Consider the following 72,089-nt stretch of genomic DNA (forward strand, 5'->3'; position numbering starts at 1 on the left):
ATGTGAGTCACACCTGGAACAGTCATTGGCCAGAGGAGGTATGGCCACTGCAAGCACCGCAAGACTTCAGATCCTTAAACTCCCAAAGGAGCTCTCTCTCCCTGGCCTCCTGGTCTGTTGCTCGGCCGCTGGCTCTCAGGGCCGTCATGCCCCTGCATCCCCTCGCATGCCCACAGCCATGCAAACCACACAGTGGACTAACCCACCGCCACTGGCCTGATGCTGCGCCAGACCCAGCTCCTCCATGGGACAGGAACTCTGGGCTTTGCTTCCAGCTCTGCTGAATCCCCAGCTGTGCCTCTTCCAGGACCAGATGAAGGAAGATGGGACTTTGAAACCCCCGGGATGTAATTTCCTGAAGATTAAGAACACTCATCTTCCCATGCAGGACTCAGAAAATTCTTTTTCTCGAGCTATCATAAGGACCTGACGCCCAGCACTCAGTGGGGAGAAGGGATACCCCACTTCCACCAGTAGGCTCCTCGTTTCCACCACCGCCAGCATCAGGTCCTGTCCTCCGCGTCAGCCCCAGGACCCGGGGAGTCTGCACCTCGCTGTTCTCTGGGCCTCGCTCCAAGTTCTCCTGCCCGGCCCCTGCTCCCCGAGAACCTCTTGGTGCCTTTCCTCTGCCCTCACTGATTTTCTCAGATTTGTTCTGTTACTTTTTCTTCTCATTTACGCTAGATGTTTGAGGTCATGTATCCATTCACCCAAATTCAACCAAAGCTCCCGCGCCCGTCGCCCTCTTTGCCTTGGCTCTGGCAGAGGCACGCGGAGCTGTGACATCTGCGAGGCTCGCGGATGACAGGGAAACACTCCCACGCCGTGATCTCTGAGCAGCCGTGGCGCCTGGTTCACGGCAGGCCGCAGACGTCCTAATCTGAGTGTTAGCATGAGGTGTTCTGAACTTACTTCTTTATCCTTAAAGGGTCTTTGGAATCACATGTTTCAAGAATTAAGCTCTGTGACCTAAACTCTATTAGATCTGTATGGCTAAATGAGAACAGAGGACAAGAAAAATTCTAAGGGCAGACTCTTTTCAGTTCTTAAAAACAAGCAAACTCCCTCTCAACACCCTTATATTTATTTTACACACAGAGGTTACAAGCTTTATACCAATGGCTTTAAGTCCTATTTGTTTAATTTTGATCCTCTAGAAACACACAGCGCAGAAAGGAAAGTGAGAACTGTGAGTGACACAGCTGTTTGCACGCGTGGGTTCGGAGCACATTCTCCTGAACAAGAGTTCGCACGGTCGCCCTCCAGCTGAGCATGAAGCTCATATTAGCTGTGAAGAAAATACTGTTCCATTAAAGCTATGTTTTCAGTGTATCCAGGACAGCATTAGAGTGAATAATACTAACGGTGAATACTTAGAGAGTGTTTGTGTGCCAGGCATGTGAAATAGCTCTATCTGGAGATGAATACAAAAAGTGTCCTTGGGTGAGGATAAAAAAAAATACAAAATACAATAATTCTGATAAACATGTAGGGGCTCTAATGGAAAGGGCAGACAAATGTAAGAACAGATAGGTTATGAAGCAGAGAGATAGAAATTCTAAGAATCAAAAGGAAATCCTAGAAGTCAAAATCGCCGTAAAAGAAATGAAAAAAAATGTCTTCCATGAACACATCAGTAGACTGGACATGCCTGAGGAGAGAATCCATGAATTTTAATGTATGTCAGTAGAAACTTTGCAAACTGACATGAAAACAGAAAATATAATGAAAACAATGCAACAAAATATCCCAGAACTGTGGAAAATTCAAAAGGTTTAACATATACAGAAGGAGGAAAAAAGACAGAGAGAGAGAGAGAGAGAGAGAGAGAGAGAGAGAGAGAGAGAGAGGCAGAAGAAATACCTGGAGTCCTAATGACTGAGAGTCTCTCAACATTAATGGCAGACAGAACACTGCGAACCTAGGAAGCTCAGGCACCGAGCAGCATGAATAACAAAGAAACTGCATGCTCACGTCACATTCAAACTGAAGAAAACCAAGGGGGAAGAGGAAAGTTTGAAAGAAGCCACATGAAAAATAAGCTCTACTTACAGAGGGGCAAGAAGAATTACATCAGACTTTTCTCTGGAAGCTATGCAAAAGCAAGGGAGTGCAATAAAATATTTAAGAGGCTGAAACAAATGCTCTACAAATCTAGAATTCCAGATCCAGTGAAATTATCCTTACAAATGAAGGAGAAATAAAGACTTTCTCAGACAGCCCTGGCCGGTTTGGCTCAGCGGTTACAGCGTCGACCTGCTGTCCAGAGAGACCCGGGTTCGGTTCCCGCTTAGGGCACGTACCTCGGTTGCAGTTTGTCCCCGGCCCTGGCTGGTCGTGCGGGCAGCAGCGACTCGATGTGTCCCTTTCACGTCGATGTTTCTCTCTCTCTCTTCCTCTCTCTCCCTCCCAGTCTACCTGAACAAAAAATTGAAAAATGTCCTCAGGTGAGGTTAAAAGAAAAAGACTTTCTCCAACAGACAATATCAGAAGGAATTCATCATCTGCAGACCTATCCTGTAAACAATGTTAAAAAAAGTTCTTCAGAAACTGACAAAATGATACAGGTCAGAAACTTAGAGCTATATAAAGAAATGAACAGTGTCAGAGAAGAAATAGATAAAGGTAAAATAAAATATTTTATTATTTTTATATTAATTGGTCTAAAAGGTTGATTGTTTAAAGTACAAATAGTGAAATATAAATTAAGTGGTTATAGAATAAGGATAAGTGAAATAACTGACAATGTCACAGGGATGAAAAGGAAGAATTGGGAACTTCTGTATGATACCTACACTACAGCCTTGGCCAGTTTTCTCAGTGGTTAGAGCGTCAGCCCACAGACCAAAGAGTCGTGGGTTCAATTACAGTCAAGAGCATGTACCTCGGTTGCAGTTTGGTCCCTAGCCCTGGTCAGTCATGCGGGAGGCAACCAATCGATGTGTTTCTCTCACATAGATGTTTCTCTCTCTCTTTCTCTCTCTCCCTCCCTCCCTCCCTCTCTCCCACTCTATCTAAAGATAAATGGAAAAATGTCCTTGGGTGAGGATTAAAAAAAAAAAATACCTGCACTACACACGAAGCAGTATAGTGTTATTTAAAGATGAACTTAGTTTTTAAAAATGGATATTGTAGGCAGAACAACATGCCTAAGTTTTATTGTGAGCACTGCAATATATACCTCACTCATGACTCTCCATCTGTGAGGAAGACACACTGCAGTGGTAAAACACACACACACACACAAAGAGAATGTGAAAAACTACTATCAGAAATGGATGGAAGAGCAGGTTCAGAGCCTAACTGACAAAACAACTGTAGCATTTCAGCAAGAAAAGATACTTCCTACTCCATTCTCCACTCTTCTTCCTGCAGGGGCAATGATCCCACCTCCCCCCAGTCTTCTGGGTCCTCCTCACCCTTGTATGATGCCAACACTCCATATGTGGGGCCCTCCCATGGTGCCAATAATAGGCCCTCTTCCTCCTGGAATGATGCCAGTGGGACAGCTCTTGGAGGCACATGCCAATGATGCCTGGGCCCCCAGTGATGAGATCTCCCGCCCATTCCCTGACGGTGCCCACTCAGCCAGGGATGACTCCACCAGACAGATGAGAAGAAAGGGGAGCCTCTTTCTGTCAGTTTTATATTACTTTTCTTCTTCACCAGGAGATCATGGTGATGTGCCTATGGGTGTTTTCTAAGAGTATGGCAAGGAAGACTCACTCCCTCTTCCTATCAAAGAGAAAATCGCCCTGGCCGGTTTGGCTCAGCGGTTAGAGCGTCCGCCTGCGGTCCGGAGAGACCCGGGTTCGGTTCCCACTAAGGGCATGTACCTCGGTTGCAGTTTGTCCCCGGCCCTGGTTGGTCGTGCGGGTGGCAGCCACTCGATGTGTCCCTTCCACATCGATGTTTCCCTCTCTCTCTCTGTTCCTCTCTCTCCCTCCCACTCTATCTGTACAAAAAAATGGAAAAATGTCCTCGGGTGAGGGGAAAAAAAAAAAGAGAAAATCATTTTGGAGGGAAGTAGTGGGACCAAAAAATAAGGAATTTTAATTTGTATTGCGAAATGTAAAACTAAAATTAACAACTCTTTTAGTTTTAAAATATATATATTGTAAATCTAGGGCACCAACTGGAAAAAATTTTAAAAATGTGTAATTAATGTGCTAAGAAAGGAAATAAAATAGAATATAAAATGTTTGATTAAAACCAGAAAGAAAATAAAGCACAAAAATAAACAGTAAAACAGAGGGAAAGAAACAAAGAATAAGGACAAGTATAAAACAATAACAAATATATTAGAGATTAATCCAGTTATATCAATAATCACACTAAACATGAATGGTTTAAATATATTGATTAAATAATGGAGATTTTCACAGTAGATATAAAAACAAGTCCAAAGTATAAATTGTCTATAAAACGTCCACTTTAAATATAAATATTCAGGTAGTTAAAAATGAGGAGTGGTGGAGAGAGTTATATCAAGTTAGCATTAATTAAAAGAAAACTGGAATAACTATATTAATTTCAGACAAGGAAAATTATCAGGAGTAAAGAGGGCATTACATAATTATGAAAGGGTCAATTCTCCATAAAGACATGATAAAAATATTTTGCACTTAAAATAGTGAAAATACAACATATAAAATTTTGTGAGATGCTATAAAAGCATTGATTGGAGGAGAATTTATAGCATTAAGTGCATATGTTAGAAAAAGAAGAAAAATCTAAAATCAGTAACCTAAGCTTCCACCTTAAGTGATTAAAGGAAGAAGAGTATTTAAAGCTTAAAGCAAACAGAAGAAAGCAATAAAAATTAGAGTAGAAATCAATAAAATTGAAAACACTATAGAGAAACCAGAATCTGGTTCTGTGGAAAGACCAATAACATTGATAAGCTTCTATCTGAGTTAATCAAGAAAACAAGAGAGAAGACAAATTATTAACATCATAAATAAAAGAGAAATAAGTACTCAATGGATATTAGAAGAATTATAAAGGAATACTATGAACAACTCCCTGCCCACAAATTTGATAATGTAGATGAAATGGACCAATGTCTTCAAAGACACAAGAAAAGTAACTCATAAGGAATATATTACCTCACTAACCCAATATCTATTCAAGAAATTAAATTAATAATAAATAACCTTCCAAAAATAAAGCATCAGGTCCAGATGGTTTTACCTATAAATGCTACCCTACATTTAAGGTAGAAATTCTGCCAACTTTTCAATATCCCTTCCAGGAAATAGAATCAGAGGAAAACTTTCTGTTTTTCTAATCCTCACCAGAGGGTATGTTTTTAGTGATTTTTTTTGGGAGAGAGAGACAAAGAGAGGGAGAGACAGAGACATTGAGGTAAGAGAAACATCAATTGGTTGCCTCCCATATGTGCCCCAAATGGGGATCAAACTGTAACCTTTTGGCGTACAGGATGATGCTCCAACCACCTGAGCCACCTGGCTGGGGCAGCCTTCCTAACTTTTTTTATGAGACCAATATTACCCTAATACCAAACCCAGATTAAGGCATTAAAAACAAAACTCTTGGCCAATACTTCTTATTAGCATAGATATAAAAATCCCCAACAAAACATTAGCAAATCAAATCCAACAATATATAAAAAGAGTTATACATCATGATCAAATGAGTTTTACTCTAGTTATGTAAGGCCGGTTCACATTTAAAAATTAATCAATGTATCACAGGCCAAAGAAGAAAAAATGATATCATCATATAAATTATTTAAAATGTATGAAAGAAACCTCACTGAAGTGGGAGTGGGGTGTACTCATCTAGATAACTTTGGAAATGAGTGGAGCCTGTAAAAGTAAAAGCAAAGAACTCTACCAAGCACTGTGCTCTCATTGGTAACACTGTTTTCCATTGGAGGATGGGTGAACAATTCTGACACCACCACGTGTAAAGGAATCACGGATGGTGGCAGTCAGGTTTCTGGAGTGGAAAGGTACAAGTGAGCAAGGAGAGGAGGCTAGAATATTACGTGTAGCAATGGATTAGAGTAGGAAAAAATCAATGTAAACTAAAATTCAGCCACACATCAATATAGTTACATAGAGAAATTTTTTAGGTATGTGTATATATAGAGGTTAGAGTACACACACATATTCTTAACTCAGTCAGCTGAGCAGGTCTAGAAACAGTGACAACCAGAAGCAGCGAACACATCTATTGCCAGCTCTCCATCAGAAGGAACTAGAGATCCTCAGAGAAATGGCTGCTCCTAGGACTGGGGAAGGAAATATCCAGGGTGTGGCAAAAGTAGGTTGTTTGTATGGGAAATAATACAATAATTAATAAATAATGATACCAGGATAAACTCTGTTTCTCGAACTCACAACTGGGACCCTACTTCTGCCCTGCCCCGAACAGTCGAGCCTGGAGCATCCTGCAGGGCCGGCAAGTAGGAAGGGTTCAAAGGAGCGCAAACACTGCCGCTGCTGGGAGGACGTCAAGGGCACAGCAGCCACTGAAACAGCCCCTAGTGGGTAAGACTGAAACAAACTGAGCTATAAAATAAAGTAGTAGTAGAATTGGATTATAACTCAAAGTATAAATATATATATGTGTGTGTATAAATATACATATATATAAATAACTCAGAATATAAAATGAGTCCACACTGATATAAGTATATAATTTGAACAAATAAAATCAGAGAAGAGACAAATCTTTGCAAAGCCCCCAAAACCTTCTTAATATAGAATTTAGTTTAATAATAAATCAATATTGGCTCATTAACAGGCCAATAATAAGGGAGACTGGGTAGGTATATATGGAAACTCTCTGTACTATGTTTGCCACTCTTTCATAAATTAAAATTATTTTGAAATAAAAAGTTAATTTAAAACATTATTATATGCTAGGCACCTTTCCAGATACTGGGGACACATTGGATGGCAAGTAGACCTGGGCCCTGCCATTATGGAACTTACTGTTTAGTGGGGAGACAGCAAAAAAATGTGAGGGGTAAACAACTTTCACTGGTGAGACCCAGCATGACAGCAGCATTTACTTTAGCTGGAATTGTCAGGGTAGTCTTTTGAGACCTGGAAGATGAGAACCAAGGTCACACAAAGAACAGAGGTGAAGAAAAGAAGTTTCCAGGTACAGGAAACAACATGATCAAAGCTCATAATATAGGAGTCTTGAGGGCGGGTAGCATATACAGCGTGAATTCGCTGGACAAAAGGATGATTCATGTCCCAGATGGGATGAAGCAGGATGATGAGAGATTTCATCACGTTACTCTGAATAGCACACAATTTAAAACATGAATTGTTTATTTCTGGAATTTGCCATTTAATAGTTTCAGCCCACAGTCGAGTGTGGGTAACTGAAACGACAGAAAGCAACACTGCAAGTAAGGGGGCTGCTTCGGATGGAGGCAGTGGGCATGGGGCGGAGTGGCAGGTACACGCTGCTCTTTGCGGGTGGAGCTTCAGGAAAATTCACGGATGTTCAATTTGAGATGTCTCCACCAATCAAACAAGAGTTGGGTATGAGTCTGGAGGCGATAATAGATGTATGGTTTGAAAATACAAATTTGGAAGTCCTAAGTATGCAAATGACATTTAATGCCATAGGAACAGATGAGGTCAGAAGAGAAGACAGACAAGAGGAGCAAAGAGAAGCAGACTCAGGGAGAGAAGGAGCCAATAAAGGAGGGTAAGTAAGGAGAGGACAGTACAAAGGGCATCTTCATTCAGAACATGGGGTTCCAGAAGCCCAGTAAGTAAAGGGCTTCAGAAAGGAGAAGGTGGTCAACTGTGCCAAACACTTCCATGAGGTTGAGGACAGAAAAATGAAGAGTGAATTTCAGCATAAATGCCATTGGAGACCATGATAAAAGCGGTTTTGCTTAAGAGGAGAATGTATGGACTAGTGGTATAGCCTACTAAACACCTAGGCCATATGGTATAGTCTGTTGCTCCTAGGGCTACAAGCCTGTACAGCATGTAACTGTACAAAACAATATGAGGTTAAATCAATCACAAGAGAAAATAATGCAATCCAGAGACACAGTAAACTCGAGATGAATGAAGTTGCTTCCGGTGTAACAACATACTGTTTTACAGCAAACATTTTTTTTTTTTTTGGTATGTGCCCCTAGTGGGAACCAAACCTGGGACTCTGGTCCACAGGCCAACACTCCAACCACTGAGCCAAACCGGCCAGGACTACAGCAAATTTTTTATAAGTAAAAAAAATATTCCAAAATAAAATAAAAGTATAATATAGCAAATACATAAGCCAGCAACATAATCTTTTCTCATTATCAAGTATTATGTACTGTACATTATAGTATGTGCTATACCTGTACATGCCAGGTTTACACCAGCATCACCACAAACATGCGAGTAATGTGTTGTGTATATTATAATAGCCATGTCGCTAGGTGACAGAAATCTTTTAGCTCCATTATAACCTTACAGAAACACCATTGTATAAGCAGTCCATTGTTGACTGAAATGTCATTATGTGGTGCATGACTACCGTCTAAGTTGGAATTTCTGAAGCCTTTTTTTTTTCAACTTATTTGAAGGACAGAACTCATAACAGTGGTATATTAACAAGATGGTGGGGTGCAAGTGGGTTGACAAAGAGACAGTATTTTCCTATCTCATCTATTCCCTTATTGGGAATTAATCAGTTACAAACTACAGTAGATATTTTAAATAATAGTGTAGGGGAAAAGGTGAGACTCAAAAAAGGCAATCATTAAACACAAAATATAGAGCATCTACCTTTTCTGTGTTTTGTTTGGAACTATTGTAGCATGTAGGAAGTAGGTTAAGGTAAAAGTGGAAAGCTTGGTTCTTATCACAAGTGAGCCACCTTTGGCAATACACTTGGTCTTTATGTTTCCTATCCGATAAAATAGAGATGATCTTACCAATCCTGCCACTTTTTAGGTTGCTTTAAGACTTACCTGAAAGTTTGCCTGGCTGGTTTGACTCAGTGGATTGAGCTCGGTCCCAGTTCCTTCCATTCCTGGTCAGGGCACAGGCCCAGGTTTTGAGCTCAATCCCTGGAGGTGGGTATGTAGGAGGCAGCTGATCAATGTTTCTCCCTCACATCTCATCGATGCTTCTCTCTCTCTCGCCCTTCCTACCTCTCTAAAAAATCAATACAATTACATTTAAAACAAAAACAAAAACTTGCCCTGGCTGGTTTGGCTCAGTGATTAGAGTGTCAGCCCACAGACAAGAGAGTCCCAGGTTCGGTTCCCACTAAGGGCACGTACATTGGTTGCAGTTTGTCCTCGGTCCCGGTTGGGGTCGCATGGGTGGTAACCACTCAATGTCTCTCTCTCTCTCTCTCTCTCTCGCATCGATGTTTCTCTCTCCCTCTTTCTCCCTCTCTCCCTACCACTCTGTCTGAAGATAAATGCAAAAATATCCTCGGGGATAAAAAAAAACTTACCTGAAAATTCATTTATTTTTATAAACATTTATTGATTGACTGCCTAGTATGTCCTAGGCATTGATCTGAGGTGCATAATGAATAAAACAAATTCCTAGCTTTTGTGGAGATTACATCTCAGTTGAGGAAGATATGTAAAAAATAAAGCAATAAAAAAACAAGTGGTATTGGGGGAGAGGTTTGAGTCTGAAGAAAGGTGTTTATTTTACATACGGTGGTCAGAGAAACCTCTCTGCAATTTCACTAGAGACTTGAATGAAGAAGTGAGTTGTCACGGCCTGGACTTGGAAAGGCTTGGCGTGTTTGAGGAACGGCAGTGTGGCTGGAACAGAGTGAGCTGGTGAAATGACAATGAGGTCCAAGAGGTGGAGTTGGAGGTGTAGCTCGTGTAAGAAAGGAGTCTGGCTCTCACACACAGGCAGAGGGAAAGCCATTGGAAGGGTTTGAGCAGAAGAGGAACATAATCTGACTTATGTTTCAACAGGATCACTCTGGCTACTGTGTGGAGAACAGAATAGATTACTAGGGGTCAAAGGTGGCAAAAGGGAGACTAGGCATGCATTCAGGCAGACAAGGTAGGCTAGTTTAGACTACAGTGATAATGGTGCAAGTGGTAACTGGTTAAAATCTGGGCATATTTTGAAGAAAGAGGAATAGGGTTTCCTGATGGATTAGATGTGAAATGTGATAGAGAAGAGTGGAATAATGAGTTTAGGCCAGAACAAACGGAACACAGATATTACCAATATAAGTGAGACTGCTTTAGAATTTAAGGAGCATTATATAAGGTGATATTAACTAGTTCATTTTGTACCAGAGACCAAATAATTGATAGATTAAAATCTCATTTTAGTCCACCACAACATAAGGTATTTCATGATTTTCACCAAATATTGATTCTGCAAATTCACTAGTCAGAGGTCAGTTTACAATGGAAGTTTTCAATCAGAAAAAAGTTTTATTATAAGAAACAATGCCATCATGTAAAAATGCAAAAAACTGTGCAATTATGGCAAAATGTTTAAAAATATCTACACATTTGCCCCCAAAGGACTACAGTACTTACTACATACCTGAGCACTGAACACTGAATGACATTTTAAACTGCTTCACACAGGAAATCTGATTCCTTGCGGATCGCTTCCACTTTCTCTCATGCACCAACAAGATGAGCTTGATGTTTATGCATCAACTTGGTAGAGTAACAGAAAACATGGAAACTGAAGAACACAATTAAAACTTTCCTATAATATAGTTATACCAAGTCCAGTTTCCAATGTCTGGAAAGTATATAGGAAAGTGCCACATACATTCTTCAAATACAAAAACAAAGTGAAAGTGGGACGGGCATACTTTAGACCTTTAATTCCGCAGCCCCGTTGTGCCTTTTACTTATATTCTCAACATACTATACAAATATACCTTAACTATTTAAACATATATCTATCCACACATATTACTCATCTTAGTTTTCTAGGGTTCTTCTCAAATCACTTAAAAAGTGGCAAAGTATCCCAGCTATATAATTTAAACAAATAGTTCTCCATACAAAATTCAATATATATTCTACTCCCATAGCAAATTCTAAACCTTGGCTTTGATATACTATACTTAGATCACACCCTCAATTTAAATTGTTATATTAAAAGGATCAACTGTTGTGCAGATCAACAGAAAAAAAAATCTACTGTGGAATTAACCACAGCATGTTGTACTCCTTCCTATATGTCATACAGCACATGTATATTACTAACTCAATGCTCTATGTCATGTTTTCAAGTAACACATTTTTTCTAAATAAATACAGAAGATTGTCAAAAAGCATCAGAAAATCTTATTCAACAAAGCTTTCAAAAATAAATTACATGAACATCACTTGCAAAAGTTATTTTTTTTTCCTCCCCTCTGCAACACTTTAAAGATGCTTCAAAAAAACTCACAGAAGTAGCCCCCAAACAGCATGAAGAGGAACAGAAGGAAAAATGGGGGAGAAAAGAAGTTACTGGCTGACAGAGTGTATAAAGAGGTTATAGACACACTCTCAAGACCAGTAAGAAAAAAAACACATAACTAGCTTCACAAGAGTAGATTTTAAAATGGTAATTCTATAAATCCTGTCTACTTTGAATTCTTCTTCAGAAAACATTTCCTACTGTAAAGGTCTAAGACAAGCAGTTTGGAAAGTTTCTGAAAAACGAGGTATGTGATGCAGAGGCAATGTTTTCAATTTGTTTCACAGTATCACATCACAATTTGAAAAGAGTTTCTAATACAAACCATGCCAATTTGTTTTAAGAAAATCAAAATGTTCTAGTTGAGGACAGACTCTGGACTATACTTATATCCCTTATTTATTATTCTAGGCATAGTAAAAAATGTTAGATACAAACATCTAAGGAATTACAAATGAATTGGTTTGTTCTTTATGTGAATATTCCTAACTGATTGTTAGAAATTCATCAGTTAAATATGAAACATGATTTAGTACCTATGATGCTATGGGTTTATTCATTTACTCTTTTCCTTCTCAATCACCTTCAGCTAGAACAAGGTTTTCAATAAAAATATTTATCACTGTTAAGTGCAAAAATTAAAAAATGAATGAGGTTTTAATTGTCACATGTAACTTAAAAGACATTAAATTCAACCACTGCAGGAGTTTTATGTTTCTGTAAAACAGAATTTTAAAAGTAGGTGTAAAACTTCACATTATGCTCTGTGCAGAACAGAAATAAGTTACCTTTCACTGTACCGATAAAGACTAGACAAGTAGAGATGGAAAAGGAGGTCAGGCAACAAAATGACCCGTGTTAGTGCAAACTGTGTTGAATCTTCTCACTATTCTGGACTGAAGTCCAGTTAGATCAATAACTGGTCCTATCTTGCTATCCTGTAAGTAGAGAATCTTGTAAAATCACAAGAGTTTGACAGGTAAAGTACAATGGCCACAAAACTAACATACTAACTTGAAAGGCAGGCATAGGCTCAGACAACTTAAATCCGTCTAGCTATACACATGAATTAACTTATACTAGCACCAGCCACCGTGAATTTGGACCCTTTTCAGGATTTTAAAAATGAGACAGTGTTAGCACATGAAAAAGTTATCAACAAAAAACAGGTATTTTAAAACTTCAGCTTAATTTAAAGTTATTTGGAATATACATGAAAAAATTAGACTGAAAGTTCTTTCTGAGATGATTTGTTTTTCCTTCAATCAATTCTAAGAACACATTTAAATCTCAGTAAACTTGCAAACAGTACATAAATATAATATATATATTAAGAATGAGAATCTAAGTTAGTGCTTCTCTGTGTTGGAGAGGTCACAGCTAAAGTCCTAGTGATATTGCCTCAGAGTTTTACCCGTATTTAAAATAAAGTCACATCAAACTAGTTTGGATGTCTCTAACCAATAATACCCTAACTGCTCTTATAAGACTGCATAGTTATTAATTCATCTGGTATCTCAGAGACTATTTATCACAAAATTCTAGAATGAAAATGATTGTTTTTATACCAGAAAAAAATGCTGCTAATTGCACTTTGTTACTTTTGCTTACTGAAATGAAAATGTCACAAGGATGAAGACATCCCTCCCTACACTGTCACCTTTTAGAGCATCCACTTCCATGTACAAACTCAGCTTTCTTAAATATGCACTGCACTTCTCGTACCATTGAGACTCCTCAAGCATTGGATGTCAATGAGCTCACTAAGGCCTGCTACTTTCTAAAGTACTTTCTGAAGACACTGAGGATAGAGTTTAGCTACGGCACATTCAAAATGCCGCCCAAGGTCCCAGAGCCGATCTGGGGTCTCATACACTTTCATCCACTGGTCAGTGATGTCATCATATTGGTAAAGGGAATTTTTCCTGCTGGTTCTGAAGACATGTTCTTCAACAGTCACTTGAGTAGCTCGAACAAATAAATGGAGTTTATTCTGGAAAAGTACCAGTTTAAGGTATGGATTGATAGACTCATCACATGGAAAGTCCTTCTTACGAGTCCATTTATTTAGCTCAATGTCATAGGCTTCTACAGTAAACATGCGCTGATGATTTCCACAGGTTCCAGCTATGTAGTAGATGGAGTCTTTGTATACAGCTGCTAAGCCCTGGATTCTAGGCACAGTCATGGGGGTTAAAAATCCCCAGTAGTCTTTTTGTGGCTCATAGAAGAGGAAAAATTCTCCTAAAAAAAGAAGAATATATACATTTACATGTCTTTTCGGTTGTATATTGAGGACTAAAGAACATGTTTCAAATATTTCACTTTCTAAAATACCACTTTTATACTCTGTAGAGATACATTCATTATAAAATAGCTTAAAACTGCTTTGTTCCATGGCACAACATAACACGTAATATTATAGTCAACCTGAATTTGGGGTGTTCATAATGGGGAGAAGTGAAGAGTTATTTTGGCTTGATAGCAGAATGGTTTAGACCTTGGTTCAGCCCTGGCCGGATAGCTCAGTTGGTTACAGCACCGTCCCAACACACCAAGATTGTGGGTTCGATGTCTGGTCAGGGCACACATAAGAAGGAACCAATGAACGCATAAATAAGTGGAACAACAAATCGACATTTCTCTCACTCCCTTCTTCTAAAATCAATAAATAAAAATTTTAAAAGAAATAAAAACAATAAAAAAAAAAACTACCCTTTCCCCTACCCCCCAAAAAACAATCTTGGTTCCATTTATTCTATCCAATTGTATTTTTCAAAAAAAAAATTTAAGGCAGCTCAAAAACGCATTATTACTAATGGTTAGCCACTGAGGTAAAAGTATATATATAGATAGCTTCATCATAAATAAGCCACTATAAACTTATGTGCTCATTATTGAATTAGAAGATAGTATATGGAATTGTTGAGATTTGTCTATGGTCCACTTATGTTTCTTTTAGTGTTGCCATAATGCAAAGACAAATACTCAAGAGGTGAAAACTTGCCTTTAACATGAAAGAAAATGTATATATAGTTTATGGAGCTGACTTCAATTCTATTTTAGCAATAAAAGGATATGCTGAGTCAGACTTCTAATATAAAAATGTCTAAAAGAATTAAACTAGTGAAGATTTATAAGCGTTGGGCTAATTCTAACATTTCTATAAAATCTCTGATATAAAAATCTGAACCCTTCATGAACAAATTGATACAACAGCCACAGATAGTACAACATAAGCTTCTGACTATTCATGTCAAATTTATTTATATAAAGAAGCTTTGTTTAGATTAGAAATACCTACTTCTAAACTGAGCTTCTCCTTGAAAACTGTTTTGAACTAGGTTTACTCTTACCTACCAATTAAAATGCCTACTTAATAGTGATGTTGTGATTTCAATTTTTTGAAAAAGTAGCTTGTTAAATTCCCAGGTTTCATTTACACATCACCTGTGCTTAAATGATGGACTTGTAACAGTATTTTTAGTAAAGAATATAGGAATGAAAACTTACTAATGTGCACTACCTCTCTATAAATTTCTTATGGAAAGGAAAGATGATATATAAAAGAAAGTTGATTTTTTTAAATCTAAAATCAGCTTTAATAAATTAAAAGCAATTATGGACAATTAAGAAAACCCTCAGAGCCTCAAATTCCTTATATAAAATATAATCTTGGATTAAACAATGTTCATTCCAGCCCTGAAGTTCTACTAATTTAATGCTACTTTGCTTTAGTATTTATATTAATACACAACCTGTGCCTTGCAATTGAGTGTCTTAAAATTAATTCTATGTCTATCAACTAACTGATTAGCCATTAAGACCAAAATATATGTAAAGAGAGCTTCATCATATTGGATCCTATAATCTATCCAACCATACTCGATAGGTTATACACCCATATTATATTCCATTTTTCTGCAGGACCAACAAACCTAAATCATGCTCCTGTTTCTATTCAACTGAAATAAGGCACTAGAGAGTACCACTCCTTCTGTAAAATTAACTTTTATTGAACTTTAAACATGGGTTTCAAGCTTTACTGGAAAATTTTAAGTCAAAGGATTAGAGCAAAGAACATAATTTAAAGAAAACAATAGGATAAGAATTAAAAACTCATGTGTATCTAAACAAAGCTTGCCCCTTTTTCTTGTTCTATTAAAGTAGAGAAAAACATTTATATGTAGGCAGTTAAGAAACACAAGAGAGAAATAAGGATGCTGGTATTATCAACATTGCAGTCAACATTCAAACAACTAAACTGTATAAACACCAAACACAAGGAAAACATTAGTTATCTCAAATCAGAATGTTGGAATAAATGTCTTGTTTGTTCCCACCCAGTCACTTTTCTACTTATATTGTATCACTTAAAGTCTTTTAAAAAGTCAAGTATATTAAATATTCCCTCCTATTTATACTGTTGAAAGTAAGAAAAAGGTGACATCTCCAAGTTTTCCAGTGGAAAAAAATCTGAAAACAAAGTTTTAGGGAAGGTAACATAAACTGCACTAAAAACTAAAATCAGAAGGCTGTAATTTCAAACTTGTTGTTATTAATTTTTGTAACCTTTGCAATAATAAAGCTTATACAAAATTCTCAGGTAACTGATTAGTACACTTTAGTTAATGCTTTGTTCTTTCTTTTTTAAATTAATCCTTAAATTCCATATAATCAACATCTTTTGATTATATATTATTGAAGAACAAAAAAATATCATATATCAACCTTGCTTTCTTGTTTAAAGTCTTAAAAACAGCTCTGAAATAGTTCTCCAAAAAAAAACTAAACTATTACTTATCAAAGAATGCTTTCAAAAATACTTATGCTACATAATGTCAAAACACAATAAGAACATCAAAAATTTACAAGATTATTTTAGTAATTTTAAAAATCTCTGCCTTTTTTTATTTAAAAGTTTATTTTCTTTATAGGGTCTTTGAAGAACATACTATTCCACCAAAGTTTATAAGAAAGCCTGAGATATTCTTCAATTAACAGGAACAAACACTTGTTTTAGCATAAGTAAAACACAACTGGACCTGTTACCCTTTCACAAAGAACGAAATCACTTAGGCACCTACCCTGTAAAACATAGATCTTCTCTTTGTACTCCACAGCATTATGAAACTCCATTGCAACAGGCATTGCACAAACAGTTGTCCAACAATTTTCTCTGCTGTCATAGCACTCCACAGATTTTAGTGAGTTTCTCCCATCACCTTCATAAACACGCCCTCCAATGGCATACATCTTACCACAGCAATATACCAGTTTGCAGCCTATTCTGGCTCGAAGCAAGGATGGTTTGGATAGCCACCTATTGGTGGAATGGTCATACATCCAGAAATCATTTTCTGCCTTATGGTCGATGGATACTTCACTGCTGCTTGGCCTGTATCCTCCTGCAATGTAAATGTCATTATCTGGTGATATAAGAATCCCTACTTCTCTTAGATCATTTGGTGGTTTGCATAATTTAAACACTCTTCCTGTGACTATATCTAGACAAGGCACCGTTTGCTTCTTTCCTGAGTGTTTGTGGGCAGCATCAAAACATATGATCATTTCAGATGCAGTCATCCCAAGTCTCTGTGTACAGCCATTAGTACTGGATGGTCCCTTCTCTACATAGCTTTTGGCTATAGCCTGTGCAAACTGAGGTGGGATTTTCTCTATAAAGGTATCTTCCATCAGAGGAAAACGTATGCATTTGTCAAAAATTTCTGGAAGGTGCACTTTTCTTTCATTCTGTTCATGTTCAAACCACCTTACAATGCTTTCATAAACATGCTCTTCTCGGTCTACGTTTAAATCATCACTGTCTAGTATACTTATCAGTTGGTCTTTTGTCAACTGGAGAAACTCTTGTTCTTTGGTGACACACAGAAACTTTTTACGAATGTATTCTTTCGATCGATCTCCGAGTTCCTGATGACCATAATGATCAGCAAAGATGAAAACCCCAATAGAATTTTGTGGGTCCAAATGACTGATCATATACTTAGCACACTGGTCTTGGATGGAAGGAATCTGGAAGATGCTAGCTGCAGTAAACAAGGCTTGAACATTGGCCTCTGTCAGAACAAATCTGGAGGTGTAGGCATACTTCAACACTAAATCCATCGATTCAGCTTCAACACCGACTATTCGCACTTCTTTTTGAGAACTTTCTGTAAGGCCACTAGTGAACATAGATCTACGAAGGAAAGAGTACTTAATATTATATGTGCGCTACAAGTAAAAGTTAAGGTGGCAAATATTTAAGCGTATACATTTACCACCAAGATAACCTTTGAAACTAAAAAATATTTCCTAATGTGTTGCCTGATATTCTGAATGGGGATAAAAGTTGCTCATCTATAGGATTATAGTCTGATTAATCTCAAAAACCTTATTATTAGGACCAGACCACTTTGTGCCAACTCTGAGATAAGGAGCATATACCTAATTAAAGCAAACCAAAAGGTGGCATGGAATATTCCAAGACACCTTATTTTACTTGGAGCCCCATATCCAAGCTTCTGGTCAAGTTGCCTTAGGGACCTGAGATCTTAAATCACCAGGCCAGACACAAGTTGAAGAATACCTATAGAGTGTTAATGTGATGTATTAGCATATAGAGACTAATAAAACATTTTATGTCCCAGTGGAAATTTACAAGGCAGCTGGTGCCCCAAATTTTTCATCTTTAGAAAAACAAAACATTCTTCCTAAATTCTTATTCTCTATCTACTCCCATTTAAAACTATCTCATGATGCTTCCTTAATCATTATCAGGAATATTAAGAATATCATTTCACTTATATTTGGACATTTTGAAAAACCTTTCCTTAAAAAAATATACTTAATATTCTCCAAGTTACCATAGTTTACTTATTTATATCTGTGTATGAATAAAGATTATGGTAGGCTGATAATAATGCCCACTTCTAAAGAGAATTTAAGAATTAACTGACTCTTGGAAATGAGTTTTAAATCTCAAACTTTTTCCATTGAGACCAAGGTGTTGTGTGTGTGTGTGTGTCTGTCTTTTAATGTCCGTACACTCATGGGCCTTTCTTTACCAAAACATTAAATAGCCAAAACCCTGGCTCTTTATCTAAGTATTAGTTATTTACAAACATTATTTGCATTTCTTTTCCTCCTTCAAGGTTTCTTTCAAGGCTGCTCTTAAAATTAAAATATAAAAATCAAATCAAAAGCTCTTTTAAGACTTTTCAGAAAGGGGCTATATGCACTTTAGAATACTTACTAGATGTCTGTTGAAGAAACTGACCCAACATTGGTAACAAAGTTAACTATACAGGTCCAGACACCTCCCATTTTATTTTTAAGTGTTATGCTATGAAAAATATCCTTAAATAGGGAGATTTCCTGTCACTTTTTACTCTCCATCAAATGAATTTAAAAATGCAATCTGACAAATACTGAAGGTATCATAAGGACCCAGCTTGCTGCCTTGGTCAACCATTTTTTAGTCCTATTTTTACTTCTACAATGTAAATTTTAAGTTTAATATCTCACAGCCTTTTTTTGATGACTGAAAACTAGATGTTCCAATGAATGAGCTGGTTTTCAATTCAGGTACAGAAAAACTCAGAGATGCAGTTACCAATTAAAAAGAAAAATAAAGCCCTTCATTAGGCACAGACTAGTTCCCAAAGGAGAACATTGCCATATATCCCATTATCATGGGAACAACTACTGACCTAAACAGGCTGGTGTCACACACAGGAGTAGGACACCTGATGAGTTCTCCTCCGTTCTAATAGGTTCTTTATGTAAACTATATAAAGCAGGAGTACTTTGTCACACAAAACCTTTAGCAGCAAAACGTTCATAATAATACAAATTTTAATTCTGAGAAATCACTGGGGTCATGAAATAGCCATGCCAGATTCCAAATTATTCCTAATTCTTCCACCAGTGATGCAAGACTTAGAAACAGTTAAGTACAACTTTCTAGATTTCACATAAGCAACACCACTGTGCCAAGAAACTTCTGTACAAAAATAACAAGCAAGAGGTAAAAACCTAATTCTTCAGTTTTCTAGACAAGTATCTTCATTTGAATTCAGATATCTAATTTCTTGAAAATTAAGAAAATCTATTATAGCATACTTTTTAAAAGTGATTCATCTAGGTCTTCAAAACTAATTTTAATGATGACATTTAATGATATAAGACAGACTATAACATTTCAGTATGACACATTTTTACTTTGAAGTTCTAATGTATTTTTTTTTAACTAATCAAACCTTATATAATAAAAACTTCTGAAAGGCAGCTTTAAAGAGGACCCACACTCTTGTTCCTTAGAAGTCATATAGTGACTAAGAAGCCTGGCTCTGGAATCAAATCCAACCTCTGCCACTTACTAGTGAGATAATTTAGACAGGCCACTTAATCTCCCTCTGCCTCAGTTTTATCACATGATGAAGGGAATAACAACTGCAAAGAGACAGAATTTTAAAGATTATATAAAGCAATATACGCAAAGTAAGCTTAGCCCAGAGCTTCTTAAGTACTTAATTATGACATATATTTAAAAAATGTTACTCAGAAATAACGTAACCATATCTGATAGTCCAGATAAGCGAATCTCACCAGTGGTTTCCATTACCAGGCCAAACCTCGTATGTTTTGTGTAGTATAGGAGGAGTTTCTTCTTTTTCCTTTCCAGTTCACTGCCTCTCGTGATGGTTAATACTTAATGGTCCAATGACCTACCCCAGCAAGTCTAAATGGTTACATCACAAGCTTCAGGCTGAACTGACTATATTTAACTCAGTGTTCTGAGAAATAGGAACCAGAAACTACTGTGTGGAACACTACACTGCTATATGCCCTATAAAGGTAAGCACCTTCAAAAAGCACACTTCAAGGCTGGTTGAGAAAATTATTTCCTGTTCATTCATGCACCATTATTGGACATTGAAAGGCTTAAAAAAAAATGAGCACTTGCAACAAAAGGAGAACGTAAACTCAAGCAGGAAGCTGCCTTTATCACTGGTTCTTTTCCGAGTATGAAATTATTTTTCAGACTCCAGTTTTAAAATTTTACTTTTCAAAGTTTTATGATATACAAAGATGAATATAAATGAAAATGAAAACTTATCTTTAAAAATGCTTCTGGAAATCTTGAAAACAATCACTAGTTTGGGACATAAGGTACACAGAAAACTACATTTCATTTATTTTTATTTCACTGCTTTTATCCCTATGGTATTAAAACAAACTATTAATAGTAATCTGTTTTCAAAAGAACAGGTTATTATGTTTTAAACTCTAAAAGAGTTACATGCACTAAAGAAATATGTATCATGGATACATTTTTGGAACAAATTCTAGACCAGCACTGTGCAGTGAAATTTTCAGTGACAGAAATGCTCTGTATCTGGGCTGGACAATGTGGCAGCCACTACCTACATGTGACTACTGAGCACTTTACATGTGGTTACTGTGCCTGAAGAACTGAGATTTTCATTTTGTTTAATTTTAAATCAAGTTTCAATGCCACATGTGTCTAGTGGCTGCCATATTGGGAAGCACAATTCTAGATTTTCTGATCATTTACCTGAAACAAACAGAAACACAATCACTACCTTAAAAAAAAAAAAAAAAGTAATCACCTGAATTCTGGAAGAATCTGACAAGTCAAAAACAAACAAACAAAAAGAAATACACACAGGCCCTGTTGTCTATTTTCAGGAAACAAACTCACGGGTTTCACTTCACTGCAGCGTGTCAGTCTGGTGACCAAATGGCCAGCGCTGAGGGAGAAAGGGAACTCGGTGCGGATATGGACAGAAGTCTCCACCATCATCATACCTGAAGTAAGGGCTGATTGCAGCAAGAACGTTTCTATGACAGGAAAATGTTTTCCCGTGATCCACTTCCACTACAATGTCTGTCAACTGTCCTTCATCGTACATTGTTTTGAGTTGCTTAAGAATACTGCAAGCGTGAAAGGGGTCCACGGCATCGCTGGCTGTGTCTGAAGATGGAATTCCATTCGGTGTTGGGGAAGGCTTATTTAAATCTAGGAGAAAAATCGTACAACCACAAGGAGTTCGGAGCCAGTTACGGCGTCGCGGGGTTTTTTGTTTTATTTTGGTTTTGATTGCTTGGCTTGTTTGATTCCCGTACAAACATACATGTATGCATATGTACACCGGCAAAAGGAACCGCGAGGCTGGACGCGGCAGAGGGCGAGCTGCGATGCAAGTTCAAACACCAGCCGGCTCCTGCGGGCGCCCGGCGAGCCCGCTGCCCGCGCTCGCGGAGGGTCCGTGCGGACGGAGCAGGCGAGGTGACCGCGGCGACTCCGCCGACAGCCGGACGTCCCAGCCGAGAGCCGAGGGCAAGAGCCGCACGAGGGACGCGCGAGGGATGGCGGCCGCCAGTACCCCTTCAACCGCCTCCCGAAAGGTCGGAACGGCGGCGGGTACCCGGCCTCCCCATCCCGGTCCGACCGGACCGCCCACCGCCCTCCACGCCATCCATCCGCCCTCCCCGCATCCCTCTTCACCTCTCCATCTTTCTCTCCGGCTCCTCATCTCCACGCTCGCAGCCCGAGCCTGTCCCCCGGCCCACCTCCCTCGCAACACACCTCCCTAGCCACGATACGACCCACCTGCCGACGCGGCCATTTCTCCACGGGGCCACGGCTCCAGCTATTTAAAGAGGAAATGTCATTTCGCTGCTCCCTCTCCCGGGTTCCGGCTCTTCTAAGCTTCCTCCAGCCAATGGAGTGGCCTGTGCATCCAGCTCCTCCCCTAACCTCAGAATTCCTGGCGTTGATTGGTCAAGACATGCGCAAGGCACCTCGGGAAATGTAGTTTTATTGCCCCTGCTCCCGCGTGGTCTGGGTGGGGTGGAGGCCAAAGCCGGGGATTCCTATTGGCTGGTTCTGGCAGAGGCGGAGCTGGGAGGCCTCCAGTGTCCTTGGGGCGCGCAGTGTCTGCCAGGAGAGGTAGGCTTCTGGCGGAAGAGAGCTGTCATTCTGTGGATCTCGGGCAGGGAAAGCTCTTGAAAGACAAATTTCCCCATTTTAGGCCTCTCTCAGGCCCTAGGCTCTTTTTTCTTTTTTTAAATCATGTTCTTAATTCCCTAAATCTCCTGCCAATGCCTGCTTCCGGTATGAAAGCAGGCTGTGAAACCAGAAAAATTTGGAAATGGACAAGAGCGCTGTTGTGCAAAAATGCAAAGGAAATCTGACACCGCACCCCGAAAAAAAATATCAGGAGGCCCAAAAGCAACCCATCTCTGATGAGTCACCTGTGAAGTAGCACTGCCTTGGCCCAGTCCTCTGGTTTCCGCAGATTCACCTGGTCTGGTTACAAGGCTGCTTGGGATCCTAACTCCCACTCGCCGCCTCGCTTTCCTGGGACACTCAGGAACACCTGTTCGCTTAAGAGCACATGGACGTCATAGGGGGAAATGGAGGAGTTTAGATACTTAATAGTCTGGGATTTCCTTTGAAGAAATATTGGAGCGTGCCTTGAGCCTGGAGCCAAGGACCACTACTGAATATGGGACTTAGATGGGACCCTTTAATCTTGAGTACTTAGCTCCCTCACCTGTACCATGTGAATAAAAATACCTGTTCTTTCTGCCTCCTAGGCTGCAAACCTTTTGAAAGGAAGTAGACATTTTACTGTTGATATGTCTTGATTTACTTGTCTTATGTTTCTAGTATCTAAAAGGGTGCTTGGCACATTACAGATACTTAATATTTAAAAAATAAATGTCAGGCACAAATGAGCTAACATTGGAAATGCTAGTTCTAGACCTTTGACATGTAAGGAAGTATTGTCAGTGAATTGGGGAAAAAATTTTAATAGAGATACAGTTAGTTCATGACCATAGTTTTTCTAACATGGAAAAGATTAAAAAGTTGATCTTGGAATTTAAGTTGTCGTGAAGAAAGAGAGAAAATGATGAAAAGCAATCCAGTTCTCTCCCTTAGGTCTACTAAAAAATTTACTTATATTCAGGAAAATATAGTTACATGTGAATTAACAAGAATTGGTGTCTGGGATGTGTGGGTGTTGATAAGCACTTATAACTCTTAATGAATTCTCTGTCTGCACAGTCCTGCATGGATGAAATTGATAAATTGATTGAACTTTTGTTACTCATAACTTTACATTTCCTTTTTTATGAGTTGCTTTCTAACTTATGGAAATATTGATGGTATTATGGAAACAATGGCACTAGTCCTTAGGGTTGCACATTCAGCAAATAAAAGTGCAGGACATGCAATATTTGGAACATACTTAAAGTAAAATAGCATCTGTTGCCTCAAATTTAATTGGTGCTCTGTATTTTATCTGACAACCTTTTCAAACCTATTAAAATAGAGGTTTTCTTTTGTGTTTTTTGTTGTTGTTGTTGTTTGTTTTTGTTTTTGTAGCTACCTATCTCAGCCTAAGCAACTTGGCCAATTTTCTTTTTAATTCTCTCATAATTAATAAAGAGACTTGGCAATACTGGGTAATTAACAGAAAGCTTTCTGATTCTTTGACAAAAATTTCTAAAGTTGGGGGTGGACAGAATACAAAGAAAAAAAACCAATCTAAATAAAAATAGAAAAAAAATGAAGATTTGTAATTGCAAGGTTGCCATGTATATGACACTGTAAATGACTCCATTCTACTGAATGAATGACATTACATAGTAAAAATTTCTTCATTATTAGAAATGCATTTTTAAAAAAACAGTTAAGTAGAAGAATTTAAAAATTGAGCCATTAGTTTCAGGGTTAATACTAAATAGCCAAGGGCTACAGCTTTGTTTTTAAATATATCTAATTTAAATTTTTAAAAACCTGTCAATCCAGGAAGGCAGCAGCAAAGGTAAACCAGTTTTCTTCTTAATGTATTAAGTACTATATTGTCCTCTGAAGTAATTTTCTCATATAGTTACAGTTCAAAGTAAAATTTAGTAAAGATAAAAATTGAAAAAGCAAACCAGGACATTTGAAGGATTATATTTAGTTCAAATTAGACTTTAGAGCTTTATTTTTTTTTTTAACATTTATTATCTAGGAACTAGAAGCAATGATGATTGCTATAATTATGGTTGTTTAAGAGTAGAAAAGTTTTTGCATTTAAATTCTTGCACAAATGAAGGATTGTGAAAGCAGCAACTTTGGAAAATGAAAAAATTGCACAGTGGACTTTCTAGGTTATTTTTTCTGCTTCCACTTTAAGAGAATGACTTCTGGCAATTATCAGCTGTGCCCAGGCTACTGTTGATAATAATACCACCCAATACAAGAATGATAAGAACTGTGATGAAGAAAGTGTAAGAGAAAGTAGGACTTTACTTCTGCAAGTTGATTGTGCCATTTTCCAATTTCCCTGTTCACTTCTGGGATAGGCTGTGAAACTGACTAGAGCTACATAAAATGAAAGTAGAGGGAATACCTGTGACTCTTACCTTTTAGCAAGTATATGTCTTATATATTTATCTTTCTCAAACTACAGCTACAACAAAATATGACATTTTTCCTTGCTGAAGACTTTTGTATTGGCTGAATTAATGCCTAAAATGAAGCAACAAAAGTAATTACTTGAATGTAAATTTAATCTAACACCACATACTTAAATTTTTTTTTGTTTAAATTTCCAGAAACTTGTATATTGTATATGATTTAGTTTCTTTTCAATACAAAACTCTAAACAGATATTAACATCAGGCTTACTGATTGGACACTACTGACCTTTGTTGTATTTTAATTTTTATTCCCTTTGAGGTGATGCTAATGAAGATTCAACTTGGAAATAACTAGAAGATAGCATTTTGTGAGTAACTGAATTTGATCATACTGGGAATATTAAAACACATTAATTTTTCTTTTAAGTATTTGAAATTCAGCATAAATGTGAAAAAAGAGACTGTAAAACTAGTGGCAGGGATGTTCAATTTCTCAAAATACGTATTACTACACTCCCAACCTGTATTCTAAGCAAGTACCGTATGAAGTCATATTTTTTATACCAAAAACAATAGGTGTAGATGATAGATGCAACTACAGATAGAGACTGAATGTCTGTGTCCCTTCAAAATTCATGTTGAAACCTTATCTCCACTGTGTTGGTGTCAGGAGGTGAGGCCTTCCAGAAGTTAGAGAATGGAGCCCTCATGAATGGAATTAGTGCCCTTTGTAAAAGTGACTCCAGAGAGCTCCCATTGTGTGTGGACACAATGGGAAGACAGCCTCTGAACAGGAAGTAGGCCCTCACTGGAAACCAAATCTGCCAAGACTTTGAACTTGGATTTACCATTCCCCAGAACTGTAAGAAATAAATTTCTGTTGTTTATAAACCTCCCAGTGTGTGGTATTTTGTTACAGCAGAAGAGACTTTGCAGTTGTGGTTAAATTATGGATTGGGAGATGGGGAGAGTGTCCTAAATTATCGAGGTGGACCTAGTGCAATCCCAGGGTCCTTCACAAGAAAAGAACAAAGGTTAACTTCAGAAAAAGGAGATGTGATGATGGAAGCAGGGGGTGCCAACACTTGAGGCTGCCAACACCTTTGGTTTAGGATTGCTGACATCCAGTACCTTAAGATAATTTGTGTTGTTTAAAACCACTAAGCTTGTGGTAACTTGTGAATTAATACATGAGTGCATTTGCAAAGTTGAATTTTTCTCTCCTCTTTCCTCCTTGTTATTCCATCAAATGTTTAATATTAATAAAAACTGAGAGAATCTCAAAATATAAAGGAACTCATTTGGCTCAGCGGTTAGAGCGTCGGCCTTCGGTCCAGAGAGACCCGGGTTCAGTTCCCGCTAAGGGCATATACCTTGGTTGCAGTTTGTCCCTGTACAAAAAATGGAAAAATGTCCTCGGGTGAGGATAAAAAAAAAAAAAAAAGGAACTCAAATGAGTAATACTTTAAAGGAAAGACTAGGAAACGAAACCTTGTGAGGTAAACAATTACCCCAAGTCTATCCATTAACTGTACAGTTAACTTGACCGCAGTAGGGGGTCACTTGGTCATCTTGTCAGGTGAGTGAGATTCAACGTGAGAGGGACCAGTACAAAGGCATGAATATGCTGGAGGTATGGATCCTTGGGGGCCATCTTTAGAGATTAACTATTTTACTGGGTTTAAGTCTCAAAGATAGCACAGTAATATGATAGAGATGTCAAGTCTCATACTGTGGCAGTGCTTTCTGTGGGTCCGGAATGAAAATTATAGCACTCAGCACATTAGATGTACGACACAGATGTCTTACATGGGGCTCTCTTGCATACCTAGTTCAATCCCTAACAAAGAAATGTGCTCACTGAAACAGAGTAGGTTTGACCAACTCAGTTTATAATAAAACACGGAGAAGCACCATGTATTAACTGATTTTGTATCATTTGAAATATATTGAGGCCATTGCAATAGTCTGGTTATTATTTAACAGGAAAGGAATAAGGGGGAGACAAGATAATATAGGCATGCCATTTATACAGCTTTTGCCAGAAAGCTATAACACTCCAGGTCTGTTCCCTTCTTATCAGTGGGGGAAGGGACTGAACAAAGGCAGTTCAGACACATGCCCAGTAAAGTCTGAGTGACCTGAGAAGGTGCCTACCTGTCCGTCACACCTGGGAACAAGTCGTGGCCAGAATGAGCTTGGCCAATGCAAGTGGATGCACCCTGAATACTTAATCTCCTAGACAAAGGAAAGCCTTCTCTCTTGGCGCTCCACCCTCCTGCCCTTTGGGATCCTGTTGCGGAGGGAGTGTTCCCCTGCATTTCCCCACATGGCTCATGGCCATGTGCACTCCACACTATGGATTAATGGGCTGGATCTAGACTGATGCCGATCTGGACTCGGTTTCGTCATGGAGAGGAAGCTCTGGGTGCTGGCCTTGTTTCTAGTTCTACTGAACCCACATTCAAGGACTGGGTTAAGGGAATTTAGATGTTACAACCCTAGAAACATAACTCCACACCAATAAAGACCATTTATTCTCCTTTGTGAGTCTTAGAAATTTTATTTTCTGAAGATACTACAAGAGCCACACCACTTCCACGAGTGTCAAGGGAATCTGGCCCCCTGACCCCTCCAGTAACAATCTGACTATCTTTTCTAATCATTTCTCAAGACCACTTAGTCCTAACTTGTGTGTGTGTCTGCATGTGCACAGTGACCCAGTTTTCTGGAGAACCAGGCTCTGAACTGAGACTACCCCAGTTCAAATTATCGGTGAATCTCTTTCTAGCTATAACCTAAAGCAAGTGGGTAACTTCTTCATGCTTTTGTTTTGTGGGGGCTAAAAAAGTACTAATATTTTCCTCCAACCTTCTAAATTCCCCTAGGCTGGAGAAATAATCAAATCAACAGAGACTGACCTACAGGAGAAAATCAAGTTTAATGTATGCGCATGGGGAATTCACATAGGCATGAAAATTCCAAAGACAGTGTGGCCACACTGGGTCTGAGACATTTTAAACAAAGGACAAAGTGGGGAGCGCGGCATAAGGTGTCAGTAGTGAGAATAGGCGGTTTCCAGGTCCTTGAGGAAGAGGACAGACGTGTGGCAGGAAAATCCTTGCTGGACAACGCAGAGACAGTGGGACACAGGGGCTCTAGCAACAGGCACCTGTCTACAGCTCTCTATCCACCACACTTAATTCTAACTGGGCACGTCCACATCCCAAAATCTCCTTCCTGAAGCAGCTTTCTCTGTGTGAATCTCTTGGGAAGGAAGGGGGAAGGGTTAAAGGCTCTCTTTAAGTCTTGTTTTTTACCAAATAGCTCAAAAATCAATATCCCCAAGAGGCAGCTTTGGGGGGGGGGGAGGACTTTGATCCCTTCAGTTTCCTCAGCTCTGAAATTGGGCTAATAAGAGCACTTACCTCAGATAACTTTTATAGGGAATGAAGGAGATCATTTATATAGATTTGTGCAAAGCACTTAGTCCAGTGACTGGCACAGAGAAATTACTCAGTAAATATTACTTACTAATAGTACTATACTCTGATATTAAAGTGAAACTCAGTTCAATTTTTCAGATAATTACTATAATTAATGTTTTTTTCATGGCATATTAGCAGTATGCATTAATCCATGTTAAACCTGAGCAGGAACCTGAGATGCAGCTACCTTCCAGCCCAGTGTCATGGCAGAGGCTCATCAGTGACCTCTAGCCTTGCCAAGGTTAAGAGGAACTCTACCCCCTTCACTGATGCCTGATCCAAATGTCTGACAATAAAACCAGCATGTATGTGTCAGTATAGACTAAAAAATGCTGTGATAACAAAAATTTCATAATTCCAGTAGCTTAAATCACCAGAACTTTATTTTTACTTGTGCTCATGTCTAACCTGGGTCCGCTGGGGCTTCTGCTCCTGGCAGTTACTCGGAAACCAGACCCACAGAACCATCACCATCTCCAATAGTCTAGTCTGGCTTACCACATCAGAAAGAGAGCAAGTGTGTGTAAATTGTGTACTGGCTCTTAGTTTCCACCTGGAGAGACAGGAATGACTTCCATTTGAATTTTATTGGTTAAAAAAAGTCCTGTAGCTGCTCATAACTGCAGATAGCATGGGGAGTTCAGTCCTACTGTTCTCAGGAGGAAAGCCAGAAGTATTTGGGGATCAGCATCAGTGACAACCATGCCATACAAGGCCTGTGATAGACACTCTTAGTGATACTGTTGTAATGAACTAGTTATTAATAACAGGAAAGGGGTAAAAGGAAGGCCAGACATTATAGGCATGTTCCCTGCAAAACACTGGAGGAGGGGTCCAACAAAGGGATGGTAGACCCATGCCCAGTAAAGCTGGGGGGACATAGGGAAGACACTTGCCTGTCAATCACCCTTGGGGACAGAGATGATTGGCCAGAATGGCATGGCCCCGGCCAGGGCAGGAAGATTTGGAATCCATAGTCCCCTGAACAAAGGAGCTCCCTCTCCTGTGCTCCTGTGTTTTCAGGCTCTTGGGGCTCCTGTTGCTGGGACGTGCTCTCCTGGGTCGCTTGCATTCATCTGTATGGCCCAAGCCCATGAGGACCCCACATGCACTGGGGGACACCAGTTAGCCCGATGCTGAGCTGGACCCAGCTCCCACACAGAAAGAAAACTCTGGACACTGGCTCTGATTTTAGTTCTGCTGACACCCCAGCTACGCTTGTGTTATGATTGGACTAAGGGAAATGGGACTTTGGCAGCCCAGGAGTATAATTCCAAGGAAATAAAACTTTCTACCATATCTCATCCTTCCATGGGGGTCTCCAAAAATGCTTGTTTCAGCAGTGCCCCAAGAACCCCACTTCCACAAGCAATAGGGGGAGATTAGGCAAGCTCCCCTCGGATAACATGAGTGATACAGGAATCAACAAATCTAGTATCTACTCTTAGTGACCTGGATGTTAAGAAGGCAGTTGGTGACATATACTTATATGCCTTTCAAACAAACCAGCACTTGTTCAAATTAGTTTACCCCAGTCACACGGGAAATAAACCTAAGCCATCTATTGTAAGACTTCTTCACCAGGGCGATTTTGTCTCCCAGGGGATATTTTTGGTTGTCACATTTTAGGCTGTGGGAGTTGCTACTGGCATCTAACAGACAGAGGCCTGGAGGATGCAAAAATACTCTACCAGCCCTGGCCGGTTTGGCTCAGCGGTTAGAGCGTCAGCCTGCGGTCCACAGAGACCCGGGTTCGGTTCCCGCTAAGGGCATGTACCTTGGCTGCAGTTTGTCCCCGGTCCTGGTTGGGTCGTGTGGGTGGCGGCCATTCGATGTGTCCCTTTCACATCGATGTTTCTCTCTCTTCCTCTCTCTCCTTCCCGCTCTATCTGAGTGAAAAATGGAAAAATGTCCTCGGGTGAGGATTAAAAAAAATAATAATACTCTACCAGCCACAGGACAACTCCCCACAGAAAAAGAATGATCTGACCCCAGGTAATGACAGTACTGAGGTTGAGAAACTCTGTTGTATTGTAATTTTTACACTTTTCTCACATACACTTCTAAATCCACTGAAATGAAATCGATGCCTTTGAAACGTCTGCTGTTGAGACTATATGTACAAGCGCTCAAGTGTGCTCTACATCCGCACATGCTGTGTTCAGGTGGGTACGTGTACTTTCACCCAGGAATGCAGATCTGAGACATCCACTTGGAGATCTACATGGGAGAGTTGACTATATTTTCAAAGAGTTTGAAATTCAAATTTAAAAAATTGCTCTTCAAAATAGTCCCACAAATCTATCTGCCAACTTGATTAAGCAAGATTAAGTATGAATGGGGTAAAAAATGTGGCATTGATACCATTGTAATAACCTGATTATTAATTAACACAAAAGGAGCAAAAAAAAAAAAAGGCTAAATAATATAGGCATGCCATTTCCACAGCTTTGCCAGAAAGCTGCAATTTCATACTCTCCAGGTCTATTCCCTGCAGACTGCTGGGGGAAGGGACTGGACAATAGAGGCATGCCCAGTAAGGTCTGGGTGATGTGGGAAGGTGCTTGCCTGTCAATCACATATGGGAACAAATCAGTGGCCAGAACAGGCATGGCCACTATAAGTGCAGGAAGATTTGCACTTAAACTCCTGAACAAAGGGAGTTCCCTCTCTTGGCCCTTCTTGTTCTTGCTGCTCATGCCTCACTCCTGGCTTGTGCGGCTCTCATGCTCCTGCGCTCACCCACATGGCTCACAGCCACATGGAACCCCCTCCCCATAATGGACTCGTGGACTGTGATTAGCCTGTTGCTACACTGGACTTAACTCCACCATGGAACAGAAATTTGTCACTGGCTTTGTCTCTGGCTCTACTTTGAACTAAGACAAATGGGACTTTAGATCCCCAGGGATGTACCTCAATGCAAATAAAAACCACCATATCTCCCATTCACGTCTCAGAAAACTCTTTTTCTCAGGATATCAAAAGAACCCCACTCTCACTCGCAACAGAGAAAGGCAATCCACGCAATTCTCCAATAGCAGCATGGTGGGATTAGATGCTGGCTATGGACGAGCTTTATGTGTATGCTCTCGTGAGACCTTGATAGGAGGACCGCTGTCTAAGAACAGTCTGCTGTGATAGGAGCAGTCAGGAAATGATGTATGGTAATGATAACATTGTAATCACCCAGTTATTAATTAACAAGAAAAGAGCAGAGGGGAGGCTAGATAATATAAGCATGTGACTTATACAGTTTTGCCAGGAAGCTGCAATTTAACACTCTCCAAGTCTATTCCCCGCAGATCAATGGGGGAAGAGACTGGATACAGACAGTATAGATACGTACCCAGTTAGGTCTGGGAGACATGGTAAGATGCTTACCTGTCAGTCACACCTGGGAATAGGTAATTGACCAGAATAAGCATTGCTACTGCATGGGTGCAAAATCTGAGATACTCAACTCCTGAACAAAGGGAGTTTTCCCTCTTGGCCCTTGGCCCTCTTGCTCCCTTGGGGCTCCTGTTGCAGGAAGCCCCACACAATGGACTGATGGACTTTATGTAGACTGATGCTCTGCCAGACTCAACTCCACCATGGACAGTGGCCCTGCTTCTAGCTCTGCTGAATTCCCAGCTACCCCTCTGCCAGGACTGGTTTAAGGAAACTGGGACGTTAGAAACCAAGGGATGTAACTACATGCAAATAAAGCTTTTTGCCACATCTCATTCTCCCGTGTGAGTTTTAGAACATTATTTTTCTCAAGATATCACAAGAACGCCACTCCCACTAGTGATGGAGAAACTTCATTGTGTAATTCTCTGGTAACAGTAAGAGACCAGGGAAAGTGAGTGGTAAAGCTCAGTGGTGCTACTGAGTTTGTGAGAAGATCTTTATCAAACCCAAACGAATGCAGAGGCAAGAAAGGAACATGGAAACAATTTTTTATACTTAAAGGTTGGGAGCTAAAGTAACTCACTGTGAGGAAATTTAACCCTCAGAATCAACTTATGTTTGACTGGGTTTAAAGTTAGTTACCAGACAGCAAGTTTTGTTTCCTAGTCTGAGCCTCACACCTGAGCCTTGCAGAATGACTGGCTCCGGAAGGGGAGATGTGACACCCGGCAGAGGATATCTGTGGGTTTGAATCTGTGGATCGGCAGCAAACCCTGGCCCCACAGTCTGTGAATCCTGATGGCTGAGAGGGAGCCAGGAGCCAATACAAGTGTGCACCCAGCTTGGGTCTCAGAAAGAGTTGAAGGAAGCTTCAACTATGTTTGGAATGTACCAAATCAACAAACGGCTGCTTTTTCCACTTGGGTTAGTTCAGAGGGTCGAAGTTTGTAGTGCAAATACAACCCAAACTCTTCCTTAATTACTCAGGTGAGGGGGATAAACAAGTATATTAATACCTTTTCACCAATCCAATTCTCCTAGACTGGGGAAATAATCAAATTAACAGAGACTGATTTACAGGGAAAAATCAAAGTTTTAATACATGTACGGATTAATAGGAGAAAATAAAAGTTTCACTTGGACATGAAAATCTCAAAGACAGTGAGGCTGTACTGTGTATATAAGACATTTTGGACAAAGGGGAAAGGTGGGGGTGGGGGGGACGGGCATTAGATTTCAGAAGCGAGAATGGGTGATTTCCAGGTGGTTGAGGAAGAGGAAAGACACATGGCAGGAAAACCCTTGCTGGACAACGAGACACAGCGGGAATCTAGCCAACAGGCTTCTGTCTAGAGCCCTCTATACCACGCTTAATTCAAATGAGGCTCGGCGACATGCCAACATCTTCCTAAACCAGCTCTCTGTCTGAATCTCTTGGGCAGGAAAGGGGGGAGGGTCAAAGTTTCTTTTTGAGTCTTGTTTCTTAATAAATAGCTTAAAATCAATATCCCTAAAAGCAGCTTTGGGGTGGCAAAACTTTTGTTCCCTTTATGGGCTACAAAGGAGCGTGCCTAAACCCAGTTTGGAATTTTTTTTATTTAATGGGTTCATAGATTAAATTTCATTGCTATGCAAATTATTCACCACAACAAAAATAAATCAGCTCCTTGCACACCTGTTGTTGGTGAACACCAGCCCCTTCTTCCTTATATTCTCTGGGCTCTGTTTATTAAGTAAATATTCTTTTTCTACGAGAATACAGGCTGAATTGTTTAGGAGTGAAGGGTCATGGTTCCTGAAACATATTTTCAAATGCTTTGACACAAATAATAAGTATAAAGGAATATATGCATATAGAAATAAAGCAAAAGTGGCAAAATGTTAACCTTTTGGTAATTTAAAGTGAAGTGTTTAGGGAATTATATGCCAAATCTCATAAGAAGACTCATTATCTTCATGTTTTTCTAAGAATTGTGAAGTCTATGCCTATTTCTAGTTCTAGGGGGGAAAAAGAGTATTAAAGGAAATAGCAATAACTATCTCTCAAAAATAACTGAGGAAAACCTAAATTATTTCTTAAGAAAATTATTTTAATTACTAAAAGATTTTCAACTTATGATTGAAGTATTTTTCCTGTTATATTTTATATCACACTAAACAATGAAATTTACCAATGTATCTTTCAACCTAATTATAACCTTCCCTGCATCTCTGAAACTGCCATTGATGTTGGTCCTGCCTTTGCTTAGTGACTAATGAACTGGATGAGCAGATTAAGAAATAAAGTAAGATATAAAACGTGTGTTCTATTTTCACTTGCCACACAAACTACACAAATGGATTCAGTGGGATGAGGCATGGATTAAAGCAAGGAGACTAAACTCAAAGTCAAAACAGTCACTCCTACTTTGGCATATTTAGTTTCCAAATAACCCCCATGTTTACCCTATTGAAATATATACATCAATTATATATATTATGAAAGTGTGAATAGATTTATAATAAATGCATTTTAAATAAATTTGACTGATATATCGTTTGGCCATATTTTGGGTACATACTAATTAATAATTATTTTATCTTCCTAGAAAATTCAACCTTTATCATTACAAAATGGCATTTCTCCTTTCGCTGATGCCTTCATCTCAGAGTCTATTCTGTCGGATAGTATCATGGCTGCCAGTTTTAAAATTGGGGTTTATATAGTCTAAATTTCTTCTTCTTTTTCAAAAAACTTATTGTAGCCTTACATTTAGGTTGACATAAAATTTTAATATAAATAGCACAAGTTGTTTAGCATACCTAAAAAACTTTAACTTTAATTGGAACAATTAATTCTAGATTTAATGTAATTACTGTGTATTTAATTTAAATATGGCATTACCACTTGTGCATTATATTTTCTCACTTTATGTATTCTAGTTTTCTTTATAATTAACCAAGTATTCTTTTTAACATTCTATTTTCTTTTCTTTATTGTTTGGAACTTGTAAATATTTTTCTTTTCTTTTTGCAATAATTTTAGTCATTATAACACATATAAGATTCATTGTTGACTTATAAAGGTCTACTGCTAATATTTATTTTTCTTTTCTTCAGAAAATGTAAGATCTTTAGAAATATTGACATCTACTTATCTCTTTGGTGATATAGATGGCATGATTATAGGAATTTTATTTGACATAATTCAAACCCTAGATCATCATTATTGCTTTATCCAGTCAAGGTTTGTTTAAGTACATATATTTATCATATTCTCTGCTGCTTTTTTCGTTTTTGTAATTGTTTGCCCATTATGGTAATTTCCTTACATATAAGACAGGAAGAGAGCTCCCACCAAAACCCAGCCCTACTGGCACCTTGATCTTGAACTTCCAGCCTCCAAAACTGTGACAAAATAAATTTCTGTTGTTTTAGCCACCAAGTCCCTGGTATATTATTATGGCAGCCAGAACTGATTAAGAAAACTGCAAACCTTATGTTATGAGAGCTAATAGAAATCTCAGGAGAGAGAGAGGATGGTGTAAGCTATGTGATAAAGTCTCTGTAAACACAAAAGCTTGTCTGCTTAGAGCTTGCACAGGACGAAGAGGGCTGTTGCAGTTTAAGAAGATGTATTAGAACAGGTAGCCACATGCAAGTGACCTGGTCACTGACTTCCGTTCTGAATGCTCCTTAGCTTCTGCCCATGCTACCTGTGTCCGTTCATAGTGAACGGACTGTACTAACTGTGTTCTTCTACAGCTTTGTATGACAGACATGAAGAGAGCTCACATTTCTGCCTCTAGAACATTGCCACATTGTATTACAAAAATGTCCTGGTAGAGTTGATGTCCACACTGAGACTGTCTGCATCTTTTGGGATTTCCTTTCATTTCCTGTGGCTGTTTTCACACAAAGATGGTTCAAATAGAAGCCCTCTTATTTGAATAATTGTCTATTAAAATAGAGAATCATACAAATAATATTGAGTTTAAAGTTTTAATTTTAATTCAAAGCATAAATGTTCATTTTCACCAGTCTTTGGTGTGAGATTGAGGCCGCGCCTTGGACCGTGTCTGCCCATTGAAATCTCTACAATTTTCTTCCTTATTCAGTGTCTGGAATGTAGAATCTATGATTTCCACTTTCAATTTCTTTAAAGTAGAATGAGAAGGGAAAGCAATTTGAAACGATCTAGATTCAGAGTCATTCTAGGCTTTTCCATCCTCTGTAACACTTACAGCTGTTTCTACAGCGGGCTGGGTGGGATCGTTGTGTTTGCGCAGAAGGCAGTGCTGCGCCTCCAAGCCCGGGGCAGGAGCTGGCCGGCCACGCCCACGGCCAACCCAGCCCGGGCCTGTGGTGTACAGTCTACAAGCGAAGAACAGTTTTCATATTTCAAAAAAATTATTTAAAAAAAAAGAAAAGAGTATGTGAAGCTGAAAATATTTACTATCTGGCTCTCTACAGAGGAAGTTTGCCCATGTCTGGAAACATGTCTGGAAATGTCACAACTTGGGAGTGGCACCAGGCTCAGGACAGACCTCACAGCAAAGAATGATCTGGCCCCAGAGGTCAGCGGCGCTGAGACCGAGAAAGCCTGGGTTAGAGGGCATTAGCTGGGCTGGAAAGTTGCCAACAGGAAGTATGTAAGAGCGACATTAGGTCCCACTTAAAAGGAGTCAAGGCTTGGAAACTGTTGAGGTTCCTAAGGAAGCCAATTAATTCAGACCTTCTTCACCCTCTCTGGGTCCTAAACCAACTGCGATTTTGGCATAGAAAGTAGACAAGGTTTGTGTCCCAGTTCTATATCTGGCCAAGGCTGATTGGAGAACATAACACGGACAAATGGCCAAAGGGGAATTCTGAATGCTTCCCCTCAAACGGGGGACGAGAACTGTGTGTGCCAGCACGAGGGGGGGTCCAGAGAGCAACAGAGCCACAGGAAGAGAGTGATGCTCAGTTCATCAGTGTCTCCAGCAGACAAGTCCAGACCATGGGGTCAGAGTTTGTGTCCTCTTGTCAGTCAGGTATTTAATTATTTTCCTGTGAGAAACATTAAAGAGATGATAGTTTCAAATTTTTCCAAAAAGCGGAATCTCTATTTTACTGGCTGGAAAGACTATGGAAGAGAAAAAGGTCATTTTGTACACCTCACCTGTAGGAAAACCACCTTTTCCCTCTCCCTTGTACCCTGAGCAAGGCACAAACTTCCAGACCTCAGTCCCCTCAGGTGGATCATGGCCCAGAGTTGCCAGGACCCTGAGGGCTGGCTCAGATAATCTATAAAACTCTCTTAAAAATTTAAGAAGAACTTAAGTGACACAATGATAATCTAAAGGCAGCACAAAATGTGTGCACATAGGACATCTTGACGTGAGGTCAAGTATGTAGCGTGTGTCTTCTGAATGATTAGGAAGCGGGCCTGGGAAAGGCTGTTGAAAGGAAGAGATGCAGTGTTTTAGGGCATGATCCAAGCTCTTCTGGGCTTCGGTGTAGCTGCACCTGTGATGTGGACCCTGCTTCTTTTATTCCTCAGTTTTCTCTGTTGCCTTGGGCTCTGTGACATTCTGACCCAAGTTTTAGTTACTGATTTTCATCTGCCATCAGCTTTCATTTTCACAGTCAGAAGTTTTCTTTGAAATGGCTCTGGGATTGGTGCTTTGTGATGATGGGGTGACAAGTGTACAGGACTGGGATGAGAGACAGGGATTTTAGTCATGATTCAATTTCTTATTGACCCAGTGATGGGCGAAAAATCATTTGACGCTTCTGAGCATTCACTGTTTTATCTGTAAAATGGGAATAATGCCCGGCTGGTGTGGCTCAGCGGTTGAGGGTCAACCCATGCACCACGAGGTTGCTAGTTCTATTCCTGGTCAGGGCACCTGCCCAAGTTGTGGGCCAAATCCCCAGTGGGGGGCACACAGGAGGCGGCCAATCGATGTTCTCTCTCATCAATATTTCTCTCTCTCTCTCTCTCCCTTCCTCTCTAAAATCAATAAAGAAAAAAATGGGAATGAAAATAGTACTTAAGACTCAATGCTCTGTGAAGGCAATGTGCATGAAAACACTTATAGCACTGTGAGGCCCATGCCCATTCTAGGAGGTATTATTAATTCTTCATCCACCTGCAGCCACTCTCTGGGACACCAGAGAGTCTTCCTTGCTTGGAGAAATAAACATGCAGGAGTAAAAGTACCTATTTACCCAATAATCAGGTGTTTGGTCAAGAATAGATGGGGTTCCTTTCTAGTGATTGAATCATCCAGATGTTTGTCTGACTTACTCAGAGGTGTTCCTAAGGGTTTCACCTCAGCATGACCACTGAATGCAGAGAAGAAACAATCAACCTCCATGTGTACTGGGTGGTAAACACAGGCCCCTGAGGACCCTGTTTGATTACGGACCTCTTTCTAAGCCATGGTGGCTTCCGACAGTGTGATTTAATGGTCACAGAAATGTTCAAAGCAGTAACACTCATCTCTTTAAGTCTCAGCTTCAGAACTGTTTAACTTCATTAGGAAGAATGACATGAAAATGTATTCATCCATTTGTCCTGCCTGCTTATTAGTAACTGTGACAGATCAAAAGCAGGACTAAGCAAAGTCACAACTGCAGGCTAGAGTTTCTATGCAGATTTCTGAGAAACAGCTTTCTGATCCTGCAGAATTCTAACGAGTCTCCGCAGGCTGAGCTGAAAGGTAGACCCTAGTTTGAACAACTCTTTCTGTTTATACTGTTGGATGCAATTTCTTGCCTGTGTGGGGGATAAAATAATATTATCACTTTTCCTACCACCTTCTAAGATCTTCTGGCTGGCTATTAATGAAATTAACAGAGAAAGATTAATAGGAGAAAATCAAAGTTTAATACATGTACATGAGAATTCACATAGAAATGATACACCCATGAAAATCCCAAAGACAATGAGGCCACATTGTGCATTTAAGACATTTTGGACAAAGGGGAACGGTGGGGTGGGGTGAAGGGAGTATTCAGTTTCAGAGGGAGAATGGACGATTTCCGGGTAGCTGAGGAAGAGGAAAGACACGTGGCAGGAAAATCCTTGCTGGACAACGCAGAGACAGTGGGACACAGGCGGCATCTATCTGATAGGCACCTGTTTGAGCTCTCCTGTTGACCACACCTAATTCACATGAGGCTAAGGCAGCATCCTAAGATCTCCTTCCTGAAGCAGGTTTCCCTGTCTGAATCTCTTGAGTTTCTGAGTCCTTTGTTTCTTAATAAACAGCTTAAAATCAATATCCCAAAAAAAGAAGCTTCAGAGTGGCAGAAATTGAGTCCCTTCGCCTGGCAATACCAATCACAGGGAATCTCCTTTGCTGCCCTCACCAATTTAACTCAACTCAGCGTTCTCTTCGCCCCCACCCAGGAATTTGGCAGTATGTACTTGAAAAGACATCAAAATGTCCTTCTTTTTAACTTAGTAACTCTACTTTGGGGTTTTTGTCCTAAGGACACAAGCCAAAACATGGAAGAAGTTATGTTACCCAAAATACTCACCGCTACTTGATGTATATAAAATGATTTGAGAAAGCATTCAGGTTAGGGAAAGACTTAAATCTGTTGTAAGGTACGGATTCAGTGGAACATTGTACAACCAATCAACATTATGGTCTTGAAGGCTATGTTGAAACATGGAAATGCTTATTATATAATGTTGAGTGAAAAAGCAGAATTTGTGGATATCAGCGTACTCTGGTTGTAACTATAAGAAAATATACCTAAGAAAAAAGACTATATAGAAATTTACCAGAATGCTATTATCATTGCTATGTTAGGGTGATGAGATCGTAGATGATTTTCAAACAATTCTTTTTCTTTTGATGATGAATATATAGTTTAAAATTTTTTTTATTGATTGATTTTTGAGAGAGAGATTTGTTGTTCCACTCATTGATGTATTCATTAGTTGATTCTTGTATGTGCCCTGACTGGGAACTGAACCTGCAACCCTGGCACATCAGACAATGCTGTAACCAACTGAATAAGTATATAATTTTTATAACACATTTTTAAAGTTTTATTTCTTCTTATTATTATTTTTAATCCTCACTAGAGGATGTGTTTATTGATTTTAATTTTTTTTTAATCCTCACTCGAGGATACTCTTTTCCACTTATCTTCAAATAGAGTGGGACAGAGAGAAAGAGAGAGATACATTGTTGTGAGAAAGACACACCAGCTGGTTGCCTCCCACACAACCCTGACCAGGGCTGGGGACCAAACTGCAACTGAGGTACATGCCCTTGACCGGAATCGAACCCGGGACTCTGCTCTGTGGGCCAATGCTGAGCCAAACTGGCCAGGGCTGTTTATTGATGTTTAAAGAGAGAAGAAGGGAAAGAGAGAAACATCAATCAGTTGCCTCCCGTACATGCCCCAACCGGGGATTGAACCCTCAACCTAGGTATGTGCCCTGACTGGGAATCAAACATGCAATCCTTTTGTATACGGATGATGCTCCCACCAACTGAACCATCCGGCTGGGGCTTATAATACATTTTTTTTCTGTATTGATTTTAGAAAGTGAGGAAGGGAGAGGAGAGAAAGAGAAACATTGATGAGAGAGAACATCGATTGGCCGCCTTTTGCATGCGACCCCCCTTCCCAGGGATCAGGCCCACAACCTGGGCATGTGCCCTGACCAGAAATTGAACTGCCAATCTCTTGGTGCATGGGTCGATGCTCAACCACTGAGCCACACTGGTCAGGTGCTTATAATAAATTTTAAAAAAAGATTTATACCTTTAAAACTTGTTCTTGTTCTCATTTCTCTGTCTAATGTATTATCTAGCCCTCGTCCAAACTTGTGGCGTTAAATAGGTAATTAAGAGTAACCTCAGACCTATAAGGAATGATTTGAAAAGGCTTCTGACATGTCCAACAAAGGAAGTTTCATGAAGATATGACAGAAAGAAGTAGGAAGGTAACTCAGATGTGTTGATAGTGCTCTAGGTGAGGCAAGCAGTCTGTGTGACTTCTGACGGAGAAGCAAGTGCCTCTAAGGAAGTGCACACCCTGAGCATCATGACTGACAAGCAGTGCTGCGCGCAGACCCACTCGGTTCTTAGAGTACAACCAGTGTGTTGTAGGGGAAGAGCCTTACCGGGAGTTTCAAGACCTGGGTCCTTGATCTGACTCAGCCGGCTCTGCAGTCAACTGTATGTGTCTTAGTCTCCCTGAACTTCATTCTCAAATGAGGACTGTATGGTCTCTAGTGTCCTTTTCAGCTCCAAAATGCCTTCATTCATGCAACAGATTTTTACTGAGCACCACTGCATTCCGGCACTGCTCCAAGTACTTGTGGCAGTAAAGACAAAACAGAATAAAAGGAACCAAAATCAGAATAGGACATAGTTTCTGATCCCAAAATAAATATTTAAACCCTGTTTTAGGGGTGGGAGGTAGGAACTGGTGATAATAGGAAGCCTCTATTTTGAGTTCAATCTTTACAAATAGGTACATGAAATATATTGTTAAAAAATGATCATTCCTTTTACTAACACAGCCAAAAGGAACATTATAATTTTGTACATTAGTACTGATCTTATGTTCAGTAAGTTAAAAAGCAGTTAGAGGAAATTAGTCTCTGCCTAAGAGACTCATGTTCTAAGAATTCAGGTGAGATAATTAATATAAAAAAAAAAAATAGTTTGTAGGATGGCTTATAGGAGATAAGTACCCTGTATCTCAAATTTAGATCTTTTATTCTCTTTTGGGTTTATTCCTTGTTATCATTGTTTACATTTCCATCAATGTACAGAGGGTAATTCTAACATTCTCAAATGTCTTTCTCATAAGGAGAGAAGAATGTTCAATCTAGCCAAGACTTCCCACAAGGTGCCCAACCCAACCCTCTATTGAATGTTGACTTGAAACTGGACTGAGACACCCACCAGTCAAATACCATAATATAAACGTTGCCAGAGCCAGAGTCAGCCTGTTAGGTCAGTCTGTAAGTTTTAGAATCCTAACCTAATTTCCATTTCTTCCCTTATTACTGAGTCCTTCTATATTTCTAGACCTCCTCTCAATAAAAACAGCTAACACCTACCAGACATTTGCTGTGTGCCAGGAACTTTGCAAAGTATCTTACACACATGATTTTGCATCTTCATCAAAATGCTATAAGATAGGCACCATTAAATAGATGTTAGTGATTAATATGGCAAGGCGACATAATAGGGAATGTACACAGTAAAGTAACATTGTATATAAATTTGAAATTATGTCACTTAAAGATACAAACTTTTACTTCCTGTACCACCTCTGAAATCATGACCACCGTGCTGTAAAGGTGGGGTGAAACACCTTGTCAAAGGTGAGTAGGTGACTGAGGTGCAGAGCTATGATTTGAACCTACGTCTTTTTTGCCCTAGACCTCCTACTGTTATATTATCCACTGGCTGATATGTCTTGGTTTCCTCCATAGTGTCCCTTACGCATAGAAAAAATAAATGCTTTTCATTGAATTTGTTGATTTGACAGTGCTTAACACAGACATCTTCACGGGGTTGAGGGGGGAGTGGGGTTAGAATTTGAAAATGACCTTAGGCTCACTTGAACTTTGCCTGAAAACTGCCCATTGATCTGCCTTACGGAGACCTGAATGGCCTGCTCCTAAGGTGGGGAAGACCAGTTCCGTACGTGTACCTCAGGCCCCAGGGCCAGAACCAGCACATCCTGTCACTAAGCTACATTTGCTGGTAGACTGACTGGCAGGGAAAATTTTCTCCAATTTAAAATTGATGGAGAGGGGAAGAATACCCCCTTCCATTTTACAGAGGCTTATTTCATGTATAGATTTGCTAATCAATATTTTAATAATTGACTTTGCATGTCACCAGAAGAATAATTGCTAGGAACACAGGAACCTGGTGTTCAATTTTGAACTGAGATAAATCGTAAACGTCAATTAATATTGTATTATATAGAACATATCGAGCTAACACTATGTACAAGACAACATTAAGATAAAATGGCTAAGATCCAATCTTGATATCAAGGAGATTACATTGTAAACTTATGAGAGTTCATCCAAATCTTTAACACAGATAATGTGGTAAGTACTGGGGGACAGATATAAAGAAAGAACTGTGGGAAGAACAACGAGGAGACTGATTTGGCTGGGATGAGAGAGTAGCCTTCCTTTTGTAGACTGATTGCTTGAAACACTTCTGAACACGTAGCCCCTGCTCAAGCACTTTCAAGAACTCCCTACTGCCTACAAATACAGCCGAGATCCCTTGACATGGCCTTCAAGACCCTTGCTTGCTGGGCCACAATCCTCTAAGTGTAGGGGATCAATTCATCCTGGTTTCCCCAAAACTTAGCCAGTTTTATCATTGAAAGTCCTGCTTCCCTGGAGAACCTTCAGTCTCAGGCAAACCAGGACGGGCAGTCACTTTAACTACACACTGTAGTATTTGATGAGGCCACACCAAGCCACTCTCTGGTTCCTGCATCATCCCCTCTTTCTGGATTCTGAGTTTTTCTCCTTGCTTCTTCTCCTTCTCCAGCCTTGTATTTAAGTTCTCATAATTCAGTGTCCCCATCACTAAGGCTGGATGATATCAGCTACTTTTAATACCATTACTACCAATAATTGCTCACCTGTATTGAAGCTCCTGAAGCATACTTGGATTTCCATGTATAATCTTCACCCTCGATCATATAGGTTCTACAGTTATCCCTGTTTTACTGATGATTAAACCGCAGAAAACAGCAAGTCAGCTGGTTTGGAATGAAGTGCTGGTGATGATGATGATGATGATGACGACGACGACGATGGCGGTTCTTTGTCTTACAGACACTTCTCATTCCGTCTCATTCGATGATGGTGATATCTAACGTTTATCCCGTACTTTATTGACAAAGCACCACACAGAGCACATTCCAGAGCACTTATTTCTTTACTCCTCACAACCACCCTTTAAATAGGTACTGTTATTATCCTCATTTTTGAAACAAAGGAAATGAGGCTGAGGTGGGCGGGTGGCTACTGAAGCTTGATCACTAGAAGGACCTCTTCTTCCAGGTGTGTGAACTCCAGAAGGCGTTGGAGCAGCAGCATCCAAGCGCACCTGTGCGCCTCGGCCGGCCGCGTGGCCCTGCCCGCCAAGCCCGAGGGCGATCTCTAGCAGCAGCCGGACGCTAGCAGCCCTTCCTCCTGAGATCGGACATTTGTAAGCAATTTGGCCTTTTTCTGGGAGGGGGTCCCCAAACACCCCTGGGTGGTTTCTCTCACTGAAGTTGGGCTGAATTGTGGCCCGTGGTCTGCTGGACTGCAGAACAGGGCTGTGCAGCCAGGTCTCCTCAATGTGGGCTTAATCCCATCAACCAAATAAGCTGCAATGAAAGGTTTCAAAGGACTGCATTGAGCTCACAGCAGTTTCCCCTTATGAAGAGACCTGGGGAACTCGGGTGAGCCTAAAGGCCTCTCATTAATACCATTAATACGGAAGGGAGGGTCAGGCTGCCACCGCACAGCCTAGGCTCCAGCCAAGCTTGTCTGGGAGGCTGGGCGCATAGCCCACTCTCTCCCGCCACCTAGCGCTGGCAGGAATGAAAGGTCATGCCTCTCAGTCCCCACCTAGTTATTGAATTTATTGGGGTGACAATAAAATTACATGGGTTTGGTTAGTAAAATTATATAGGTTTCAGGTGGTCATGCTCTTTTTGATGCTAACCGTTTGTCTTCTGTAAACTAGGAATCCAGTTCTCTTTTGCAAGGTTTATTCTTTGTGTAATATTAAAGCTTAGTCCTCTCCGGGGTTTGCCACCTCTTTTTAAATTTGGCAACCTCTTGCTCTGTTGGAAAAGGAGTTTAATACTCCAATGAATCAAGGAATAAAACTAAACAGAGGTGGATTTCAGATGTATTTGTATGAATATGAACTTCTTGGAATCATTTTCAGTTTCAGAGTGAGCCCTTTGACAATACCATGCAGGCTCCGTTAGAAAAATCTCGCCTGTGGTCCCTGTCGTCTGGCTTCTCAGAAATTGGTCCTTTTACACCATGAGTATTAGGTTGGACAAAAATGAAGCTGGAAAGCTCCAGGGCTATTTTAGCCTTCAGTCTTAGATACCACGGTCCAGTGAACATTTTTCAGGAAAAGATGATGCTCTGTACTTCAGAACTTAATAGGGGGAAATAATGAGGACATGCCATTGGTCCTTTTGCAGATACAGAGAGCCCCTAACTTCCCGTTTTCATCTTATTATAGTCTCCCTGAGCCTCTGAGTATTGTGTGTCATTCAAGTGTTTGGAGGTGCGTTTCCTTGACCTCTGAGCTGTGCAAAGGAAAAGGTTTACTCTGTATAATCACTATGATGATTACTGTTATATATTTATATTTTTAAGGAAGCATGCCAAAAAAGTTACAAATGTGTTGGAATCTAAACAGCAAAAGCAGTGCATACATCCTCATCTTTTAGATCTCTTTTTAGTCATTTTAAATTGGCACAATTGACTTACTATTACAATGAACAATTTTATGTACAAGCTTAAATTTATAGTGGCTTTAAAAAGTTATCTTTTATTTTTATTTTTTTGCTTTCTTTTTTCTTCTTTATTGATTTTTAGGGAGAGAGGAAGGGAGAAGGAGAGAGAGATAGAAACATTGATGAGAGAGAGCATTGATTGGTTGCCTCCAGCATTTCCTCCACTGGGGATTTGACCCACAACCTGGGCATGTGCCCTGACTAGGAATTGAACTGGCGACCTCTTGGTGCATGGGTTGACGCTCAACCACCGAGCCACACCGGCAGAGCTAAAGAGTTATCTTGGGAACTTTCAACTCATTTTCCTATTTGACTCTAAATTCCTTGAGAAATGGTGGTGTCTTTTTTGATTACCTCAAGTGGCACAGTGGATTTGGCCTGGCTATAATTGGCTGTTGAAACAGAAAACCCTAATAGCCTATGGATCTTCTGAATATTAACAGTGTCACTTTTTACAAGTGGGAAACTTTCGATTGAAGAACTTTATTGGAACAGATGACTATCTGTAGTTTGGTGGAGGGAGAAAAGCTTCCCAAATTATTAGAGTTTGATGTTGAAGAAAATTTAAAATCACATGCAAATATCTCCAGAAGAGTTAACCTAAAAATGATAGCTTTACAGATTCTAAAAGGGCCAACAACATTTGCAGTGTCACGAACTCAGGCAGGTTATGCTAATTACTACCTAAGTGACTACAGCTGGAAATGATCTTCAATCTTCCATGTCAGGGAATCTCATGGCACACAGTAATTTCCCTTTCTGTAGATATATTATTTTATATTATGTGCATAGTGTATTTATAAAAACAATAATTTTTAACTTCCAAGTACATTAAAGGAACTAAGTATTTAATACAAAATCATTTGTATTAAACACCCAGAGATACAAATTTATTTAAAAAATTTTTTTAATCCTCACCCGAGGACATTTTTCTATTTCTTGTTCAGATAGAGTGGGAGGGTGAGAGAGAGAGAGAGAGAGAGAGAGAGAAACATCAACGTGAAAGGGACACATAGAGTGGTTGCCACCTGCATGACACAACCCAGGCCGGGGACAAACTGCAACCGAGGTACATGCCCTTAGCAGGAACTGAACCCGGGTCTCTCTGGACTGTAGGCCGATGCTCTAACTGCTGAGCCAAACCGGCCAGGGCAGGATTTTTTCTTGTTGTTTTTCACATTGAATGTGACCATCTTTGGCTATATGGGATTATAGTGCATTGACTCAATTCAGTATGGCCGTAAAGAAACAGTCCCAAAATAAATAATGATGATGGTAAGAAGAGAGACTTACTAGGTGCATGCTCTATGTGTCTATGTATCTGTGTGTATTATCTCATTAATATGCATGCAGACCCACGAGTTATTGTTATTCTCGACTTGACAGATGCAGGCTGTCTTCTTTGGTTTGAGTGCTCACAGGGGTCAAGAAACTCCCACATGATGGAGGTGACTGCAGACTCAGGACTTTCTGGACCCGCATGTGCACCAGTCCTGCTTCATGTGCCTGGCCTTTCGCACCTTATGGCTAGTGACTCACTTAATTAGAGAAGGTGATCATGAAGCCCGTCACTGGTTGGATCCTTAACTGCTTATGCCTTTTCTGTTTTCAGAATTTCATAAAGATATGGAGTTCTCTTCTTTAAGTGACAGAATCAAGATGTAGCAACATTGGCTGTTTCCCCAGGTGACATCAGCTGCGGTTCAGCTCTGTCCTCACTGCCTTCAGTCCCTCACATCGCCTCCTGACGTCATTTGCTTTGTGACCCCTGCTTTATTCTAAGGCCTGCAGAAAATATTTATGTACTAGAGATTTCTATTTATTTATTTATTTTTTATTTATTATTTTTTGTTCAGATAGAGCAGGAGGGAGAGAGAGGAAGAGAGAGAGAAAGAAACATCGACATGAAAGGGACACATCGAGTGGTTGCCACCCACACAACCCAACCAGGGCCGGGGACAAACTGCAACTGAGGTACGTGCCCTTAGTGGGAACCGAACCTGGGTCTCTCTGGACCGCAGGCCGACACACTAACCACTGAGCCAAACTGGCCAGGGCGTGTACTGGAGATTTCTAATGTGGTAAAACTTGGTATGTAACACAGTTGTTAAATTAAAATTTTTTTAATTGTTAAAAAGATAATAAAAAATTTTAAAAAGTGTTTTTGGAATGCCAGAAAAACATGCATGAACCCTACAACTTGGATTCAAAACTACTTTGAGATAAATAGTAAAATTCTCCCTGCCATATTTCACTAAAGCAGACATTTTGAAGTGTTTAGTTCATATTCGGTACATAGAATAACTAGGTAAACACAAGATCACACACACTCGTGTGCACCTGCCTGTGCGTGCACATGTACACACACCACATCCTCAGAGCCACCCACATATCTGGACCAGACTGGGCTCCACTCCTGACTAACACTGACTTGAAATAAGACCTTAACTCTCCTGATTTTTCTCATCAATATAGTAAGGGAATAGGTCTAAGTTATTTTCTGAAAGTTCCCTTTTTATAACAAGGTGCTATTATTCTGAAGTTATGATGTCTGTTTCCTTTTTTTATATCTCAAGAAGAAAAGGCAAAAGATCCTTTTCCTCTTTGGAATTTTAAATTATGAGCAAATTGCTAAACCTTCTTCCAGGGAAGGTCATATCGAAATGAACAGTAATAAAGTCAAACACTCATAAATAAATACCACTCATTCTCCTGTGGGGTGCCCTCTGTGTCCCCACCTATTGCTGCTGGAAGTGGAGTTCTTGGGGTGCCACAAGGAAAATAATTTCCTGAGGCCCTCACAGGAGAACGAGTGATATTTATTTGTGTGAATTAAACTCCTGGGTCTCCAAAGTCCTGCTATGGAAAAAGTCCATTCTTGACTTCAGCGGGGCAGATCAAAGCCACTACCCAGTTTCCACTCCATGTTAAAGCACAGTCCAGCCCAGAATCTGGCCAGGTTAGCTTGTGTTCCCAGCTGCAGTCCATTTGGTGTGAGATCCACATGGCTATGGGCCATGTGGCTGCTAAAGCCACACGGAGGCCGAGGGCACAGGTGAGTGCAGCTCACCAAGCAAGAAACAGGAGCATGAGAGCCAGTAAGCAAGAGAGAGAACTCCTTTGTCTGTGGATTTTAACCTTCCAAGATTTCACACACTTGCAGTGGCTCTATCCTCTAGCCAATTATCTTCTCCCCAGGTTAGACTAACAGGCCAACACCTTTCCTACATCACTCTGACTTCACTGCACATGCACCCACCTCCCCCTTTGTTGAACCTCTTCCCCCAGTGATTTGCAGGGAATGGACAGGTGGTTCCCTGGGAAGTGGAAAGTTGCAGCTTCCTGGTGAAGCTGCTCAGATGACCATGCTGATAATGTCTGGCCTCCCCTTTGCTTTCTTCCTATTATTAATATTAGCTAGCTAATTATGATGATAACACTCAGAGTTAAGTCTACAGTGTTTAGAAAAGCATCATTAGTATCTGAACAGATATAAGAATGAGTATGACTATACCTCATGTATAGCGGTGAAAGTCATGGAATAGCACTTTGAGATTTGATACCTTATTTTCATATCTGAGTTAAAATATGTTTTCTTTCTTGTTGGATCTCAAATGCAGAAAGTTAGTTAATGATATTAGTCACACTCTTTAGTTAATGCAAGTCCTTATCTTTGGTTTACACAAGATTTGGTTCTTCTTTAATTTATCCATTTCCCTCTTCCTATAAGTAACTATTTTATGTGCTTTCTATGTATATCCTTGCATTGTATCTGTTCTTATGAAATATAAAACTGTGATTTGCATGTATGCATTTTTAATTTATGTAGATGGTCATGTGTAAAAAATGTCATTGTGTTGATTATATTTTCCTTTTGTCAGTACTATGAATTTAAGATCCATATATGTTGCTGTATGTACATCTCCTGGTATTTTTTTTAGTCCTCACCCAAGGATATTTTCCCATTTATCTTCAGATAGAGTGGGATGGAGGGAGGGAGAAAGGGAGGAAGAGAGAGAAAGAGAGAGGGAGAGAGGGGGAGAGAGAGAGAGAGAGAGAGAGGGAGAGAGAGAGAGAGAGACATTGATGTGAGAAAGACACACCAACTGGTTGCTTCCCACACAACCCTGACCAGGGCCAGGGACTGAACCATTACTGAGGTATGTGCCCCTGACAGAAATCAAACTCTCAACTCTTTGGTCCATGGGCCAATGCTCTAACCACTGAGCCTAACTGGTCAGGACTCTCCTGGTATTTTCAATGTCTGTATAATATTTGGTGGTATGCATTCTTCACATTCTACCTGTTTATCTTTCTAGGCTAGGGCTGGATATCCAGTTTTTGTTTGATGCTCTTCCTACACAAAGGGCACTACCAAAGCATCCTCATACATGTTCTCTTATAGACCCATGAGAGACTCAATCAATCTAAATATCATCTATCTATCTGTCTGTCTGTCTGTCTGCCTGCCTGCCGGCCTGTGTGTGTGTATCTATCTGTCTATTTTCAGGTACAGAATAGGGTCAAAGTTTAGGCATATATATAATTCACCAAGGGCCTGCAGATTCCTTCCAGAACACATACACAGAGTGCACTCCAACCGGCATTGCGCGAGGGTTTCTTTATTTCCAAATCTCCACCAAGTCTTGGCATTATTGAGCTTTTCAAGTTTATTCAGTCTCACAGAGATACAGTGATATTTTCCTGTTTTAATTAGCATTTCTATGAGTTTGATTATCTTTTTAAATGCTTGTAAGCCTTTGGGTTTTCTCATCTATTAACTGCATTATTTTTGCCCTGGATGGTGTTGCTTAGTGGTTAGAGAATCAGCCCATGCACAGAAGGGTCCTGGGTTCGATTCCCATGTCATTCTTCATAATATAACCTGCAAGATTAAGTCTTCTGCTTAATGTCTTAAAAATACAGTTAAAGAAAACCTTGGAGAATATTTAATATACATGAACACTTCTAATAAAGATTAATATTTTATTTTACCCAACAACCCTGTAAACAAAAAAATTAATATTGTTATAAACTACTGATAATGACCTTAAATACATTGTCTTTGTTCAAATTTATATGGATCGTATGTATAGACCTAAATAATTTTAATTCCATAAACTTATTTTTCTTATACCTAAGAGGAAATAGTGAAGAGTATATATACTTTATTCTTTACTTTCTGTGAGCTTTTTTGTGTTGAATATAAAATTTAGTTTTCCCTGGGCAATGAAAACATTCTTTTTTTAAAAAGGGTTTTCAATTGTAAGGAAATTGAATGAGGACTGAGAATAGACAAGGCCCTGGATAGCAACGTTCAATATGCACTTCCTTTCGATATAGATAACTTCTTCATTAACTATGAAAATTATTTTAACTTTTGTTTTGAAGTGTTAGTTTTTACTAAATAACTTCTTAACTTTAATAGAGAAAAAGGGTTTTTCACTGTCAATTTTTGTAACTCTGTATTGTGTGGATGGAAAGTTAGGGAGAGAGTGCAAGGGAAGAAAAGGAGTGATTTGAATAGCTGTTCATTGTCAGGCCTTCCCCAGACATGAACCGGTTAGTCTTCAGGCGAATTCTCTGTGGTGGGTGTCACCATCTCTACTTTGCTAAAACAACGAGGCAAATGTAGTAACAAGCTTACTCCTAGGCAGGACCTTCTTTCGGGTTTGCCTCGTTCCAAAGCTTGAGCGCTTCTACCTCTCCATCCTCCGTGGGAGAAACAGACCTTTGTGCAAATAGCATTTCCTGTCTGTCCTCACCATTAGGCTGTGACAGAGATGGAGTCTGCCGTGTTCACTGCTCTGTTCTCTGCCCCGCACACTTCCTGCGGCCTCAGTAAGTGCTCAAGAAATATGAATGGGATGAAAAAACCAGTGAACCAATGAACTAGAAACATAAATGACGAAACATTTCGCTAACCTTTCTTTACTAAAGAGGGTGGCTGTAGGAGTTTGGTGTTGAGCTCAAGACTGGCTTTAGTGAATATACTGAGGGGACTGTGGACTAGCACTTAAAATAATTATCGTCCTTTATTCCTGGATTTTAAAGCAGAAATAGGAAAGGTTTACAAATAAGACCTGTTGAACCACAGTCTGTTCTGACTGAATCTCATCAAGTAATTGCAACACAATATTTTCCCAAAATAGAGCACTAATTATGTGGTAATGGTTTTGTTAGTGTTACCCCTAGAACCAAGTGTGTTGTTCTGTCTTAGTGAACAAAATCAGTAGCCGGTGGTCACTCTCCACCCTGAGTGTACTTGCTTTATAACCACTGCACATATGCTGTGCCTTGGAGTCAGAAGTTGTGTGCCCCAGACAAAGGTTCTTGGACTCGCTTTGGATAAAACACTTTCACATCAAGCACTTTCACTCTATGGTCATTAGCTCAGGGACTTTGTTTCTCGGTAAAAATATGCCTGTTTTGTACTTGGTTACTTTTAAGAAGATTCTTGAAATCAAATATATGCAAGATTAAAATAATCTTGGTTTCTCTTACTCCTTAAGTGCAAAATAACTTTACAAATTATCACCTTAAAGTTTTTTCATGAATAGATCTTGTTTGTGGTGAACAGCATTTCTGTTTTCTACCTGCTGGACCACTGTTTGTAAACTTCTAATATCGACAATTCTCTTTTTCTGAGAATTGTTGGTTTTTATTTCAGGCTTAATGCAATCAGTGGGAAGGTAGTGTATTGAATTTTGAATAGTATATCTTTGTAATAATCACTACTTTGATGTTTCAATTTGACATTAGCTTGTCAGTGCTGTAGTTTTTCATACAATGAAACAGAGAACACTGAAGGAAATGTCTTTATACTGTGGCTCATGTTGGGTTGAGGAGTAAATGGATTTTACTCCATCCCTCAGAAAGAAATCATTTTATTCCACATCTCTCAAGTGAGATTTTACTAATACCAAACACTTTGAATTTCTAATACACAGTTGTTAATATATTTTAATTCATTTTTTTTTAATTTTAGGTTAGAAAACTGAAAATAACAATTTTAGACTCTAATTTGTCTTACTTTCTGCTAATTCTTATTGATCTCAATCACCACTTAAAAATATTTTTTTTCCTTATTGATTTTAGAGAGAGAAGAAGGGAGAAGGAGAGAGAGATAGAAACATCAATGGGAGAGAACATCAATTGGTTACCTCCTGCATGCTCCCCACTGGGGATTTGGCACACAACCTGGGCATGTTCCCTCACCAGGAATTGAACTCGTGACCTCTTGGTGCATGGGCTGATGCTCAACCACTGAGCCACACCAACCGGGCACTATAGTCCTCTTCTAAAAAATTTTATTTGAGCTTTAGGGTCTTAGAGAAGTCAGCTCTGATCTTAAATGATTAATCCTTTTTTTAATCTTTTGTTTACACAAGTCTCTTATCTTTGGTTTATCCTTTCTTATCTTTTTCCTAACATAAAAATAATTCATCTTTTTTGCGAAGCTTTTTACCTTAATTTAAAATTCTATATTCTGAGTCAATTTGGAGAAATAGTGTTTATATCTCAGAGCCATATGGCATGATGTATTTTTTGACACTATTTTTAATACTGTTTTCATTAAATGTTATTTTTCACTGACAATTTTTTTCTTTATTGATTTTAGAGAGACAGGAAGAGAGAAAGAGAGAGATAGAAACATTGATGAGAGAGAACATTGGTTGACTGCCTCCTGCGTGCTCTGCACTAGAGATTGGGCCCACAACCTGGGCATGTGCCCCAACTAGGAATCAAACCAGCGACCTCTTGGTGCAAGGGTCAATGCTCAATTACTGAGCCACACCAGCTGGGCTTTCTCACTGACGTTTCAATAAATATTTTATTCCCAGTATCGTACCTATGGTACATCCCATTACTTGGCATGATTATGTAGTATATGGTTAGAAACTTTCATACCAGGCAAAACGTATGTTCTCTCCATCCCTTTCCTTCTTCCCTTATCAAATGTTGATAGAGCATCTTATATTTACCAGGTCCTGTGCGAGAGCAGAGGATCAAAGATGAATAATACACTTCCAGTCCTGGTTTCCCCAAACCCCCTGCCATTAGAACTTACAGACAGTTCAAATGCAGGCAGCAAGGATGCCATGTGATCAAACTGTGATAGGAAGGCGTTGGCTGGCTGTGGGGTCTGAGGGAGAGGAGCGGACAACCGTGTTCACTGCAGCCATGGAAGAACCAGGAGATGGGAATCCAGGCGTGGCCCTGAGAAGCAGAGGGTTCTCCTGGGTGGAGAGGTGGGAAAGAACATTCAAATCTGAAGAGCTTTAGCAGCAGTAGCTCTGAACCTCGGTGGTCACACCATCACAGAAAGAGTGCACCCTGCTTGGCAACTGCCCCACCCCTCGTTGGCTCTTAAACCGAGACACCATAGGGGCAACACTGGACCGCACTTGACTAAAAGAATTCCATCTTAGAGGCCTGACTCCTTGCTTTCAATAAAATTTCATAGTTGAAATTCACCTAACCACATCCCTAAAGGAAAGAATGCATAATGATTACATCTTTCTTAACACCATGTTCTGAAAAATAGTTTTTGTCAATTAAATGGTAACTAGAATATTTGCACAAGCATTATTCTGCAGGCTCACTAACCATGGAAAGCATTTTGTGACCACCTGGGGATCAACCACCACCAGATGACTACCGTAGGACAACTGCTCTCATCCCGATTCCCAAGCCCCCACCCCCAGGCCACTCTGCAAGCAATCCACAAGCAGCCCCCCGAGAGCTCGGCCTCCCTGTTCTGGTCCGCTCCCTGTGCACAAGCTCTTTTCAGTAAACTCTGCCTGCTTGGCCTTGCACTGAGTTCAGTGCTCCTTTCTATGACTCAAGAACCTGGCACTGAAGGTCTGGTAACAAAACCCTGGGTGAACCACGTAATGTATGAACCTCTGTCTCCTTGCCGGTTGTGTGCATTAAATGAGAATATATACCAAAGTCAGGGCACAGAGAGTAACACATCATTGATGCTCATTAATTTTAGTTTCTTCTGTTACTCAGGCAATCAGGGATGATCAGTAGCTCCGTAAAGTTGAAATATAGACAGTTACTGGTGAGGAAGGACCAAAGGTAAGTCAAGAAAAAGAGGCTAGCGGAGGGATTGTAGACGGTCTTTTATTCCATATTTCTGTTTTAAAGTCTGTGTAAGTTAATGAAGTAGTGGGAAAATGATGTGGTCAGATCCACTGTTAGAATTAGATCTGAGGCTCTCTGGAAGATGGGCTGAAAGAAAGAAAATATTGTATGTTCTTCCTACCCATCTAGACTCCACTGAGAATATATTTGGGTTGTCTAAGCCAGAGATGGTGAGAAATGTATGGATCCCAGCTTCTGTCTGCACATGGTGGTCGCCCAAGGCATGGTCCATCCCCCGGGGTGCAGGACTTGGGTGGAGTAGCTCTGGGGAGGGAACGGCGGCCTTACTGATTCCCAGGGACTGCAGTTCACGGTGGACCCCTTTCTCCTGGGCCTTGCAAGCCCAGAATAGCTCGAGAAACTACTCCTAACCTCGGCAAGTAGAGCTAGAGCCAGATGTCGTAAGAGTTTTAAAAAATATGGCTTTATGTCTTTTCATTCTAAGTAACATGATAGGATGCACACATGTTCTAACAGACTGAAAGAAAAAAGAGATGATTTCACCTGGCTGTGTCCTCTAGTCTCACCTACCACTGCTATCCCTTCACAGCGGCGGCCCTGAAGGACATCCACATTCACATCTGGATCAGTGAGGGCCCCAGCAGGAAACGGGGTAATTCAAGGAGGGTTTAATAAAGGAACTATTTATAAATGTGTGGGCAGGGTGGAAGGAAACCGCAAGGAATAGAGAAGTTCCCTGAGGCTTTTACCACCTTAAGAAACATAAAAAACTTGAGTTGGTATATTTCAGCATTATAAAAAAATGTGCTTAAAAATTCCTGCAGATTGCCCTGGCCAGTTTGGCTCAGCGGTTAGAGCGTCGGCCTGCGGTCCGGAGAGACCCGGGTTCAGTTCCCACTAAGGGCACGTACTTCGGTTGCAGTTTGTCCCCGGCCCTGGTTGGTCGTGCGGGTGGCAGCCACTCGAGGTGTCCCTTTCACGTCGATGTTTCTCTCTCTCTCTCTTCCTCTCTCTCCCTCCCACTCTATCTGTACAAAAAATGGAAAAATGTCCTCAGGTGAGGATAAAAAAAAAAAGAAAAAGAAAAATTCCTGCAGATTACTATTTCTATGATATGAGACATGAAGGGTTAGCTTCAGATGTGAATTGAAAAGGTTTTAGAAATAGATATACCTCCTTTTTCATAAGTTGAGAACCATGGTAATTTAGTTCAATATATTGACTGGTTGTTTTACTATGATGGGAGTTTTCCCTTGTGATGATATACTGTGTGTTTTATCCCTCAGTTAATTTTTTTCCTCTGTTTTTAGTTGAGAGGAGCATGTAATGAATAGCAATTTAATATAAGGGTTAATTAATGCAATCTAAATATAACTGCTCAGTTTGAGATTTAAGAAAATTTAGAGGCATCTGGCTGGTGTGGCTCAGTGGTTGAGAGTTGACCCATGCACTAAGAGGTCACCGGTTGGATTCCCAGTCAGGGCACATGCCCAGGTAGTGGGCCCAATCCCCAGAGAGGGGCATGCAGGAGGCAGCCAATTGATGTTCTCTCTCATTGATGTTTCTCTTTCTCTCTCTCTCTCCCTCTCCCTTCCTCTCTCTATAAAAATAAATAAAGACAAAATATTTTTTAAAAAGAAAAGAAAAGAAAATTTAGTGGGAAACAACTTGACACATTGATGAAATATGTAAGGGAGAGGAGAAGCCAAATGCGTTTACTGTTTTCTTCTTCCTTGATATTTCTAAGTTTTTCTTATTCCAAATCCTATCTAAGAAATTTATATATCTCCAAAACCACGAATTTACCTTGTGTAGCTCCTGTACTCCAGTGGACTTTTCTCTCAATTCTTACAAGGTAATTTGCCCTTTTGAACCACTTTTACCTCATTTTGTTTTGTTTTATTTACCCTCTTTCCTGGACGGCTTCATCTGTAAGGTCCTGTTTTCAGTTTTCTCTCTATTGATCTTTCTCTTTCCTATTGATCTGGTCTTTCATTACATGTGATGTGTTTGGGGATGATAATAATAATTAAGTGCTGAAAACAGCCATTGACTGAGCTCTGGAAGGCAGAGAACAGGAGCAAAGAGTCTAACTTGATTTTAACTCCAGGCCCCACAGCGTGGGTGAGTAGGCGTAGGCGTGGGCTTAGAGGGCTGTGGAGTGCGAGGACCACAGATGGTGAGACCACCGCGCAGGCGCGCTCACGCCCGGGGCGCTCACTCCCGTGTGCAGCGTCCGGGCTCGTGGGCACCCTACTGACTGTCAATAAATCGCTGTGACCTTGCCCCTGGAACTTGCTTCATCTGTTAGAAAGAGATGTGTATGCAGAATCTGGTGTTTGGACAACATGATCTTTTATGCCCCTTGAAAGATCACAAAACGAATTCACAGTTAGGATAGCATACCTTTTAAGTACCTGCATTTCACATTCTTGTTTACTTAAGCTACTTGATTTTAAGACTAAATAAGCTTTTAAAAATTGAAAATGTGAGTAGACACATATCGAAATATATTTCTGCGTGGATATACAGTGCAGCATTGCTACAGGAAGGAAGGAGAGGAAACAGCTGAAACATGCATCAGTAGACGTCTGACATTCATTCACAATTCAAACAGAAAATGTTATGCAAGTATTAAAATAAGTGTGTTGTGCTGCCATATAAATATCTCCGACATATATTTAATAGGAGAAGAAACAAGTGGAAGGCCAGTTAATATAGAATGATCCCTTTTGTGGAAGAGGCGACGCTGCGCTGAGGTCCGTTTGTGTGTGCAGACAAGCGAACGGGCGGAGGGTGGGACCCAGGACCTCGGAGCTGCTCAGAACTGCCCGCATTTTCACTGGATGCACGTACAGCTCTGTTGTTTGCAAGTGTGTAACAAAGGCTTCTTTGCTAGTTGCTTGATTACAAATGAAATTTTAATTTAAAAAATTTAAGAATGTAGTGGCTCTAACTTTTTCCTTTTTTTCATCTTCTTCCCTCCCCTAGGCTGCAGACAAGTAGGTCGGCACCGCCCAGTAGGCCTTACATAGAGGAATGGCCTGGCGTGGGGTGTTGGAGGCCAGCAAGTGAAGAGAGTGCCAGGTGGTGTGGGCAGGCCGGGGAGTCAGAGCCCAGGCAATGTGGAGATCGTACCCATGGATTTGGAAGGCCTGGCACAGGATGTGAAGCCCAAGTGGGGTGAGGATGGATTCTTGCCAAGAGACAGCCTGTTCTTAGAACCCATGCACAGGAGGATATGGGTCCCATGAGAATGGGGATGGCTTCTTAAGGTGGGGTGAAGAAGGTATCCACACACGGGGTGCCCTGGCATGGGGAATCAAAGCCCAAGCTGGGTGAAAAGGGCTACCAAGCAAGAGTGGAGCCCAACAGGGAAATTCCAAGCCCAAGCTGGGTGAGGAGGGCATCGACTCGGGAGGGAGTGGGTGGTGACAGGGAAGTAGGTATGCAGAGGGGCTTTGCCCAGATGAGTGTTATGGAAGCCTGGTTTCTCACTCCCTGAAAGGAAAATTCAGAAATGGAAATGGAGCAGACTACAATGAATCCTGTGATGTTGGAGTAAAATTAAATGTATGGGTATGAAATTATATATTTCAACATATTGATAGATATAAAATCAATATGTAGAGATAGATCCATCTATGCAAGTAGATATAAATATACACATACATGTATATGGGTATAAGTATGTATATATAAGTATACACACTTATATTGATACATATATGAATTTATGTGTGTGTCCATGATCGTGTTCCCTAGCTCTGTCCACTGAGAAGTCTGGCAAGCAACAACACCCCAGCAGCACTGAGCACAGCTAGCACCCAAATCTTGGCTTCTTCATACTATTCTCCACTAAAATGAATCAGGGCTTCTTACAAGAATAGCTAATTCCAAGGCTGGGGCAGGCAAGTAGAAGGCGACCCTGGAATATCTTGCACCAGAAAACAAGGAAGTGCTCAGAGAATGATGAGGGCATGTCAGCTCAAAGTTGCTCCAATGGCCAAATCTGGGATGAAGTGAACATCAAAATCAATAAGCACAGTGGCGGATGATAACCCACCGTATAGAACAGGAAACCCAATATCATACTGATATAAGTAAATAAATGAATAAATTGAAATTTAGATGAAGAATCAGATATTTAATGGTTTCAAAATACCTCCTCCAAATAGTTATAAATTACAAAGAAAAAAAAGAGCAACTATCCAGTGAGAAATCTGGCAGAGGCTACCTTCTCCAAGTGATCAAGGTCAACATCATCAACAATGAGATGAATAGAAATCATGTGACATCTGATGGGTGCAATGAAAACAGTACAACATCCCTCCCACCAAAGTCTCATAACCTGAGTCTAATCATAAGGACACATCAGACAAACACAAATCATCGAGAGAGAGTCAACAAAATAGCTGCCATCATCTTGAAAGCTGTCAAAGTCAAAGAAGGTTTTGAAAATGCAGGGGAGCTGTTCCAGACTGAAAGAAACTAGAGAAACATTAAAACTAGATACAACATTTCATTCTAACTGGGTCGTTTTGCTGTAATGGTCATTACGGGGGGTACTGGAGGAAGTTGAATGGGGTTTGAGGATTAGATGGTAGTAATATGTCAATATTAATTTCCCAATTTTGTATTATGTTTATATAGGAGACTGTCCTTGTTTGTGGGAAATACACTGAGGCCATGGGTATGAGGCCAGGGATTTATTCTCAAGTGGCTCAAGGGAAAAAGTTCCTTGTACTGTATTTGTAACTCTTGTAATTTTGAGGTAGTTTTGAAATAAAAATTTAAATGTAGAATGTATAATATTGGATCAAAATGTATGTCTTAGAAAAATACTGTATGATATTACTTATATGTGGTATCTTTTTTTATTTTTTTTTTCAAAAAAAAAAGGGTCAATCTAATAGAAATAGAGACTAAAATGGTGGTTACTAGGGGCTGGGGTGTGGGGAAATGGGGAGATATTGGTCAAAAGGTAAAAACTTCCAGTTTAAAGATAAATAAGTTTTGGGGATCTAATGTAGAGCGTGGGATTATAGTTAATAATACTGTAGAATGTACTTGAAAATCGCTAAGACAGTGGATCTTAAACGTTCTCACCATAAAAAAGCAATGGTGTTTATGCGGTGTGGCAGAGGTGTTAGCAATGCTATGGTGGTCATCATTTTGCAATACATATGGATATCAACTCACACGTGGTACACCTTAATTTGCACAATGTCGGATAGCAGTTAATAGCTCAATAAAGCTGGGGAAATGTATTTTGGGGGGATATTATTCATTAAATTGGACTTTATGTAAGTCTTTATAAGTAAAAACATAGACAAAAAGAAATGTTTCTGTTAATTTAGCACTTTATTATTTTAATTAGAGTAATGATTGAAGCCTGGAGGAGCAAATGCTAAATTTTGACTTCACAAAAATTGCCAAAGACTGTTATTTGGTATTAAAACAAGTCTGTAATATACTTGTCTCATTTTGGAAAAATGCTCCTGATAAACAGTTTACCTTTGTGGACACTACTGCATTCTTTTACAGAACAACTTCTTATGGAACTAAATAGCCCAGGATCAGATACACCTGCAGATAGGAGGTTATACAATTTCAAGAGAGCTTCTTTCCTGACCGCATCTGCCAAGGTTCCTGCTCAGTCTTTTCCCGTCCCTACCCAACACTCTGTCTTGTGCCCCAATCCCCACCCAGAATGAATACAGTTGAGATGAATGATGACATCTCATTCATTCTGCTACACGTGAGAAATGGCAGAATATTTTTCTCATATTGAATTGAACTATGTTATTGAGTAGCTTGAGAATAAAAATGAATAGGACACAGTCTCATCCTACATGCATGCCCAATCTTTGCCGACAAAGTCAGCTAGAGGGTTGCCTTGATTAAAGAGTCAAGTAAATATAAATATCTTCTGTGATCCATAGTCAAACAAAGCCCACCCCAGATCCTTAGGTGCTGTACCCTGTATTCATTCTAAATTAACAAGGGAGTGCCCCAGAGTGGAAATTGAAATAGAAGAGCAGTGCATTAATTTGTAGAAGGTGCTTCCTACTCGCCTCCAAACAACTTTTAACTCAGCTTAGCACATTTTGCTGGACCTTTTATCACTGCAGTTTTGGATGTAACGGGAGATCGAGTGTGTAGAAACTCTCTTTATGAAATCATGAGCTAATTAATTAGCAAATCACTTGCTAAAACTGTCAATTTAGCTAGTAGTTTTACATGCATCTGAGTAAAATTAAGAAGAAAATCAGAAGAAATAAAAGTTAATTACTATATTGATCTCACTTAAGTCTTAGAATCTTATCAGATAACACTTAAATGTTTGCATTATAGAAAATAGTTTTAGGTCCTTAACATGAAATGTTTTCCAGAACAAGAGAGGACTGTAAATTAGCTCCACCCTGAGATCAGTGCAGAGCTGAACCCTGAATGTGGAAAGGCAGGGAAAGCCACCTGTGAGACAAGACCTGGGTGACAGCCTCATACTAATTTCAACTGCTGGTCAACGCAGGACCCAGATTCACGAGGGGAAACTTACGCTCATTAAAATTATCTACAGTATCAGTGATGAGGAAGAGGCTTATTTTATTTTTTTATTATTTATTTATTTTGGTTAATCCTCACCCAAGGATATTTGTCCATTGATTTTTTTTTTTATTAAGATAGAGTGGAAGAGAGGTGGAGAGAGAGAAAGAGAGAGCGAGAGAAACATCGATGTGAAAGAGACACACAGATTGGTTGCCTCCTACATGACCCCAACTGGGGCTGGGATCAAACCTGCAACCAAGGTACGTGCCCTTGAGTGGGGATTGAACCCACAACCCTTTGATCTGAGGGCGGATGCTCTAACCACAGAACCAAACCAGCCAGGGTGAGAAGGATTATTTTAAAATAAAACACACAGAACACAAATAACATGATGCTTAAAGTTTTAAATATGCATTTTATACTTTTGTTTAAATTTAAGGAAAGCAAATGTTACTTACTTCAAGTATGTATTTTTGTGTGTTCATTTACATATAGAATTAGAGAATGGTTTCATACATACATATCCAACTAATTTTTTTTTAACAGCTTAACACCCTAAGCAGATTTTTAGAAATTTACACAGTGATTTTAATTCTTATTTTAGACATTTTCATACATCTATCACCATACATTTTCATACCCTTAAGATTTTATTTTAAAAATAGTTTTTATTAACTTTATTAATATTTGCTTCTGCTAGAGGGTAAGGAAATGTGATGATGCAGGAATGTCCCTTTTTTGTGTGGCGATCTTTAAAATGGTTATTTCTTGTCAGCAACTGAAATTAAGATTCCGGCGAATGTACTTCTGCTGCCTCGCCCTTAACCATGTTTACCAGCTGCAGGTGATGCGTCCATTTCTATGGAAATATAATCAGCATTTGATGGTGGTAAGGAAACCTCCTAGATTAAGTGATTTTTGTGATTCCTTGATTAACATATTTTATGAAACCATCAACATACACACTAACATTGAACATTTGGAAATAGCTCAGATTCAGTCTTAGGCCTTTCTAAAGAAATGTGACCCTTCTCCAGGTAAAGAGTATGTGTGTGCCCCTGTGCCCAAAACACTCAAGACATTGTATTTTGATACACATGTATGTGTCCATTCAACATTCCACATTAGTTGTTGAGTTTCTGCAGTTTTCCAAACATGCTCTGGGCATGTATATGCCACCCCAGCGGTGATCTGGGAAGGCGAGGCCCCTGCTCGCATAGAAGGTCTGTCCTAGCGGGGAGAGAAAGGCCGCTGTGGAAACAGATGCTGCTATTTTCTGCGGCGGTAGAGGAAGGGAAGGAACAGGGCTCCTTTCGCTGGGTGATTGGAGAAGGTCTTTCTGAACTGACTTCTGTAGAAACCTAGTTGATCCAAAGGAGTCAGCTGAGTGAAGAGAAGGAGGTGAGGGACACAGAGAAGTCAAAGAGCAGGTGCAGGGTCCAGAGGCCGGAATGAGCCTGAATGTTCCAGCAGAGAGGGCTAGGGGCGGTGACAACAGAGTGGTGGGCAGGGACATGACCCTTAGTGCCATTGTATAGGATTAATAGGGTCTCCAGACCCTATTATTAATAGCAAATAAAAATATAGGAGCCCAACTGGTCTGATTCAGTTGACTGAGCATCATCCCATTTACCAGGAGGTCACTGGTTCAATTCCTGGTCAGAGCACATGCCCAGGTTTCAGACTGGATTCCCAGTGTGGGGCATGCAGGAGGCAGCCAATCGATGTTTCTCTCTCATTGATGTTTCTGTCTCTCTCTCCCTCTCTCTTCCTCTCTCTGAAATCAATAAAGTCATATATTTTTTTTTTGAAATATGGGAACTAAGTTAAACTTGAATTTCAAATAAACAATGAAAAAAATTTAATATAGGTATGTCCCAAGCAATATTTGGTATTTTATATTTTATCTGACAACCCTATCCTTATTGTCCAAACCAGAACACTTCTGAGTGTAGGGGTTCTTGTTGCTGACAGCTAATTCAGGGTGTGTGGTCACTGGACTTACAGCGTCTGGATACCACCAGCACTGCAACAATTGTTAGAACCCCTCATTGTATTAGATTATTTTAGTATGATATTTCTAAGGCAGCTTCTTGGGTTGACCTGTAACTATCCCTGAATTTGGGGCTGGCTGACCTAAGAGATCAGGAATGGGTGGACTCTTCACTGGGCTTGACAGCTCCGGATTGGCAGTGTCTTCCTGGTGGGCCGTGGAGGTTCTGAGCCACATCTGTGCTCAGCAGGAGAGAGTGCTCCGTTTGATGCCTGATGGTACCGCGGTATAGAGGAGGCTCCTGTGACTTGCCTTCCACACATCTGCCCTCTGTGACTTTCACTTTAATCTCCCTACCTTCCAAGTAGAAATGATTCTTTCTTGCTAGGCTTTTGTGACATATTAATTTAACATCTTTGTTCCGATGTCTTTGATAGACTGCACAGTAATTTGCCTACTGTGCCTGTAAAACACAGGACATAATATGATTTTCAAGACAAATAATAGATTGCTTTGTTTCTTAGATCTTTCAAATCTTTTCTTCTCTTGCAATGTGGCAAATCCTAGAGACACCAACTGGGACCCCAAGGATTTTATCAAGATGGCTGAGTAAAGGTCTTGCCCCCTGTGAGACTCAATATGATGAAAGTGAAGCCAATTTCCAACAAACAAATGATTAAATTTGCAGCCCAGATCTCCTAGCCTCCCCATGCTGACATTTATCTGTAGAATCACAGCAAGCTACAACACCAGAGCAGTTGATTGGACTTACTCAGTAAATAACATTTGATGAAAAGAAAATTAGGTGGTAAAAAGACCCTTGAGAAATTAGAAATAGCTGCTAGGCTTCAACCTGCTCATCACGAAGGGAGGCGGGGAATCATATAGCAGGCCCACGAACAGTCAGCAACCAGCTTCCAAAGCCCCCAAATACTGAATCAGATAGTGAAGCAGTAGAGCTTGAGGGACTGTTCAAAGTTGAGTCATAACAAGTTTTGATTAAGGAAGGAAAAATAGGAAAAGCTTATCTTCAAGACTCTACAGAAAGGCTTAAAAGAGCCATTGCAGACAATATTCCTTGCTCAGGCTAGGGAGAGCGTGACTTGCCTTTCGTACTCAGAAGGCTCGACTGTCTGATCTCAAACCCAGTGCAAATAAATTGGTTTCTATCAGTTGCGCAGTGTTTGGTGAGGAGAAAAGGTGAACCTGTCTTCCTCAGTGCCATGGCTTTGTTTTCTGTGACAATAGGCAGCAGACTTTGAGCGCCAAGCGTTTTTGTGATTGTGTTAGGATAAAAGAGAATCGGTCTCACGCAACAGACTTTTGTCGGAGTGAATAAATTCTTGTGGAAATGTCACCCCCAAATCACTTCTACATACAACCTCGGGTTCCCAAATGCAACAGAAGAGCACAATTGCACCTCTGCCCCTTCGAGTACATAACAGGATTGATGAAGAATATTCTGTCAGTAGATCAGGACATTACATTTTTTCATTAGAGCAAAAACAGGCACCAGCCATCTGGAAGACTTCCCTAACTCCTCCTCATTACCCCTCCTTTAAGTTCTCAGGACCCTTTGTACCTCCCTCTATTTACTGTTTGTGAGAGGCATTGTGTAGTATGAGCTTTGGAACCAACCCTACCTCCAATTGGGCAAGTTATCCATCCTCTGAATCTCAGTTTCTTTGTCTGTATAAAGGCTTTATGTGAGGGGCCATGGTTCAAGGGTAGTTGCTCAATAAATGAGAGTATTTTACTATTAATTAGACTAAGTGGTCTTAGTCAGAGGTCCTGACTCAGTGTACATCCCACACAGGATACTTCCAGCTACGTCACAGGCACATAGAAGATTATAGTTTTTGAATGAATGTTCTGTGTGGCTCAGATGGCATTCCACGTAGTTGTTCTTCTCAGCGTGTTTCCATATAACGTTAGGCATTTTTCTCTTAAAGTTCTTTACAACATATTTTAGAGTTTCTTTACATACCATTCTGATTCCCCCAAGTAGCTTCTTGTGTTCTTACCCTTTTATGACCATTGTGTCGGATACACTACAAATGAGCAGAAGAGACTAGCCAAGGGAGAGGGAGGGGCCCAGGTCAGGGAGGGGCTGGATGGTTGGAGCAGAAGCCTGAAGCCTACAACATCGAAGCACTAAGTGGAACAGGTGTTTTGTAGTAGTTTATTGTCTGTGCCCTCTGTGCCTTTACCCCTGCCCTACTCACCCACTTATCCACTAATCAATCATCCAGTGAGTTTCAGTGTGGGGTAGCATGCTGGGGGTGCAGAGAAGAGCCAGAGAGGAAGAGGGAGGGATAAATAGACAGATTACCCAAGGAGTCAAGTTTCCCAGGGGAGGTAAAGCAAGAGATACAATAGAATAGATTATAAATTGAAATGATGTTATTCCTACTAGGAAACCTTTACTGGGATCTCAGGGCTGCTCACTTCAAGTCACCTCCTTACTCCAAACTCGTGGTTCTCTCTGATTTCTGCCTTAAAGTCCTCTTCATTTCTGCAATCCCTTCTAGCAGGTTCAGCTACCCCCTCCCTCCCGAAATATGGCCTCTTTGCCTCTTTCTTCTTCTGTCTGAAAACTCTCTCCCCCGCTTGTCTCTGGCACGGCTGCCAGGTCGGTGAGAGCCAGACCAAAGCCGCTCCTTTCCTGGGGCCTTCCCTGGTTCCCGCCCCAAACACCTTCCTCTCCTCTAAACGCTGCAAGCACTGTCTACTTGTTGATGACAATGAAAACGAGAGTAGAAGAAACACTAACTTTGGTAAACTGAGATTGATAGGAAGCTAGGTCAATACGCGACAAGGAGGCGCTGGGTTTGGGCTGCGGAGGCTTTGACGAGACGCGGCGGGCTGGCCGGCGGAGCCCCGGAGCGGCCAGGCCAGGGCGTGCATGTGTCTCAGCAGGGAGGTGGCAAGGACATTGGAACGAGTGGGGCGAACAAGAAAGAGAGAAAGCAGGAGACGGAGCACGGAGACTTGAGGCGGACCTGTGCTTACAGGTTAGAAAAGGAGACGAGCCCGCGCGAGGCGGGGAAGAGCTCTCGGAGCGGCAGACGAGAAACCCGCGGCATGTGGACAAGCCAAGGGAGGAATTCCAGAGAAGTCAGGAGAAGGGAAGACAGTGAACAAAGGGAAGGTGGCTACGCCATCTGCTCTCTGGGCGGTCAATCACCTGCTGTCCCCGCGGCTGCGCATATGTGCAAATGTCTATTGTCACGTGACGGTACAACCCCCGGGGTCACTGTCACCACACAACCTTTGGGCCGCAGTGGACAAGGGGCGTGCTGACTGGAGAAGCTCTCAAAGGCACCAGTCTAGAATTTTATGGGCACAAATGAACATTTCTTGGAGGAAACAGTTTGGAGTTTCTTAAAGAAAATCATCAATGCTAAATGGAAAACATTACTATGAGGATATGAGATTCATTTCTTAACTCTCTACGCTAGGTGTCTAGTGAGCACACATGAACATGTTCCACATTTTAGTGAAGAGGACATTACTAATTAACATGGACAACACGTACAAGATATAGCTAAAAGAAGTCGGTGACTGCAAAGAACTATTCCAAGTCAAGACATTGCAAGACCGGAAAGAATAAAACAGAAATAGAGGGGATGGAAACCCTGTTCTCAGGTTAAACATCTGATTGACAAGTGTTACATTGGAATGATAGGAATGAGTCAGCTGAGTGAGTCATGTACTCAGAGAGCATCTGGAAGTCTTGCCAACAACCACCTGATCCGAACCTTTCATTGTTCCCTCTCCCACTTCGCTGTGAGACAATTGCCTGGAGAGGCATAAAGACTGACGTCAGGGAAAGACAAAATGGACTCTATCCAGAGGTGTCTGGTGTCTCCAACAAGAAAGGCGGCCTCCTTCCTGCCAACTGGTGACGCCTGCTGAGTGAGGACAGGCCGACGCAGTCCGGAGGCGCGTGGCGCAGAACGGGCGGGGGGACATGCGGGGATTTACAGGGTCCTGCCGGAGCCCACAGACCCGGACGAAGAAGGGGGACCCAGATGTTAAAAACAGTGGCATACACGTGAAAAGATGGCCAGTGTCTCTAATTATTGGGGAAATGCAAATGAAACCTACGAGAGAGCAGCTCACACGGAACAGGATGGCTACCGTAAAAACATATTTAAAAAGCCCAGACAATGACAAGTGTTGGTGACGGTGCGGAGAAACTCGCACCCGTGTGCACTGCTGGCGGGAACGTTAAATGGTGCAGCCACTGTGGGCGAGAGTCCTTTTCGAAAGGTTAAAAGTGGGATGACCACAGGACCCAGGGACTCCACGTCTGCCCATTGGCAGACGAATGAAGGAAAAGTGTGGAACAGACATGTAATGATCCTTGAGAAGGAGGGAAATCCCGACACGTGGGTGAACTTGAGAACATTCTGTTAAGTGAAATAAGCCAGATAGAAAAAGACAAGTACTGTTGTGACCCCACGTACATGGGTACCTCGTGTAGTCAGCTTCATGCACACAGTAGAATGCTGGTTGCCAGAAGCGGGTAACGGGAACTAAGTTGTCTACGGGGTACAGTTTCAGTTTTTCTAGATGGAAAGAGTTCTGGAGATGGCTGCACAGCACTGTGAATGCACATCCTACTACTGAACGGTACAGCTAAAATCGTTAAGGTGATAGATTTAATATTGTGTCTATTTTACCACAATTAAAAATATTAAATGATGATAATACATGTATTTATTCATTTGACAAATATTTGAGTGCCCAGTGAGGGCCAAGGATGGCTCTCATGTAGGGAAACACCATGGCTCAGCACACAAAAATCCTTACCCTCATGGAGTTGACCTTCTCGTGAAGGAAGACAGAGGAAATGAGAAATACATAGTATATTAGATGGAGAGACTGCTCTGGGGAAAAATAAAGCAGGAAGTAGGGGTCACACAGCCAGACTTGGGGGTCGGTTGGGACGAGCTCACCCCAAAGATCACCTATGAGCAGCGACCTGACTGTGCAGCAGTGAGGACGGAGGTCCCGGGAGGAAGGACGGCTCACACAGAAGGACCGGCCTGTCGCTGGCTTTAGGGAGTAGCCAGGAGGCCAGCGTGGCTGGAACTGAGTGAGGGCAGAGGGGCGGCCTAGGGGATGAGCAGCCAAGCAGGGGACAAAGGCAGTGACGCAGAGGGGAGATGTCAGTGGCTTGGACTAAGGTAGGGGCAGTGGAGAGAGAAAGAAAAGGGTCATTTTCAAAGTAGAGGTAACAGGATTTGTTGATGGATTAGGTGACAGTGTGCAAGAAAGAGGAGTCAGGAATGACTCCAACACAGCAGTTCTCCACCAGGGGTTACTTTTCCCCCGAAAGTGATGTATGTCAATGTCTAGAGACAGACTTGGTTGTCACAGTGGGGGGGGGGGGTGACTGCCACTGGTATCGAGTGGGCAGAGGCCAGGGATGCTGCTGAAGATGCTGTAGGGCACAGCAAAGCTCCACAGTGAGTGACCCTCTGCCCAAAGGGCAAGGCTGAGCCATCCTGCTAAGGTATTTGGCCTAACTAATTAGGATAAACAATTAAAAAAGCGAGACTGCCCTGGCCAGTGTAGCTCAGCAGCTGGAGCATCAGCCCTCAGACCAATGAGTCATGGGTTCAAGTCCAGTCAAGGGCATGTACCTCGGTTCTGTTTCAGCCCTGGACCTGGTTGGGGTCACGCGGGTGGCAACCAGTCAATGTGTCTCTTACATTGATGTCTCTCTCTTCCTTCTTCCTCTCTCCCTCCCTACCACTCTATCAGAAGTTAAATAGAAAATTATCCTCAGGTGAGGATTAAAAAAAAGAGAGAAAAAAGCCCTGCCCAGTTTGGCTCAGTAGTTAGAGCATCGGCCCGTGGTCCAGAGAGACCTGGGTTCAGTTCCCGCTAAGGGCACGTACCTCGGTTGTGGTTTGTCCCTGGCCCCAGTTGGGGTTGTGTGGGTGGCAGCCAGTTGTGTCTCTCTCGCATCAATGTTTCTCTCTCTTCCTCCCTCTCTTTCTCTTGCTCTATGAATGCAAAGAGTGTCCTCAGGTGAGGATTTAAAAAAAAAAATAGAGGAGAAAAGGGGACTTGGGTGATTAATTTGAGGTCTGGCTCAAAACTGGAAAACAAAGAGAGCAATCATACTGCCAGCTAACTTTCGCTGCCATGCACGCACCTCGGGGACTGTGGCAGCACACCGACGGTGCTCTGAGGGGTGTGCTGACACCCCCATAGATAGATGGGGACATAGGTGGTATGACCACCTGTGGAACTAAGAGGGACTGGCATTAGCCAGGGTCTGTTGTCCTCTGAAGCTCAGTACACCACACAGGCTTCCCAAGTCCACCGTGTTTCCGAATAGAGCCAAACAGCAGAGGCACTGCAAGCAAAAGATATATATGCGTACATCCATACATGCATCATACAGACACACGCACTGTACGGACATGCATATTTATGTATTTTCAAATATATTTTCAGAGCATGAGTCTAGCAACATGAAAAAACAGTCTGCACAAAATTGCCACAACCAGGATGCCAGATAACATTGTTAGCTGCTTAGAACAGTGCAGATGGTAAGAGATTCCTACCATCAAAAATCTAGCCCCGCCACAGGCTTTCCTGCTCAGAGAGCTGCTGGTGGAGAGATCAGACCTTCTCTCAGTATCTGTCTTTTTCTGCCTTCCCAGTTATCTCCTAACTCACCAAAGCCCATAGCTACCTGGATAATTTTTAGATTTGCAAGAGAAAGAACTAGAAGCATATTGCCATTATTTGTTAAATAAATGTGTTGAATGATCTGTTCAGTTGCCCTGATTGAACTGAACTCCTCCCAGCCAGACTATCTTTCTCCTTTGTGCCACTTTTGCATCCACAGCATCTGGTACACACCACACGTGCCACAGAGGAGGCTCATTGCGTTTTTATCGAATGTGTATCTCAGGTGTCCCGAGCTCACATCAATAAGAGCTCACTCTTGAATAAGAGTTTGGTTGGTTTATGAGTATTGCATAGAATTATTATAAATGAAAATAGAGTTTCTCCCCAGCAGGATCTTCATCTATTCAAACACAGTGTCTATCTCACAACCATTTTATGTTTGCCTTGTAGTTTTTTCTCTTCTCAGCATCCTATATGTATAATGAGAGAAATATTTTTTTCTTCTCCTTCATGTGGCTGCCGTAGCTTCACTGCCTTTCGGAGTATATTTATATTCAGAGGCTCCAATGGTAAATAATTTCAACAGGATGAAGCTCTTGAGTCCTATTTTACATCTAAAAAGCATGCTCAACGCCATCTATTGCCGTCTCTTGAGAATCCAATTTCCTAAAGTTATGTTCCTGAGACTAAGTGGAAAATTTCAAAACCTAGAGTTCAAAGTTAAATATCAAATTCAAACAAAACCCAAACAATCCAGGCTGAGACTGATTTGTGTGGCCATAAACAGCAACAAAATCTTCCAGTGGCTCTTGGCATAATAACTATGATGGTGGCTTAGCAAAGTCAAGTCTCTCTTCTCTGGCCTTAAGCATGTGGGTGGTGTTTTTCCTAAACAGAATTTTTAGAGAATGTAACATTCATAATAAAAGTGATCAGAACATGGTAACAGCTATCTGTGTAAATACAGGTGTCAACACGGTGGGGAACAACTTGAGAATAAATTCAGTTATGAGTCCAAATTCTGTTACTGAGACACAGCAAACGGGCCCCCAGGTGGGACCACAGGAGGACAGACAGTGGAGGAAGCTCCCGGCCACTTCCTGCCGCTGACTTTCACCACCAACATGCCAAGGTCAAGTGAGCTTTTGTAAACTACTCTTTGTCCAAGACATAAAGAGCTGATGAAATAATTGTGATTTTTTTTGTAAATATAATGAAAGTTAAAAAATAAAAATAAAAATAAATCAAGCAGGTAAAACACACGTAAGCTGCTAGTTACTAAAGTTTCTAGCTAAGAGTTCATTCTAAAATCACTAATTGACCAAGATATTTTGTCATTCCTTACTAGCACCTTCACCATCTATTGGGTTTTAAAAATACTTTTTGGGAAGTTGGATCTTTCTTCTTATGTTCTCAGGAAGCATATCTGCATGGTTGACTAGCATAGCCAGAAAACCTGCAAGTATCAGATCTGCTGCACTCCCAGACGGTTAGTGATCACTTATCTGACATATTTTGTTTTTGTTTTTTTGTTTTTGTTTTGATTTATCGTTATTCTTGAGTGTATTACAGATTTTCCCCCTTTTCTTCCCTATTGACCCCCTCTTCCCAATCCTACCTCACTTCTGCCTTCCCCACACTATTGTCAATGTTCATTGGTTATGCATATATGCGAAGAAGTTCTTTGGTTTATCTCATCCTGCCCTCCCATTCCCTTTGAGGTTCATTAGTCTAACAATGAATTTATACTTCTTAATTCCTTCATCTTTTTCACTCATCCCCTCAACCCCCACCCATCTGGCCAAAAACAAAAAGTTCTCAATATCTATGAGTCTGTTTCTGTTCTGCTTGGTCATTTGGTTTGTAGACTCATTTGTTGATAGATATGTATTAATTGCCAGTTTATTGTTCACATTTTTATTCTTCTTCTCCTTCAAGAAGACCCTTCAACATTTCATATAATACTGGTTTGATGGTGATGAACTCCTTTAGCTTTTTCTTGTCTAGGAAACTCTTGATATGTCCATCGATTTTAAATGATAGCTTTGAAGGATAGAGAAATCTTGGTTGTAGGTCATTGCTTTTCATCACCTTGAATATCTCTTGCCACTCCTTTCTGGCCTGCAAAGTTTCTTTTGAGAAATCAGCTGACAGTCTTAAGGAAGATCCTTTGTAGGTAACTAACTGCTTTTCTCTTGCTGCTTTTAAGATTCTCTCTTTGTCTTTAAGCTTTGGTGATGATGATGTATCTTGGTGTGAACTTCTTGGGTTCATCTTGTTTGTAACTCTCTGTGCTTGTTGGACTTATATGTTTGTTTCCTTCACCAAGTTAGGGAAGTTTTCTGTCATTATTGTTTCAAATAGGTGCTCAATTTCTTGTTCTCTCTCTTCTCCTTCTGGCACCCCTATGATGTGAATGTTGGCATGCTTGAAGTGGTCCTAGAGGCTCCTTATACTATCCTCATTTTTTTTTTTTTTTATTCTTTTTTCTTTTTGCTGTTCTGATTGGGTGTTTTTTGC

The 72,089-nt window shown here is 40.5% G+C and overlaps 1 protein-coding gene and 1 pseudogene across 4 annotated transcripts; one reads left to right on the top strand and one right to left on the bottom strand.

Moving 5' to 3' along the window:
* Positions 1–3,145: 3,145 nt before the first annotated feature.
* On the top strand, positions 3,146–3,615 carry LOC118633291 (annotated as a pseudogene).
* A 3,381-nt stretch (positions 3,616–6,996) lies between these two features.
* KBTBD8 (kelch repeat and BTB domain containing 8) lies at positions 6,997–22,115 on the bottom strand. Of its 4 annotated transcripts, XR_004960165.1 has the most exons (5): positions 22,051–22,115; positions 21,246–21,456; positions 16,496–17,610; positions 10,530–13,652; positions 6,997–7,079 (listed from the first exon to the last, which is right to left on the bottom strand). XR_004960165.1 is itself a non-coding variant. In XM_036267083.1 (4 exons), the coding sequence occupies exons 1-4, from the start codon at positions 22,064–22,066 to the stop codon at positions 13,189–13,191; spliced, it is 1,806 nt and encodes a 601-aa protein (XP_036122976.1). In that variant the 5' UTR covers positions 22,067–22,115; the 3' UTR covers positions 10,395–13,188. The 4 variants fall into 4 exon arrangements, 3 of the variants coding, with proteins under 3 accessions (XP_036122976.1, XP_036122977.1, XP_036122978.1); XM_036267083.1 differs by lacking the exon at positions 6,997–7,079 and having other exon boundaries at positions 10,395–13,652; XM_036267084.1 differs by lacking the exons at positions 6,997–7,079; positions 22,051–22,115 and adding an exon at positions 19,793–19,865 and having other exon boundaries at positions 10,446–13,652; positions 21,246–21,327.
* Positions 22,116–72,089: the final 49,974 nt, after the last annotated feature.

Source organism: Molossus molossus, unplaced genomic scaffold, assembly GCF_014108415.1.
Source record: "Molossus molossus isolate mMolMol1 unplaced genomic scaffold, mMolMol1.p scaffold_m16_p_18, whole genome shotgun sequence".
Taxonomy (NCBI): Eukaryota; Metazoa; Chordata; class Mammalia; order Chiroptera; family Molossidae; genus Molossus; species Molossus molossus.

Coding starts and splice junctions, on each gene's coding strand:
- KBTBD8 (XM_036267083.1), bottom strand. Junction 17,611..21,245: donor GCAATCAGCCCTTACTTCAG/GTATGATGATGG, acceptor TTTCCTTCGTAG/ATCTATGTTCACTAGTGGCC. Junction 13,653..16,495: donor GAAGATCTATGTTTTACAGG/GTAGGTGCCTAA, acceptor TTCTTTTTTTAG/GAGAATTTTTCCTCTTCTAT.